Raw genomic sequence first — 72,089 nt, 5'->3', positions numbered from 1 at the left:
AGCATCTCAAGGTCTAAAGCTTCAAAATGACCAAGCCTACATAAGATCTCAAACAACATTGAAAGACATCTCTTGAAGAAGCACCCATGAAGAAGAAGCCATTGTGAGGACTAGAGTTTAAGTGTCAATAATGTATATCAAACCTTAGTAAAAAATGTACGAGAGCTTTCCTAACTCCTTTCTTTAAAGTACAATGCTATACATGGAGTTTTAGGACACACGTTGCATTACACATGTTTAGAAATATCATACACATCTTATAAAATATATTAGAGCACTTAGATTAAACTTTTCCTATGTGTACTAACGGGTTTCAAGTCACTTTCACTTACAACTTTCTTGAGCAACTAACAGGGCACAAGAGTATCTCCCTCTCTCTCTCTCTCTCTACTTAGATTAAAAAATAATACAACCAGATGTAAAGAAAGAAGTTGTATGTATATATTCTCTGCTTGAAATTACAAAATTACTATAGCTCAGGTGAACTTTAGAAACAGTGAGAGGAGAAGTGAACTTTAGAAAGAGAAAGAGAGATGAAACCCAAAGTTTTGGTTAGAGTGAGACCAAATTCAAAGGCTAAAAGGAATACGTACGTTTCTATATTCACAATTGGGGGTACAAAATTATTAAACCCGTTAGTGGTGCACCTCCCACGGGTTCAAGTGAATTAGGCATCAAGTGGGTCGGAGGGGGGGGTGTGATGTTAGTCTATGATGAACTTGAAATGAAGTTAAGATTTCAATTCATCTTAAATGAATTGATATAACTTCAACTCATCCTTGGGTGTTAGTGTAGACAAGTTCAAGTGCACTAGAAAACACCAGTGTTAGTGCCCAAAAATGAAAAATATGATATAAACAAGAGAATGAGTAACTTTTTATAATATACTTAAATAGAACATATACCTAAACAGATAATTAACCAAAATAAACATAGTTACTACACTTATAAGTGATTTAATGTGTAGTATTAAAATATATTAATAAACTAATTAATAAAAGGCTATATTATCTTACTTAATGATTACAGTTTATTATAAATTAATATAATAATTACGTGTGACCAGAATAAATTATAAAAAAATAAATAAATAAAGAAGAAAACTAACAGAACCGAATATAATAAATAAATAAATAAATTTTTAATAACATAATATATATTTTAACATTAAAAATTACTAATTTAATACAGTAATAAAAAATATATATATTAAATATATATAAATATAATATTTTGTCAATAAAATAATATATATTTTTATGTATTATTAATTAATAATATATTGCCACAAAATTTAAAACCATTGGTTTAATTAATTATAGCAATGGGATAATTAAACCAAAACAATTTATAAATTGTTTACTTTCAGAATATTTTAATTATTCAAAATTAAACCAACGTCATCTTCCTCATGGTGTCGATAATGGCGGGAGACAACGGCGGGTCAGCAAGCCACGACGACGGAGGCGGTGCTCCAACGGTACGTCGAGAGGGAGAAGAGAGGGAGGCCAAGAGGCTCTGCGATAGAGGCTCAACCTCCCATGCTCTACAATGGCAGCTTTGCGACACAGGCTGAGAGGGAGAAAAGAGGGAAGCCGAGAGGGAGAAGATAGGGGAAAAAATTCGTGGGAGGAAAGCTGAGAAGGGAGAAAAATCGAGAGGGAGAAAAGAGCGGGAGAAGCAGATGAGAGAGGGAGAAGGGGAGAAGAAGTCAAGAGGGAGAAGAGAGTGGGAGAAAATGTTTTTGGGAGAGGAAGGCCGAGAGAGAGGGAGAACAGAGCGAAATGAGGAAAAACTTTTCATCGGGGGAGGGAGAGAAGCATTCCGCGCAATCGGTTCATGTGAATGATTTGAAAAATATGTATAAAACATAATTCTCCAATTTTTTCTTGAGAAGATTACCTGGCATGATTCAAATGAAGAGACGCTCATTCACCACTAACGGCCTAATTGAATGAACGGAGTAATGCACAAATAATTTATCTCTGCTTCATTTTGGACTAACCCCTCCTAAATTAGGCAAATCATTTACTTGAATGAACTATAGGGATAAGGGATGAATCAAGATTCCCACCAAAATCCTGATTCATCCACTTAACTCGTCGAGATGCGATATTTTTCTCTTGACGTTGTCTTTCTTCCTCTCAAAATGTTTTTCCTCCTCTCGCTCCCGCTCTCTTCTCCCTCTCAGCACCACCTCCTTGTCCCACTCGTTAGGGGTGGCTTCGAACCAAGTCAGCTCACGAGCTGCTCGAGTTCGGCTTGGTGTCGGCTCAGTTCAATTCGGTATCTCTCGAGCTCGAGCCGAGCTCGAGATCCAAAATCGGCTCGTTTAAATTAACGAGCCGAGCTCGACCAAAACCAGATTCGGCTCGACGGCTTGCGAGCTGGCTCATTAATTTAATGAGCGGCGTATTCGGGGGGATTTGGGAAATTTTCGGCAGTCTGCCGTCTCCCGAAATTTCTTTTTTCGGTCTTTCTCTCTCTCTCACTCTCTTGGTCTCCTCCTTCCCTTCTCTCTTCTTCCTCCAAAATTTTTTTCTCCCTCTCTCGGCCTCCATCTCCCTTCTCCCTCTCACCGCCGCCGCCGCACCTAATCCTTCTCCCCGCGCATCACCTTCTCTGCCTCTCATCGGCATCGACTCCCATAGCGTCGCCCTCACCTCATCGTACCCCAGCTAGAGTAGGTGCTCGGAACCCTCTCCCGTCGTCATCACCCCCCTACTACCGCCTGCTGCCGCCGTCAGATTAGCCGGCCACCGCTCTTGCCAGAACGACACAGACCCCCCCCCCCCCCCCCCCCCCCCCCCTCGATACCTAAGTTGAGGGGGGGGATTATTTTCCCCCCTCGACGCTCCGTCCCGCACAACATGCGAACTCACACGTGCGATTTTTTTATAAAAAAAATAAAACTTGGAAATCTTATTCTCAACCTATTTTTCCTCTGGACGATGCAATTTTGTTAGCCCTAACCGCCTCTAATACTGCTTTTCCCCCGGACGATGCAACAATACGTAAAAATATAGTGTGTTAAAGTTAACATTTGATCAAATTTTCCTGTTAATTTATTTATTTTTTATAATTAATCATGTGCACAGTTAATTGGCTCACGTAATTATTGTATTAATTTACAATAAATTGTAATCATTAAATAATATAATATCTAATTAATATATTAATTTATTTTAATTAAACATTAAATTACTTATTTGTGTTGTAATCATGTTTGTTTTACCTAATTTGGGGTTTAAGTATTATGTTTTAATTAAGCATATTATTATAAGTTATTTTCTTGTTTTTTATATTTTTCTCATTTTGGGACACTAACACTGGTTTTCCAGTGTACATGAACTTGTCCACATTAATACCAAGTTTGAAATTGAATTTCATGTAGATGAATAAAATGAATTTGAAGCAGGAGATGAAGATGAACTTCAAATTTTAAGTTTATTGACTAACCCCCCTTATAATTCTCATATCCGCAGTAGCTTCAAAGTCTACATTTAGTAATAGACTCATATCGTTCTTCCTTGGCACCAGATACAGTTCAAGCTTTGATTTGTGGAAGTGATTGGGTTCGGGCTCTTCACGTTCACGGTGTAAAGAAAAATCAAAAGGTGAATTTCTTTGATTAATTATTTATTATGATATTTTTTAGTATTTTTTTAGTTTTATTTATTAAAAATTTGTTTTATGATTACAGCCTGAGAAGAAGAGTGTAGAGATAATGCTACCAGCTACATGATTTTTCATGTTTTTCTCATCATGGTAATTTTAATATTTTTAACGACATTAAGTAAATAGTAGTGGAAGAGTATTTTCTTATCTGACAATAACTAATTTTATTTTTTTTGTTTTTGTCATATGTGGAGATTTTGCTCATGCAGGGACGTATATTATTTTCTAGCGTGAAGAGAAACAACTACAGTTTGTAAATTTATAATGGATTTATAGTTTTTATTTGGGTGATTGTAAATTGATAGTGATATTTCATTTAATTTTGTTGTGTTTGATTATTGTATGGAGTTTATTCGTAATGTTATGCAGTGTATGGAGTGTATAAATAATTTCATGGAGTGTTTATGGAATGTATAGACAATTTTATGGAGTGTTTATAGAGTGTTTGTGCAAGTATTATATATATAGATTATGCCTAATTTTAAGTAGAAGTCATGTCGAATTTTATATAGGTATTATATACATAGATTATACTCAATTTTAAGCTAGGTCATGCCCAATCTTATACATGTATTATATATATATATATATATATATATATATAGGTTATGCCTAATTTTATGTAAAATGTATGCATAATTTTATATACAATTTATTTGATATATATTTTTTGAAAAAATTTAAATGTATGTTGAAGCTCGAGCACGGCTCGAACTCGGTTAAAACTTTTGGGCTCGAGCTCGATAACAATTTTAGGCTCGAGACGAGGCTCGGCTCGAAGCTCGGCTCGAATATTTAAATCAAGTTCGGCTCGAACATAGGCAGGTTCGGGCTCGGCTCGGCTCGATGCCACCCCTACCACTCGTAGTCAGCCCCCCTCTCTCTTCTCCCTCTCGCTCTCGGCCTCCCACCGTGTTGCAACCTCTCGCTCCCGATCTCGGTGAAATTTCCTCTCTCATCTCCCTCTTGCTCTCAGTCCGCAGCACCCTCTCCGACCTTCCTCTCTTCTAGCCTCTACCTCTCTTTTTCGCCCTTCTCTCGTTTCTCACTCTCTTTTCCAAAAAAAATGCACCAGATTTCCTTCGTTTTCCCCCATTTCAGAAGGTAACCTTAAACCCTAATTTTTTTAGTTTAATTTACTGTTGTATTTGATTTTAATTAATTTCTCTTTGAGCATCTCCTCCATTCTTCAGTATCTTTCAAATTTAACATCCGAAATTTTGATTTGAGTACGTTTGATGTTATTTTTGGTCTCTCTATTATTTTTGTTGTTGTTTTAGATAGTATGGGCTTGTACTCTGATAAAAAATTTGGGTGTTTGATGCTTCTATATTTGCCCTATGTGTCTGAGAGAGAAATTAACTTGTATTCGTGGCTTCTCCTCTATGATATTTGTTTTTTGTACCGCAATAACTTGTAGTGCTCACGACTTTGCTTATTCCAGCACTAGACTTGACCAATTTTGGTTCTTGTATTTCTCAAGAAAAATCTTGACTGTGGCATTTATTTGTTCCAAAGCTATTTTTTATGCGTATTAGAGGATTCAAGAACTTTTGTTTCTGAAGAAAGTTTCTATATTGGAAATCGGAAGAAGGCAAAGAATACTCTCCCCCCAAGCTTTTGGTTTCATCCAACAGATGTAAAGCTAGTTAGGTACTATTTAAGAAGAAAAGTAATGGGAAAGCCTCTTCCACTTAAACAAAGGGGGGTTAGTCCACAATGAAGTTCACGCACATTATGTAGTTCATTCAATTAGACCGTTAAGGGGGGTTAGTCCACAATGAAGTGGAATGAATTCCCCCCACATTACCCAGTTCATCAAATAATGGTGTTAGTATAGAAAGAATTGAATTGAAGTGAGATTATACCATTTCATTAGCTCAGGCAAAAACGGGTGAAAGTTGATTCATACCTATTTTGCGAATCAACCACTTTCTTCGTGCGACGCGCGTTGTTTCGTCCCCCCCCCCCCTCCGAAACGAAAATTTTATCGTCATTCGCTATTCTCCTCTCCCTCGCACTCGGCGTTCATCTCTCGACGATTTTTTTCGCCCCATCTTCTTCCTCTCGTCTTCACTCTCTCTACTCCCTCTCTCCTCCCCCCACTCCCCCCGTCGCCCCCCCCCCCCCCCCCGGTCGGGCTCCCTCTCCTCTCCCTCTCGACCTATGTCACAGAGCACGGGAGGCCAAACCTCTCGGCCTCCCGACTTCTCTTCTCTCTCGGTCTCCCTCTCTTTTTGGCGTATTGTCGGACCATCGCTTTCGTCGCCGTGGCCCATTGGCCTGCAGGAAGACGACGCGCGCCGTGAGGAAGAAGATGGTTTAATTATTCCTAAGTTAAGGAAAAATTAAACCATTGTAATAAGAATAATAATTTATATTTTTTATTTATAAAATATATTATTTTTATTCTATTTAAGTATCTTATAAAAGGTTACTCATTCTCTTGTTTATATCATACTTTTCATTTGGGGGCACTAACACTGGAACCTGTTTTCCAGTACACTTGAACTCGTTTACACTAACGCCCAAAGATGAGCTGAAGTTGAATCAATTTATTTAAGTTCAATTCAATTCTTCACTTCAATTCAAGTTTAGTGGTGAATGAGCGCTAGCATCATCTGAAATATGATGCACTAACACTGGGGGCACTCACACTGGGGGCACTAACACTGGAATCTGTTTTCCAGTGCACTTGAACTCGTTTACACTAACGCCCAAAGATGAGTTGAAGTTGAATCAATTTATTTAAGTTCAATTCAATTCTTCACTTCAATTCAAGTTTAGTGGTGAATGAGCGCTAGCATCATCTGAAATATGCAGGTAATCGTCTCAAGCTAAAATTGTGGAATCTTGATTTTGCCCAATTTTGCGAATCATCCATTTGAAGCGTCGATTTTTTTTCTCATTTGTGCTCTCTTCTCCCTCTCGGCCTTCCTCTCCTGAATTTTTTTTTCTCCTACTCTCTTCTTCCTCTCGTCTTCGCACTCCCTTCGGCTTCTTTTCCCTTCGTCGTCTTCATATCTCTTTCCCTTCTCATCATTTTTGCATCTCTTTTCCCTTCATTGTATTCACATCTCCTCTCTCTGTCTCTCTCGGCCTCCCTGTCCCTTCTAACTCTCGCTCTTCTCTTTTCTCCTAAAAATCCTCTTGATGTCCTTCAATTTAATCCATTTCAGTTTCAATTTCCTTCGATTTTCCCATTTTAGCGTCAATTTCTTCAATTCTATATCGATTTCCCTTGATTTCCCCATTTTGGCTTTGATTTCCACATTGGGTTTCGATTTTTCCCAAATTTCAAAAGGTAACCCTTAACCCTAATTTTTTATTATTAATTTATTGTTGTATTTGATTTAATCTTAATTTTTGTGTGTAGTATTTGTATTTATTGTTTAGTTTCTGCATAATTTCGGGATATAGGGTTAGGGTTTGTGGTAGTTAGCTTTAAATTTCATATTTATTGTTTAGGGTTTAGGGTTTAGGGTATTTAGAGTTAGGGTTAAGGTAGGGTATATTTTCGGGTTTAGTGTTAGGGTTTAGGGTATTTAGAGTATGGTTAAGGTAGGGTTTAGTGTATTTAGGATTAAAGTTTTTTTTTTTAAAGCGCGATCAAGGTTGGGTCAATAGTAGTTAGGGTTTATTGGTTTAGAGTTTGGGGTTATAGGGTTTAGGGTTTGGGGCTTTTAGGAGGTTTAGTATAAAAAGCTTATGGTTTAGGTTATGGAATTAGGGTTAGGGTTAAGGGTTTAAGGTTTAGGGGCTAATGGAGTTAGGGTTTAGGGTTTAGTGTTTAGGGGCTAATGGAGGGTGGGTTTAGGGTTTAGGATTTAGGGGCTAAGGTTTAGGTTTTAGGGTTTAGGGTTTAGGATTTATGGAGCTAATGGGTCGGTTGAGTCCAGTTCAAACTAGGCTGAGTCACCTACACAGACGTCTATTTGCCAACGAAACCCGACCCCCTTCACTGACGAGGTACGGTTCGTAGTGATTGTGAAGTTATATGGGGCTCTACCAAGGGTGTTCAGTAAATTTGGACTTGATTAGTGTGTTTTTGCATTGTTCTAGTCATTTGCAATGGAAATACTTTGATTAATTTGTAAATGTTATAGAATGTTGTTGAATAATTTTGAAGTTTTATGGAATGATCTTGCCATGTGGTGAGGAGATTCGGATGGCTTATAAATATCCACCATGTGTTTTTTTTTTTAAGTTCTTATTTGTGTTTCCATGTGTTCCTATTTACTATGACGGGTAAAGGTTGTCTGATAAAAAAATTTCCTTGAGGACCATCTCAGATTTAGATTATAAATGGCTAGAAGAAGATAGCAAACTCCTTGATCATATGACATTTGGATCTTCAAGGATGATAGCAAAATGCTCGATCTCTTGGTTCAGCAGGTCAATATGGGGAACAAGTTGCCCACTGGGGTTTGGAAGCATGTGGTGCATATGGACCATGTCAATAGGTTCAATGAAGACGCAGTTAATAAAAAAATTGTTGAGCAGCTCAAGAATCGAATAAGATCATGGAAGAAAACTTACCAAACAGTAACAAGTTGTCTCAATACTAGTGGGTTCGGTTTTGATGCAACCACACAACGAGTCACTGCATGTTATTCTGTATGGCAAGACTACATCAAGGATAGTAAATCATATTGAACTAAAAAATATTTTGTATGTTTTTCACATGACTAGAACTTTGTATAGACAGGTCTAAAAGTTGTTTCTTTCTTGTAGGAGCATAAAGATGCTAAGAGTATAGACATGAAGGATGCCCGTTTTACTAAAAAATGGCTTTGGTAGTAGGAAACTCAATAGCCATGGGGATAGTAAGTAACACTTGTGTAGACATGTGCAGTGATGTCCAACGTGAATTATAAATTCACCCTTGGACGTACTCGAGGATGTTGATTTAGTAGGGATACTCCATCACCATTCTTTAGAGGGAATGAGTCGACACCTGATCTGTCTCAAAGCGGTAACCCGTCAACTTCAACTCATCGTAAAAAGGGTCTAAAATGTCCATTGATGACACTTTCATATTCTTTGATGCAATGAAGAAAATCGCCACGGTATTTAGTGATGCTATCAAACCTAAGGATGGTAAAGTTAGAGAGGTTCAAAGCCCTCATGGAAATCCCAGATCTGTTGATACAGTTGAAGTTTCACGCTCCTAAATGGTTGGATACGAAAATTAAGAGAGACATGTTTACGAAACTGACAGTGGAAGTGCGGCTCCAGTGGCTTAAATATTGTTCTCGTGAAATGTAGTAATGAGTTTTAAGTACACTATCTACTTTGGGACAAATCTTTTGAATTTTAATGATGTTTTTTTAATTATGACATTATAAGACTTATCATTGATAGATTATGATGTCATTATGGTGAAGATTTGGGTTTTTATGATTGTTGGATTCTTATTGTGTGGATGAGTATGGATGTGGACAATTGAATGAATATAGTTGTGTATGGTTGTAATTGAAGGTAAAATGTGTGATTGAAGGTAGTAATGTGGGAATGTGGATGAAAATGGATGTGTGATTGGATATGGTTGTGTAGAGGTGCAATTGAAAATAGTTTATGATTTAAGATAGAGGTGTGTTTGTGTTTATGACTTTGAAGAACAAACAAGAATTATTTTTGTAGTCGTCATTGTGTTTGTGGTGATTGTATTTGTAGGTTTCCATGGATATTACGACAGACAAAGAAAGGATTGCAAGTATGTTAGCATTCTCATGTATTTTTTACTCCACGGGAAGATACTATCTCACCCATTGGAATAGTTGTGCACCATGTTCTTGTGGGATTGGTGGTTCGATTTATTTTTAAAAGGCATTAGAGAAATCACTTCTTAAATTTTGAAAAGTTTACGAGATGAATCAAATTGTGTTTCACAAATTGGTAGAGATACTTAATAGTAGATGATTTTTATCAGCTACAAAGACCATCTCAGTGGAAGAATAATTCACGTATTTTCTCCTAACTGTTGGTCAACAACAATCGTTTAGTGTCACAACAGAGATGTTTGATATATCAAATTGGACCATAAGTAGGTATTTCAATAAGGTGTTGAATTCAATTATTAGACTTCAGTCTGATTACATCAAACGGCCTTCAGAACGCACTCTCTCAAATGTTTTTAACAATCCAATGTTTTATCCGTATTTTAAGGTAACATCACTTGCCCTATAATGAACAATTTTAGATTAATATTCAGAGTTACTTTGTATTAATTTAAATGGTATAATTAGGATTGTATTGGGGCTATTGATGGAACTCATATCAAAGCGAACATCCCACTTGAACAACAACAAAGACTCTGGAACAAAAAGGGTTATCTCTCACAAAATATGATGGCAACATGTACATTTGATATGCAATTCACTTATGTACTTGATGGATGGGAGAGATCAACAGTTGATTCCCTTGTGTTAAAGAACGCATTGACTCACGAAGATACTCTTTGTATCGGAAGGTAAATACTATGTTTTTATTCTGTTTATTTCTATCTATTATTATCTTCAATTATTTTAGGATGAATATATTTTGTACTGTAGGTAAATATTATCTAGTCGACAAATCTACCAGGATTTTTGGCTTCATATCGAAGAACTCGTTATCATCTGCAAGAATTTAGAGACAATCTCCCTATAAATGATAAAGAGTTATTCAACCGAAGGCACTCATCTTTGAGGAATACTATTGAACAAAATTTTGGTGCTTTAAAAGCTGGATTGCAAATGTTGAAAGGCGATCCATTTTCTTATAAGATCTAGATAAAAATTGTAATAATTTGTTGCATATTACATAATTATATACGGAAAGAGGATTACAATGATAATTTTGAATCAGAAGATGATGATTCAGGTGATGAGCTTGGTGGAGGAGGTGATGTGGTCCGATTAGCCGGTGTCAATGAGGATGAAGATAGCGATGATAACGATGATAGCGATGGTCTTGTGGATGAAGACAACCTATCAACAAACATGCGGAGGCTGCGTGCATTAGAATCTACAAGAGCCACACAATTTTGAGATGCCATAGCGATTAGCATGTGGAATGATCATTGATGGTTGTATCCTATTGCTTTTGAACATGCATTTTGTCGTTCATATGTACTAAATTAGTAAGTTGAAGATTTTAATATTACATGCACGAACTCGTTGTTATATTTCAAGGCATACATGTTTGCTTTAATGCTGTAAATTGTGGGCCTATTACGAGTAACTCAGTTCATTTTGAAGTATGTTTTAAGTATGTTTTTTAAGTTTTAATTTATTACACACACACACATATATATATATATATGTGTGTGTGTGTGTGTGTGTGTGTGTGTGTGTGTTATTAATAATCTATCCTAGTTTATTAATAAAATAATATATTTTTTTATTTATTATATGTTATTTATAATCAATCATGGAAAATAAAATACTGTTAAAGAGAGCATTTGATCAATTGTTTGGTTTAATTATCCCATTTTAATAATTAATTAAACTAATTATTTTAGTTTTGTAAAAATATATTATTAATAATTAGTCCGTAAAAAACCATCTTCTGTTATTAATAAAATAAGTATTTTTATTTATTCAGTATATTCAGTTTGTAATTACTATATTAAATTAGTGATTTAATATTCGTAATTAAAATATTGTTAAAGTAAACATTTCATCAATTACTTTGGTTTAATTTTCCCATTGTTATAATTAATTAAACCAATGGTTTTAAATTTTGTGACAATATATTATTAATTAATAATACATAAAAGTATATATTGTGTTATTGATAAATAATTTTATATTTATTTTTTATTACTGTATTAAATTAGAGATTTTTAATCTTAAAATATATCTTATGTTATTAAAAAATTTATTTATTTATTTTTTATATTCGATTACTTTATTTTTTACAACTTATTTATTAATTTATTATAATTTATTGTATTATTTTATAATAAATTGTAATCATTAATTAATGTAATATAATATTTCATTAATTAGTATATTAATATATTTTAATATTACTTTAAATCACTTATTAGTGTAGTCACTATGTTTATTTTGGTTAGTTATCTGTTTAGGTATATAGTATATTTAAGTATATTATAAAAAATTCACTCTCCCTTTTACATCTTATTTTTCATTTTGGGGCATTAACACTGGAATTTGTTTTCCATTGCACTTGAACTCGTCTACACTAATACCCAAGGGAGAGTTGAAGTTGAATCAAATCATTGCCTTGGATATGAAGTCTAACTTCAGCTTCAACTTCAATGTTGACTAATCCCCCCAAATTTTCACTTTGGCATATGGTGCTATTTTGTGTCTGGACTTTTATATATTTTTGTTGCTCTTGATTTTTGTCAATGTTTTTACAGTTGAAACATCACCTTGCATAGCCTTTACATATTAATTGTTGACTTTTTTCAAACCAATTGATAGTAAAATTATCAAGCTGCTTGGGTTGTTCAGAGTCAAATGTAGGTAGCTACACCACCTCTCTTTCTAGTTATTTGACTGTTTGCCCACCCCCTCTTGTTAGCAATTTGGTTTGTTACTTGTGTACAACATGTTAAAATAAAATAAAAATTGTTTTTTATGCATTGCTGTAAATATATGAAGAAATGTAGTGTATAAAAGGCATATGTGTATTAGTATCTATATTATAAAGGAACAAAAATCCAACTTTAATTATTTCATTTATTTTGTATTATTAGTGGTTGATTGAACGGCATCAATTCAATTATGCTTATCAACATTTTCGATTATGGGGAGTTTATCTCAATTACTTAGGTCATTCAATGAAGCCATTAGTGATGCACTAACGCCAGCTTCATCTGAAATATGTAGGTAATCACCTCAGGCTAAAATCGTGGAATCAAGAATCCACCCAAATTTGCGATTCATCCACTTGAAGTCATCGTTTGGGATGTGTCTCTTCCTGCCCCAATTTTTTTTTCTTCTCCCTCTCGTCTTCGCACTCCATTCGGCTTCTTCTCCCTTCATCGTCTTCACATCTCCTCTCTATGTCTCTCTGTCACACTTGCTCTCCCTCTCGGCCTCCCTCTCCTTTCTCCCACTCCCTTCTCCCTCTCGCTCCTCTCTTTTCCCCTAAAAATCCTCCCGATTTCCTTCGATTTTCTTCAATTCAGCGTCAATTTCTTCAATTCTACTTTGATTTCCCTTCCCATTCGGCTTCGATTTCCCCATTGGGCTTCGGTTTTCCGCAAATTTCAGAAGGTAACCCTAAACCCAAATTTTTTCAATTAATTTACTGTTGTATTTGATTTAATCTTAATTTCTTTGTGCAATATTTGCATAATTTTGGGATATAGGGTTAGGGTTTATGGTATTTAGGGTTCAATTTCGTCTTGATAGGGTATAATTTTGGGTTTAGGGTTAGGGCTTAGGGTATTTAGAGTATGGTTAAGGTATTTAGGGTTTAGAATTTTTTTTAAGCGCACTCAAGGGACGGTTAATAGAAATTAGGGTTTAGGGGTTTAGAATTTGGGGTTATAGGGTTTAGGGTTTGGGGCTTTAGGGGGTTTAGTGTAAAAACTTTGGGGTTTAGGTTCTAGAATTAGGGTTAGGTTTAAGGGTTTAGGGTTTAGGGGCTAATCGAGTTAGTGTTTATGGTTTAGGGTTAATAAAAGTTAGGTTTAGGGTTTAGGGTTTAGGGGCTAATGGAGGGTGGGTTCAGGGGTTAATGGAGGGTGGGTTGAGTCCAGTGCAAACTAGGCTGAGTCGCCTACACGGGCATCTATTAGCCAACGAAACCCAACCGCCATCACTAATGAGGTACGGTTCATAGTGATCGCAAAGTCATATGGGGCTATACCAAGGGTGTTCGGTGAATTTGAACTTGATGAGTGTGTTTTTGCATTGTTCTAGTCTTCTGCAATGGAATTAATTTGATTAATTTGTAAATGTTATAGTATGTTGTTAAATAATTTTGAAGTGTTATGGAATGATCTTGCCATGTGGTGAGGAGATTCGGATGGGTTATAAATATCCACCAAGTGGTATTTTTTCAAGTGGTTATTTGTGTTTCCATGTATCCCTAGTTACTATGACGAGTAAAGGTTGTTTGATAAAAAATTTTCCATGAGGACCATCTCGGATTTAGATTATAAATGGGTAGAAGAAGTCAGCAAACTGCTCGATCATATGACATTTGGACCTTCAAAGATGACAGCAAAATGTTCAATCTCTGTGTTGAGCAGTTCAATATGGGGAACAAGTTACCCAATGGGATTTGGAAGCATGAAGTGTATATGGACTATGTTAATAGGTTCAATGAAGACGCAGTCAATAAAAAAACTGTTCAACAGCTCAAGAATCGAACAATATCAGGGAAGAAAACTTACCAAACAGTAACGAGCTGTCTTAACAATAGTGGGTTCGGTTGGGATGCAACCGCACAACGAGTTACAGCATGTTATTCTGCATGGCAAGACTACACCAGGGTCAGTAAATCATGTTGAACTACAAAACATTTTGTATGTTTTCCACATTATTAGAACTCTATTCCAAGACGTCTAAAAGATTTTTTTTCTTGTAGGAGCATGAAGATGTTGAGAAGTATAGACGTGAAGGGTGCCTGTTTTACAACAAATTGGCTTTGGAAGTGGGAAACTCAATAGCTATGGGAACAACAAGTCAAACTTGCATAGACATGTGCGATGATGTCCAGCGTGAGTTAGAACGTGTACCCTTGGACATGCTAGAGGATGTTGATTTAGGTAGATATACTTCATCACCATTCCTTAGAGGGAATGAGTCAACATGTGAGTAGTCTCAAAGAGGTAACCTGTCACATTCAAGTCATCGTAGAAAGAGAACCAAAATGTTCATTGTTAACATTGGCGGATTCATTGATGCATTGAAGGATATCATCGCGACATTTAGGCATGCCATCAAGTCTAAAGATGGTAATGTCAAAAATGGTTGGTTCGAAGCCCTTCTGGAAATCTTGGACTTGCCGATACAGTTTAAATTTCACGCTTTTGAATGGTTGGATACGAAAAATTAAGAGGGACATGCTTACGAATCTGACAGTGGAAGAGCGACTCCAGTGGCTTAAATATTGTTCTGGTGATATGTAGTAATGAGTACACTATCTACTTAGGCACGAGTGGTTTGTATTTTAATGATGTTTTTTGAATTATGACATTGTAAGACTTATCATTGATAAATTATGAATCTCATTATGGTTAAGATTTGGGTTTTCATGATTGTTTGGTTCTTATTGTGTGAATGAATATTGTCGATGAGTATGGACGTGAACAATTGAATGGATATTGTTGTGTATGGTTGTTATTGAAAGTAGGAAGTGTGATTGAAGGTAGGAATGTGGGAATGGCGATACAAAATGGATGTGTGATTGGATATGGTTGTGTAGAAGTGAGATTGAAAATAGGTTATGATTGAAGATAGGGGTATGTTTGTGTTTATGACTTTTATGAAGAAACAAGAATTATTTTTGTAGTCATCATTGTGCTTGTGGTGATTGTATTTGCAGGTTTTCATGGCTATTATGACAGACGAAGAAAAGATTACAACTATGTTAGCATTCACAAGTATTTTGTTCGCCATGGGTAGATACTATCTCAGCCATTGCAATAGACATGTACCACATTTTTGTGGGATTGGTGGTCCATTGTATTTTCATAATCCATTAGACAAATCACCTGTTAAATTTTGAAAAGTATACAGGATGAATCAAATTGTATTCACAAATTGGCAGAGATATTTAATAGTAAAGGATATTTATCAGCCACAAAGACCATCTCAGTGGAAGAACAACTTGCATATTTTCTCCTAGTTGTTGATCAACAACAATAGTATAGTGTCATAGCAAAGATGTTTGATAGATCGAAATGGACCATAAGTAGGTATTTCAATAAGGTGTTGGATTCTATTATAAGACTTCACTCTGATTACATTAAACGGCCTTCAGAATGCACTCACTCTAAGATTTTAAACAATCCAATGTTTTATCAATTAAGATTGTATTGGAGCTATTGATGGAACTCATATAAAAGCGAACATCCTACTTGAAGAACAACAAAGGTTCTAGAACAGAAAGGGTTATCTCTCACAAAATGTGAAGACAACATGTACATTTGATATGCAATTCACTTATGTACTTGCTGGATGAGAGGGATCAGCAGTTGATTCCCGTGTATTGAAGAAAGCATTGACTCGCCAAGATAGACTCTTTGTACTTGAAGGTAAATAATATTTTTTTATTCAATATTTTTTATGTATTATTATATTAAATTATTTTATGTGGAAATATTTTCTATTGTAAGTAAATATTATCTAGTCGATGTTGGTTATGCAAATCTGCAAGGATTTTTGCTCCATATCGAGGAACTCATTATCATATGCAAGAATTTGGAGACAATCTTCCTAAGAATGATAAAGAATTATTCAACCGAAGGTACTCATCTTTGAGAAATTCTATTGAACGAACTTTTGGTGCTTTAAAAGCTCAATTTCAAATGTTGAAAGGTGCTCCTCTGTTTTTTATAAGATCCAGATAAAAATTATAATAGCTTGTTGCATATTACATAATTTTATAAGTAAAGAGGATTACAATGATATGTTTGAAACGAAAGATGATGATTTGGTGGAGAAGGTGATGAGGTCCAATTAACAGGTGTAAATGATGATGAAGATAACGATGATAGCGATGGTTTTGTGGATGAAGACAGTCAATCAACAAACATTCAGAGGCAGCGTACATTAGAATCCACAAGAGCCGCACAATATCGAGATGCCATAGCAACTCACATGTGGAATGATCATTGATGTTTGTATCGTATTGCTTTTGAATATGTATTTTGTCGTTCATATGTACTAAACTAGTTAGTTGATGATTTTAATATTAAAGACATGAACTCGTTGTTATATTCCAAGGCATAAATGTTTGCTTTAATGTTGTAATTGTGGACTATTACGAGTAACTTGGTTCATTTTGAAGCATATTTTTTAAGTTTTAATTATATATATGTTATTAATAATCTATCTTAGGTTATTAATAAAATTCTTTATTTATTTATTTATTATATTCATTAATTTATTACTATATTAAATTAGAAATTTAGGACTGGTAATTAAACTATTATTAAATAAAGCATTTGATCAATCATTTTGGTTTAATTATCCTATTTTTATAATTAATAAAACTAATCATTTTTAATTTTGTAGAAATATATTATTAATTAATACTACATAAAAAATTCATCTTCTGTTATTTATAAAATAATTTTTTTTATTTATTAAGTATATTTATTTTTTAATTACTGTATTAAATTAGTGATTTATTAGTCATAACTAAAATATTGTTAAAGTAAACATTTGATCAATTATTTTGGTTTAATTATCCCATTGTTATGATTAATTAAACCAAAATTTTTAAATTTAGTGGTAGTATATTATTAACTAATAATACATAAAAATATATATTATGTTATTGATAAAATAATATATTTATTTTTTTATTATTACTATATAAGTTAGTATTTTAATGTTAAAATATATCTTATGTTATGAATAAAATAATTAATTAGTTTATTATATTCACTTGTGTTATTTTTTTACTTTTTTATTTATTTTTTATAATTAATTATTGTAAAATTAATTGTCACACATAATTATTGTATTAATTTACCATAAATTTCAATCATTAATTAATATAATATCCTATTTCATTAATTAGTATATTAATGTACTTTAATACTTCATTAAATCACTTATTAATTTAGTAACGATGTTTATTTGGTTAATTATTTAGTTAGGTATCTGTTCTATTTAAGTATAGTATAAAAAGTTACTCATTCTCTTGTTTACATCATATTTTTCATTTTGAGCCACTAACACTGGAATTTGTTTTCCTATGCACTTGAACTCATTTATACTAACACCCAACTTGAACTTGAAGTTGCACTTCAAGTAATTATGGCTTCATCATGCTACTAATGCTACATGAGAGGAAGGTGTGTGAAATAACCTTTGGCCATTTTGATTTGGACACAACAAATTTGTTCTTGGTCCTCGTTTAAATTATAGTGCCAATTTCCATGACAAATTTGTTCTTGGTCCTCGTTTAAATTATAGTGCCAATTTCCATGTCAATTTTTACACTCAATTGGATAATTATGTATGAAAACATGTAAAGATTTTCAACTTTGGGGGGGGGGGGGGGGGGGGGGGGGGGGGTGTGGGTGGGGTGTTCATCAACTTGACGTAGGAGATGAACTATAGTTGCATTACTCGGTTCGTCTCCTGATGTCGTTAGTGGAGCACCAACGCTTAACTCATGTTGATGAATCAGATGAACCCAAAAATCATCTTCACGGTTTAATTTTTTGAATCCGAATTCCACATTATATTGTGAATCATTCAGATGAAGTGGGCTCGGTGCTACAAACCCACGTCGAAATGTGTTTTTCGGTCTCTCTCTCTCTCTCTCTCTCTCTCTCTCTCTCTCTCTCACACACACACACACACACACACACTTGTTCTCCCTCTCGGCCTCCCACTCGCTTCTCCCTCTCTCTTATCCCTCTCGGCCTCACTCTCTTCTCCCTCTCGACCTCCATCTCCCGCTCGCTTCTCTCTTCTCCCTTTCGGTCTCCCTTTCCCTTCTCCCTCTTGCTGCGAACGTCCTCTCGGCCTCCCTCTCTCTCTCTCTCTCTCTCTCTCTCACTCACTCTCCCTCTCGGCCTCCCGCTCGCTTCTTCCTCTCTTCTCCCTCTCGGCGTACCACTCCCTTCTCCCTATTGTTACTCTCTTTTCCTCCAAAATACCTCATGATTTTGTTTGATTTTGATTTTCTTCGATTTTTGACATTTTGGCATCGATTTCTTCAATTCTACTTCAATTCGGCTTCGATTTCCACATTCAGATTCAATTTCACCCTTCAGCTTCGGTTTTCCACAAATTTCATAAGGTAAGCCTAAACCTTAATTTTTAGATTAATTGTATTTAATTTAATTTTAATTTTTGTGTGTAATTTGTATTGATTGTTGCATAGTTGTAGGATTAATAAAGAGTTCTCCATCCTTTGGTTGTAACCTTAGGTGCCTCTTTCTCGTCCCATTCCTATGATCATCTAAAAACTCACAAATCGACCTTCTCCAACATACAATTTTCATCCGGCATCGCCTTGTCAGAGGTGGTTCCGATCCACATCTCTTGATTAGGTTGACTTTTCGCACTTAAACGACTAGTCTTTTAGGTTGTATTGGCCAGCTTCTTGACATGGTATCAGAGCCAAGTTTGGCACGTCCCGCCTTCGAATCCCGCGTGGAACGATAAGGGGTAAGGTGGGTGTCAGAGGTGGTTCTAGTCCACCTCTCTTGATTAAGTTGGTTTTTCGCACTTAAACGACTAGTCTTTTAGGTTGTATTGCCCCACCTCTTGATACGGTATTAGAACTTGATTCCTCTGAAGAGTGATAAAGCATCTTCGTCCGAAGATTTTCTACCCGAAGAATCCTTGTCCGACGACTTTGATTTCGTCAGCGCTTTCGGGGGTTGTCGAAAAACACCGTCTGAGCTCAGAAAAGTCGTCGAAAAAGCCCCAACAGGTGGTTCTATTGCCGGAAAAGCTCCAACGAGTGGTTCCGTTGCCGACAAGGAGGTTCTCGTCGGGAAATTTATTCTCACCGGAAGGGGAAATGAAAAGGTTAGTTTTTTGTTCCGCCCTTTGTTCACATACGATTAAGAGGAAAATTATTTGCTTAAGGTAGTTTATGAAATTTTCAGAAACTTTGGGGGCCGATCTACAATTTCTAAAGGTGTGGGGGTATATTTAGAATTTTTTATATTTTGGGGTAGATCTGGAATTTTTAAAGGTGTGGGGTATATTTCGAATTTCTGATAGTTTGAGGGTAGATCTGAAATTTTTGAAGGTGTGGGGGTCTATTTACAATTTCGGAAGAGTGGAGGTATATTTGGAATTTTTTATATTAAGAGGGTAGATCTAGAATTTTGTTGGATCCGATCTTATCTTGTCAGCAGACAAGTTAGATTTATTTCCAATTGGGTTCACGAGCAAGAACTACAGTGCTTGGGAATTTCAGTTCTGGTTATTTGTTCAGAGAAAGGGTTTATGGGGTCATATTGATGGGAGTGATCTGGCACCTTGCGTTGCTGACGCATTGTCAAAATGGACCACCATGGATGCTAGAGTCATGACTTGGATATTTGGATCCATTGAGCCTCATCTAGTCCTTAATCTGAGGCCCTACAAAACTGCAGCGGATATATGGAATTACCTCCACAAGGTTTATTGTCAAAACAGCACGGCCCGTTGATTTCAAGTTGAATATGAAATGGCAAATTTCATGCAAGGCAGTCGTTCCATTGAAGAATATTTCTCGGGCTTCCAAAATCTGTGGGCTGACTACACTGATATTGTTTATGAGAATGTCCCTATTGTTGCTCTCTCTGTTGTGCAAGTCATACATGAAACCAGTAAAATGGATCAATTCTTGATGAAGCTCTGTCCAGAATTTGAGATTGCTCAATCACATCTGATGAATCATCATCCGGTGCCGTCACTGGATGCCTGTTTGAGTGAACTTCTTAGGGAGGAGCAGCGCATTGCTACTCAAGCTGACATGGAACATCGAGTCCAGGCTGATATCTCGGCTCTTGTGGCTTATGTAGCACAAGGAAGAAATAAGGGTCGGGACACGAGTTCCGTTTAGTGCTTCCACTGCAAGGCAAATGGTCACTTTGCTCGGGAATTCCCCAAGAGGTCCTGTAGCTATTGCAAGAAGTTGGGTCATTTCATCACAGTTTGTCCTACACGCCCTGAAACTGGAAGAATTTATTTTTCTTCTCTCGTGTTCGTTGTCTTCGCCGAGAAATCAAAGAGCTCAACGCTCTCTCTCGTTTGGTCGTTTGGACTGTTCCATTAGTCCCATGAGATAGTGGTGGTTCCATCCACCACCATAAGAGTTGTGAGCCTGCTGTGCCGTCAGCCTGTCCGATGTATCCCATCTCTGTGAAGACCAGAGTTCCATGGGTTAGTTCGTTGTCGGAAACAAACATTGACACGTCTACCATTTGGCAGAAAAGAAACCATTTGAAGCCTACCACTTGTTTGATCAAATGATCAAATCAACCGCAAATATTGATTTTGACCCCAATATCTGCCACTCCCTTCTCGCTACTCTTTCATCTGGTGGGCACTTACAATTTTTTCATGATGTCCTTGATACAATGCTTTTTCAGAAAAATCAGCTTCAATACCATCGGTTTTGGTGTTTTCATAAACCAATTCTGTCGAGTTTCCCAAGTGGATAAAACTATGTGTTTATTGGATAGGATAGAAGAGAGGATTAAAGAGATCAATGGGTCAGTAGTTGCAGTTATGGTTGGCCTCCTCTGAAAGTCAAATTTCACATAGCGAAGTATCTTTTGTTCTCCCACGGGGTGACATCGGGTCTCCTTTGAACCTATAACTTAGCATGCAGTCTTCTCATTCTCCAAGCTTGCCATAGTTTAGCCTCTACAATAGTGTGAAACTTTTCTATATTAAATATTTCTTTTCACAAGACAGAAGTTCCTGCCATTTAGTCCAGTTCTTTTGCACTACACCAGAGAGTAACATGGCATCTAGTAAAGTTGTCAAATTGGCTCTAATGGCGCATGGCCTAAACGTCAAATGAACAAGGAAATTTTGTGATGAGCAAGTTGCCTAATCTGAAGTGTCCTTTCACTTAGGATCACTTAAGATGCTTGGCCTATATCATATCCATATCATTGCACATAATTAACAATATTTCGGTATGTGTGCTAGCTACATGATCAGGGCAAAGGTGACATTTAGAGCCTACTGGATTTTGTAATTTCTATTGGTTAGGGATCTCTTCTTGTCTTAGTTTTTAGTTTGAGAAAACCAACTTATAGATACACCTCCAGTGATTCATTGGCTATCTGATTTTGCTTTGTGCTTTAATTGATTTTTATTGTTGTGTACAAGAATTTTTTTTGTCTTGCATACTTGACCTGAAAATAGTTATGAAGTGAAAGACAATAGTTTGATTCCTGTCTTAATTTCTCAGTTTGCATTATCCAGGTAAATTTGTTGTATCTTTGAAAGTCATGCAAGGTTTACCCTCCAGTGATATAGATGACTCCAATTCACATGTAACTCTGCTGGAAAGTCTAGCTGAATCTGGAGTGATTAATGTGGACATCAATCACATCAAATGGGTCAGAATTAACCAATCTTGGAAGCTGCAAAAAATCTCAAATAAGTTTGTACAATCCCTTTCGTTCTCTTTGAAGATGGAACCTACTCTCAGGTTGCGGCTTGCCATGCATCAAATAGGTATAGCATTTGAAAATGATTCCTGGATAAATTTGTGCAAGGACAGTCAAGCATAGATATTGATAGGCCTCTTTTTTTGTGATTCGAAGTTTAGTGGGAAAAGAGAAAGGAAATACAATAACCAATACAAGAGATGGTGTTCAGATCAATGAGAATGAAATGACTTATGGAATAATCCAGATCAAAATGTGTTGTTCATCCTTAGAATTGATCAGATTAAAATGAAAGTTGGTACAACAATGATGTTGTGCCTAAATAATTAGAATACATATCGAGAAATAACTTACTGATTTTATGTCGACATTCAGATACAAAATTGTTTTTCTTCTCCATGTCCAAATGTCATGAGGATCTCAAGCTTGTTAAGCTTAGCCATAATATGCAGGTGTTCTCTACCAATAAGTTCGAAAACAATGAGCAAGATCCTTAGCTTGGAAACCTCCCACTCCCACAGCCCCTAATATACATTAGGTTAGCCCAGCTAAAATACCACACATTGGACCAAAGAATAAAAATCTTGGACATCTCAAAACTCATTAGCAACTTCAATTCCCACCATCTTCCAACAATTGTTGTACAACCAACTTCAACCATCGTGCAAGTGATTATGTCAATGCCTTTCTGTAACAAATATAGGAGTATCATTGTCACTGCATCTGCAAATTCAACAATTAGTTAATGCTTCACCCCCATTACCTATTATTTATTAATTTTATGTTAAAGTATATCATATGTTATTAATAAATTAATAACTTAATTTATTATATTCGTTTATGTTATTTTTAACGTTATTTATTTATTTTATAATTAAGGCTCACATAATTATTGTATTAATGTACAATAAAATGCAATCATTGAATAATATAATATCTAATTTTATTAATTAGTATATTAATGTATTTTAATTATACATTAAATAACTTATTCGTGTAGTAATCATGTTTGTTTTACCTAATTTGGGGTTTAAGTATTATATTTTAATTAAGTATACTGTTACAATTTACTCATTCTCTTATTTTTTATATTTTTATCATTTTGGGGCACTAACACTGGAAAACTGTTTTTCAGTACACATGAACTCGTTCACACTAACACCAAGTTTCAAGATGAAGTTTTGTAGATAAATGAAATGAATATGAAGTAGGATATGAAGATGAACTTCAAATTTTCAGTTTGTTGACTAACCCCACTTTGTGTTATACAATCCAAATTGAATTAGTATGTTGAATTGAGTTTAGCCAAATTTGAATTGAGTTTTTTTGTACCAGGGTCCCATAAGCCCATGTAAAAAAAATAATTTTCCTATAATATGTACTTTTACTTTGTTCTCGAGAAATAACTAAAAGAGGTTTCAAGTATTTTGCCACTAAAAAAAGTGATTTAAGAGTGGTAATTAAAATATTATTAAATTAAGCATCTTATCAACTATTTTTATGTAATTATTCCATTTTTATGTTAAAATATATCTTATGTTATTAATAAATAAATAAATAATTTTTTTGTATTCATTTAAGTTATTTTTAATTTTTTTTATAATTAATTAGTGCATAGTTAATTGTCACACGTAATTATTGTATTAATGTACAATGAAATGTAATCATTAATTAGTGTATTAATATATTTTAATTCTACATTAAATTGCTTATTAGTGTAGTGACCATGTTTGTTTTGGTTAATTATTTGTTTAAATATTTTCTATTTAAGTATATTATAAAAAGTTATTCATTCTCTTGTTTCGGTTATATTTTTCATTTTGGGGTACTAACACTAGAAACTATTTCCCAATGCACTTGAACTCGTCCACAATAATACTAGCTTTCAGTTTAACTTGATCTGAACTTGAACCAAAGGTGCACCATGATTAGTTTGGCAATGATATCTTCTGGTCATGGTTTGCTGTATTTTGGGGGGCTAGTGCACTTTGTAAGTGAGAGGGAAAAGTGAAAATGAAAGTGAATCACTTGTTTGTGTTAGTGTGCATAATGAAAAGTGCACTGTAAAGTACTTGTTTGTATTAGTGTGCACTATAGGGGGGTTAGTCAACTTGAATCAGGAGATTAAATTCAACCGCATTACTCAATTCATCTCCTGACGCCGTTAGTGGAGCACCAACTCCCGATTCATGTCGATGAATTAGATGAATCCAAAAATAACACCCACAGTTTAATATCAGAATTTCGGATTCTATAGTATTGTTTGAATCATCCAAATGAAGCGAGCGGGACACGTTGAACCATACCGTCAATTTTTTTTTTTGTCTCTCTAGCACTCTTCCCTCTCTTGGTCTTCTTCCTCTTAAATTTTCTTCTCCCTCTCGGTCTCCATCTCCCTTCTCCCTTCTCCCTTCTCCCTCTCGGTTTTCCCTTTCCCTTCTCCCTTCTCCCTCTCGCTTCTCTCTTTTCCCTCTCGGCCTCCCTTTCCCTTCTCCCTTTCGTTGTGGACATCGTCCCGGGCTCCCTCTCTCTTCTCCCTCTCGACTGTTGCGTATACGACCAAAAGTCCCACATTGGTTAGAAGTGGGAAAGATCTTGGATATATAAATGTGGACACTATCTCTATTGGTATGAGGCATTTTGGGAATAAAACCCAATAGCAAATCCATGAGGGTTTTGGCCCAAAGTGGATAATATCATACCAATGTGGAGATAGGTAGTGTCCATAATCCTTACAAATGGTATCAGAGCTATGCCCCGGAGATAGCCATGGTGGATGAATCCTCTGAATACCGAACGAAGGTAGTGGGCCTCAAATTAGATTGCAAAGGGATCCGTGGATGTGCTCTATTGGACAGGTGGTGTGCTTCGAATTTTTCATGGGCGTGTCCTAGTCCCAACACGGTGAAGAGGAGTTGATTTGGATATAGCATACTCTCGAGAAAGGTGGTACTCCATGTAAGGTGTGTGCTTCCAACGCATTGGAGTGGAAAATCCGGGTTGGTAGATAGTGGACAAAAGAATTGTTTGAGGGGAGGCTTAGTGGTTATTTGTTCGAGTGGAGGATTGTTGGGTATATGACCAAAAGTCCCACATTGGTTAGAAGTAGGAAGGATCTTGGATATATAAGTGTGGACACTATCTCTATTGGTATGAGGCCTTTTGGGTAAAAGCCCAAGAGCAAATCCATGAGGGCTTAGGCCCAAAGTGGAGATAGGTGGTGTCCATAGTCCTTACATTGACCTCCCGCTAGCTTCTCCCTCTATCTTCTCCTTCTTGGCCTCCCTCTCTTCTCCCTCTCGGCCTCTGTTGCAGCGCCGCCATCGCAAAGTCTCCATCGTAGTTACCTACTGCCGCTCCAATTGCAGAGCATCCAGTCGGAGCATCTCTGTTGTAGCGCCTCCGGTGTACCGTCTCCTCTGGCATACCGTCGGAGCGTCGCCTCCGTCGCTGTTGTCTCCCTGCAATTATCAGCACTATGAGGAAGACGACATTGTTGATTTAATTTTTCCTAAGTTAGGAAAAATTAAACCAGTGTTATTTATTCATTATATTTATTTTATAATTACTGTATTATATTAGTGATTTAATAATGGCAATTAAAATATTGTTAAATCAAACATTTGATCAATTATTTTGGTTTAATTAACCCATTTTTATAATTAATAAAACCAACGGTTTGAAATTTAACGAAAATATATAATTAATTAATAATACGTAAAAATATATAGTGTGTTAAAGTTAGCATTTGATCAATTCATTTTGTCTAATCATTCCTTTTTATGTTAAAGTATATCTTTTGTTATTAATAAATTAATAACTTAATTTATTATATTTTTTATGTTATTTTTAGCTTTATTTTTTTATAATTAATCATGTGCACAATTAATTGGCTCACATAATTACTGTATTAATGTACAATAAATTGCAATCATTAAATAATATAATATCTAATTTAATTAATTAGTATATTAATATATTTTAATTATATATTAAATTACTTATTAGTGTAGTAATCATGTTTTTTTAAACCTAATTTGGGTTTCGGTATTATGTTTTATTTAAGTATATTATTACAAGTTACTCTTTCTGTTGTTTTTTATATTTTTCTCATTTTGGGGTACTAACACTGGAAACTGTTTTCTAGTGCACATGAACTCGTCCATACTAACACCAAATTTGAAGTTGAATTTGAATTTGAAGTTCAAATTGAAGTTGAAGTTCAAATTTCAAGTTTGTTGACTAACTCCCTCCCTATGTAAAATGTAGTATAAAGTACTTGTTAGTGTTAGTGTGCTTAATAGAAAATGCGGTGTAAAGTGCAGAGAGATTATTTATTAATGAAATATTTTGATATATCCACCTTTTAGAAAATTTAATTAATATTAGTTAATAAATAAAATATATTAAATATAATGATTAAACAAATGGTTAATTTTATACTATTAAAATTGTAATCAAATTGTGATTTTTTAATATCTAAATATGAAATAGTTATATAAAAAGGATATTATAAAATATTTATTAACTTAATATCTATTAGTAATATCGATATAATATTAATTTATTAACTTAATTTATAAAAATTAAAATATTTACACAAATACTTACTATTATAATATCCAAAAATATAATGCAATTATTATATTAAATTTTTTTAAATTCTCACTCTTAAACTAACGTATATATATTTGTTTAAATTCATTACCCAACGTACAACACAAACATCGTAATAATAAAAATAAAAATAATAAAAACATAACTCAATCACCTATTTAATATAAAAAACATACAACTGTACATAAAAAATACAAAATAAAATAAAATTTAATGCCATTAAAACATAATAGTCAATAATTTTGCCACATTTGAATTACTAATACATCTAAAAAATACAATACTCTTATAGATTGTAATGCAGACTCCCTTTGAGTACTTATTTGAGTGTCCACATCATCCTCAAAATCATCACTACTATCACTATCTTCATTTTCATTTGCGCTGTTATCTTCACAATATTTTCCACCAAAATCATGAACTACGAAAGCAGGCTTTGGTTTTTTTTTTTTTTTTGTGTTTTGTAAGGAGGCTCTTTACAAGTGCTCTTCTATATATGCTCTGTTTAATATCCCTACTAGTTTTAATGAGAAATGTTTACGGTGTTAATTCACATCATTTAGTCATACTTCATAACAAATGGTTCTTTGGGACTTTTCTCGTACCCTATAATACCTTCTCGTGTCGTCAGTGATCTTCTTACTCTATAGTGGTCCTTCGGAACTCCTTTGGGACTTTGTTCAAAGTCGAGCTGGCTTTGAAGCTAATGTTTGTCTCCAGCGATACCAAGCAAAGAAGGTACTTTTTCTTCATTTTATAGGAAGCAAAAATGTTGAAGAACTTGGGCTCAACTCACATGAATTGTACAATTTCCTTCACAAAACTAAGATAGATTACACCCTGAATAAAGGGCAACAAGTGTGCCTAGCACACTCATATATCAAGGGGTGGCACTAAGACCAAATATAAGAAGCTACTATATTATTACATTTACCTGCTCAGTGATCATCATCCACCAAACCACTAAACTCACATGATCTAGAAGGTTACAAGATCAGGGAAGCAGTTCTTAGCCTTTCGTTCTTAGTCTTTGCGGAATACTATTGAGAGAACTTTTGGTGCTTTAAAAGTTCGATTTCAAATGTTGAAAGGTACTCCTCCATTTTCTTTTAAGATGCAGAAAAAAATTGTCATTGCTTGTTGCATATTGCATAATTATATACGTACAGAGGATTACAATGATATATTTGATTTGGAAGATAATGATTCGGATGATGAGTTTGGTGGAGGAGGTGATGGGGTTCAATTACGTGCAACGGACGATACAAACAGCGATGATAGCGATGGTCTTGTGGAAGAGGATACCCAAGTAACAAGCTTTCGGAGGCATCGTGCATTAGAATCCACAAGAGCCGCACAATTTCGAGATGACATAGCGACTTGCATGTGAAATGATAACTGATGATTGTATCTTTTATTGTATTTGAACATGTGTTGTTCTTATGTACTAAACTTGTAATTTGATGATTTTAATGCTAATCACGAATTGGTTATTACAATTAAACTCTATTACATTAGTAATAAAGTTGTATATTTATTTATATATTATATTTATTAAATTTTATTACTATATTAAACTAGATATTTAAGTTTGATAAATAAAATATAGTTACAATATGTATTCGATCAATTGATTAATTTTAATTTTTTGGAAATATATTATCAATTAATACTATGCATATTACGTTTTTAATATAATAATTTTTTATTTACTCATTATATTTATTTTTTACTTATTGTTTTATATTAGTGATTTAATAGTGGTAATATTACGTACAAATATATAGTGTATTAAAGTTATGATTAGATCAATTTTTCCTCTTAAAACATTCATTTTTAGGCTATAGTATATCATATATTATTAATAAATTAATAGCTAAACATATTATTTTCGTTTTTGTTATTTATAACGTTATTTATTTATTACTTATAATTAATCATGTGCGTATTTCATTGCCTCACATTATTAATACACAATAACGTATCTAATTCAATTAATAAATATATTAATATATTTTAATTATACATTAAATAAGTTACTCGTGTAGTAATAATGATTGTTTTACCTAATTTGGGGTTTGAGGATTATGTTGTAATTATAAGTGTACTATACAGGTTTAGGGATTTTTTTGTTTTTTATATTTTTCTAATGAGTGAGCACTATTCACTGTAAACTGTTTTCCTGTACACGAATGCGTCAACACTAACACAAACATAAAAATTAGTCCGTTTCATCATCGGCATCTGGTTTCTCACAAACATGAAATAAGCATATTATTCTCTTTCTTGATGGTGTTATTTACTTATCTGTGTTGTTTTAATCTCTTCGACTTTTACTTCTCTGTGTGTTTTTTTATGAAGCCGCCGTTTTTAATGGATATCTCTGTTTTTTGTCGCTTTAATTTGTCTACTTATTTCTCCCATCCCTTGGAGGGTCAATTAGGTCGTTCTCAGTGGTACAATTCTAAGCACGCTTGTCTGGGTTTTGCCTTCTCTCCGTTAACGGTCAAATGGTAAAGGTCGGACCGTTGGACGACCAAGCGTCAGCGATGACGTTGCCGTCCAATAGCCGATGTCTGAAAGTCATAAATGTGCTGGGAGAGGGAGAGGAGAGTCGTTAGAAATAGTGGTGGTGCAGAAGAAGAGCTCTGAAAAAGAGCGATGGGCGAAGTCGGAAAAGTGGTCTGCGTCACTGGCGCTTCTGGATACATCGCCTCCTGGCTAGTGAAACTCCTCCTTAAACGAGGATACACTGTCAAAGCCACTGTTCGGGACCTCAGTAAGAACTTTTAACTTACCTTATGCGTATCTCTCACTCTATCTTATTTTTTTGCCCCTGTTATTGATAATTTCGATTCATTTTGTCCCAACGGTTTCGCTAGATTCTTAGAATTATGTTGGAAAATTCGAGTTTGGAGACGGAAACGAGGTGCTGGATTCATTTAGTTAGGTTAAATGAATGGCTAGATCACCAAAGGAAAGAGAAAGTGCCAAATCAAGTGTGGCTCATTGTGATTTCGCAACTACTTTATGATAAAGTGCAAGTTATATCTTTCTCCGGATTTTCTGAGTCATGATTCAAATGCTTAGAACCTTGTTGTTAGTTTTCTCCCTTATTTTATGAAACAGTGAATGACTGCTTAATTGAACTGCCATTATCTGTATTCAATCAGTTTTGTTGAGGGATGGAGAACTGCCAAACAACAGTAACTGTAGGTGTAAGCATGCAGGCCGAGGAGGAGAAGGTTTAGCTGTCTTTTTTGTCAAATACACCGATGCTATATTAGATGAACATGTCTCTCTTTCTTGCAGCTTTCTTTACTGTGACTTCTTCTTTCAAAACAAGAAAAGAATGTTTATAGGAACTTACCCCGAATGAGAGGCCGTATTACTGGAATACCACAGATTTGCTTTCTGCTGGTTGAGTTTGGTTATTTTGTTTTGAGAGCTGAAAAATTAAATGACACAAAAATTAGTCCACTGTCGATCATTAATCAGGCAAGCCTCATAATTCTCTGATTGTCCAGGTCGAAATTTAGAAAGAAAAGATGATTTATTTGAAAACAAAAGTTTGTGCAATCCGGATTGGTTAGCACAAATATTGGATCTTAGTGGACAAGTAGTATAGAAATCCATGGGTTCAGTAGATCTAATGACATCAGGCCGTGGTGAAAGGGGTTCTCCTAGATCTGGTTTAATGGATGATAGTGGCACATCTGATCTCAAAGTTTTGCTTTCAAAAAAAAAAAAACTAAAAAAGACAAAGACCAATGTGCCTGCAGTGTTGCTGCAATCCGATATGATTTGCGGGAAGATGTCTTGCATGTGTCAGCATGTTACTGGTTGTAAATTATGGAGTTCCTTATAAATATTAATGGTTTTTGTGCTATTAGTTAATTCTATTTGTAATATTTTAAATATAAATCATACTGCTCTTTTAAATAATTAACTTCCTGCTGTAAAGGTCCTTTCAGTTGAACTTCTACCAACACCAAGCTTGATGGTTTCTTAACTATCTATTTATTCGTTTACTTATTTATGTATTAATTAATTAATTAATTATTTTCCTTATGTTAGTTTAGTGTTTAACTCTGTTGATCTTAACAACTGTAGATGATCCAAAGAAGACAGAACACTTGCTTGCACTGGAAGGGGCCAAGGAAAGACTTCATCTTGTACAAGCGAACTTGTTGCAAGAGGGATCATTTGATGCTGCAGTTGATGGTTGTGAAGGGGTCTTCCACACTGCATCTCCAGTTTATTTTCGAGTCACAGATCCGCAGGTAATTTATTTACTCATTTATTGGACTATGTACACTTCCACATTCAAACAACAATTGCTCTTGGATTCATATAATAACATAAGTAAAAACTTATGCATCTGTAGTGGTATACCTATTCCTTTCCTAAAACATAAATCCTTCAGGTTTACTTTGATAACAATGTCTGAACTCTGAACCTCCCTCTTTGACATTGGTAATGGTGAAATCCTGTTGAAGCTTTTCGACTCATCATTACTTTTTTTTTTTTTTTTTGCATTTGTCAAGTTTGTAAGTCCTAGATCTCTTGTTGTTAGGGATTTGCTCCCCTTTGTAATTCTTTGCTTTTTTGTTAATATATATATCCTTTTCAAAAAAAAAAGTCCTAGGCAAAATTTTTGGTCTGTCCGAAAGCTCTCAATTTTCTTTTTCCTTGATACTTACCATGTATTATCGTGTTAGTATTCGAGTTTTACATATCAAAGTTAAAATGCTTGTTGGAAGACTGGATTGTGGCTAACATTTGCTATTAAAACAAGACCTGCCCAACTTATATGCAGAGTCATCTGAAAAATTATTTTCATGTCCTCATTCGAGTGCACAAGTCTGCAGCAAGAGTAAACCAGGGCGTATCATCTAAATTTTTTTATCTGTCATCTAAAATTTTCTACCCTTTATGTCTGCACACTTCACTTGTATTGTCTAGTTATATGCTACGTTTCTTAATGCAAATTTTTTCTTGTTAATTTTTATTTTCTTCCAGGTCGAATTACTTGATCCTGCAGTGAAGGGCACTCTAAACATTTTAGGATCCTGTGCAAGAACCTCATCAATCAAAAAGGTGGTCATGACTTCCTCATTTGCTGCTGTTGGCTACACTGGAAGACCAATGACCCCTGAGATGGTGGTTGATGAGAGCTGGTTTAGTGACCCAGAGTTCTGTAAGTCAATAAAGGTATTGTTGGATCATGTTCACTGCTTCTGCATGTATTTTTTTTTATACTTTATCCAACCTTTCAGTTATTGTTGCCGACACTGTCTGCTCTTTCACTTTTTGCCATTGGTTATGCCTTGTGGTTGGGCTAAAACTCATTTATCACAGAATGCATAATTATGGTTAATGTTTTTTGGCTTTTCTATTATTTTAATTCCAGATAGTTTTATTTATGATTCATGTCTTGAGCACATGTCATTGTTGAATTAGTCTTTAATTTTTATCCTAGTCGATATGAAACTGTAAAAAGTAAGAAGAAGAAAGGTTGAAGAGAGAGAATGAGAAGGAGAGAGAGCTTGGAGAAGAGAAATTGAGGAAAGAAAACTGAAAATTCGTGGTTGGACTTCCTCCAACTTCTATTATAGATATAGGGTTGAGTAGGTGAGGTAAATTTACAACCTTACCCCTAATTTAAGTGAAAGCCTTAATTCTCTATATCTCCTATACTACGTGTCCCCTTTACATGAAATTTGGTCCATAGACATAAATAACGACAAGCTAAAATGACCAAAATGCCCCTGTTCTTGTTTATCAACACTCTCCCTCAAACTGGAGAGTATATGTCGAACAATCCTAATTTGCTGCAGAAATTCAGGAATTCACCCTTTCCCAATGCTTTAATTAGGATATTGTTGAGTTGATCACCAGACCGAACATACGGAATAGTTACTTCTTTCCTCATTACTGCATCTTGGATGAAGTAACAATCTACCTCTATATGTTTTGTTCTTTCATGAAAGGCTGGATTATTTGCAATAAAGATTGCTGCCTGGTTATCACAATACAATAATAAAATCTTGCTGATCAAGGCCAAACTCTTGGACAATAGATTTTATCTACATTAGCTCACTAACAATGTGGGCTATTGCTCTATATACCGCTTTTGTACTAGATCGAACAACAACATTTTGTTTTTTTACTTTTCCAGTTGACTAAATTTCCTCCAAAAAATACACAACATCTAGTGGTTGATTTTCTATCATGCTTGGAGCCTACATAATCAACATCAGAGAAAGCTTCAATCTTCAAGTGATTATTAGGTTTGAAAAGGAGACATTTTCCTTGTGATCCCTTTAGATATTTCAAGATTCTTTGTGCAGCCTCTAGGTGAATTATACATGGATGCTCTATGAACTGACTCACTACACTCACTGCAAATGAAATATCTGGTCTAGTAATTGTAGCATAGATGAGTTTTCCCACTAGCCTTAGATACATTGTTTTATCTTTTAGTTCTGGACTTTGATCATCATGAAGATCAAGTCCTACTTCCATAGGTGTATCTGTAGGTTTAACACCCAGAAGACCATATTCTTGAAGCATCTTAGTAACATATTTCCTCTGAGTCGGTGTTGTTCCTTCTTTGGTTCTTGCTACCTCAATACCTAGAAAATATTTCAACTGACCTAGAGAGTCTAAAAGTGATTCACCAATTGGGATTTAACTGTTTCAATACCTGATCTATTACTCCCAGATAGAATGATATCATCTACATATACCAGTAAGAAAATAATTCCAAATGATCGTTTTAGAATAAATAATGACTAATCACAATGGCTTCTACGAAATCCCATGGATATATAAGCATTTGCCTAAAATTTTCAAACCAAGCTCGCGGTCTCTGTTTGAAGCCATAAAGAGCCTTCTTATAAACTTCTTCCTCAAGGTCACCATACGAGAAGACTTTTTTAATATCTAGCTAGAATAGAGACTAGCTATGATGGATTGTAGTAGAAATAAGTATACGAACATAGGACATGGGAGCAACTCGAGAAAAAGTCTAAAAAACATCCACCCCTTTTGCAACAAGACGAGTCTTATACCGTTCAACCGATCCATTTGAGTTATATTTAATAGTATAGACCCATTGACATCCAACTACAGTAGCACTTGGAGGTAAGTCACATAACTTCCAAGTCCATTTATCTATTAATGCTTCCATCTCAACATCCATGACATTCTTCCAATGAGGTTGCAACAAGGCCTCTTGCATTGAAGAAGGAATATGCAAGTGGAGATGGACAAAACTCACTTACGATAGTTATCAGACAAGGAATTGAAGGAGACAAAATGAGATAAAGGATGGCAGGTACCTTTATGAACACATTTCTGAAGGGCAATAGGAAGGTGTAGATCACTTACCTTAGGATCAGGAGACGATGAAGAGTCATGGTCGGATGTGAGGAGGGGATCTGGATCTAAATGAGAAGGTTGCTGTCGGCGCTAGTATACCTGTAGTGGTTTTTCAGTAGGAGCATCTCGTGAAGCTGGGGCACATTCATCAACTGGAAGGGGAATAACCGGAGTAGGTATAGAGGGTTTAGGTGGAATTGATTCAGATGTAGAAGATTCAAAGAAGGAAACATCCTCAAAAAAGGTAACATCAATAGAAAGAAATGTTTTTTCTCATAGATGGGCAATATCATTTGTAGCCTTTCTATGTTCGAGAATACCCCAGTAAAACACACTTGATAGATCGTGGAGACAACTTATCCTTTGACTGATAGAAAATATGTGCAAAGCATACACACCCAAAGGCCCAAGGTGCTACTGAAAACAAAGGTGCAGTAGGCAAAACAATCTTAAAAGGGATCCTGCCATCAAGACTAGAAGACGACATTCTATTTATCAGAAAGCATGCAGTAAGAAGACACTTGATAGATCGTGGAGACAACTTATCCTTTGACTGATAAAAAACATGTGCAAAGCATACACACCAAAAGACCCAAGGTGCTACTGAAAACAAAGGTGCAGTAGGTAAAACAATCTGAATAGGGATCTTGCCATCAAGACCAAAAGATGACATTCTATTTATCAGAAAGCATGCAGTAAGAACAACATCACCCCCAATAAGTCTTAGGTACATTAATGTGAATCAATATCGTACGAGCTACCTCAAGTAAATGGCGATTTTTGCGTTCATCAACTCCATTTTGTTGTGGAGTAAACACACAAGAAGTCTAATGAATGATTCCTTATGACTGACAAAAAGAGCCAAATTTTTGATTCATAAACTCGAGACCATTGTTTGTACGAAATATATGGATAGAAGTTGCAAACTGATTCTCTATTTCATTAAAAAATAGTTGAAAAACATCAAAAATCAAAAAGTACATCTACTGAAATTATCAATAAAGGAAATAAAAATACCTATGACCAAATTGATTAGTCATAGGACAAGGACTCCGGATATTTGAGTGGAAAAGCTCAAAAGATTTACTAGTTTTATGAGATGAAACAGGAAAGAAGCTCCAGTGATGCTTTCCCAGTTGACATGATTCACATTGGAAAGTAATACTAGAAGGAAGATTTGGAACTACTTGAATCAGTTTTGTTGGAGATGGATGACCAAGTTGGAGATGCCACTGAAGAGGTGAATCAACTCTGTGTAGGACATGCAAAGTACTGTTTGGATTGTGGCTGTCCAGATAGTATAGTCCCCCTCTCCCATGAGCGGAACCCATCATCTTCCTCGTTACGAGATCTTGAAACACACAATGAGTAGGGTAAAACGTGAGAGAACAATTCATAGACTTAGCCACCTAATTGACTGACAACAGATTAAAGGAAATTTTGGAACTAATATTGTAGATTGAGGTGAAAGAAAAGGTGCAGAGGTAACATTTCCCACTGCTGTATTGGTGAAACTGACCCATCAACAAGATTAACATGCTTAACGAGAATAAACTCTTTTAAATAAAAAAATAGTGAGGACATACCTGACATGTGTTTTGTTGTACCGGAGTCATGAATCCAAGATGGGGAATAAGTCACTGAGAGTGCAGACATAACTGTAGTAGGAGTCATATGTGCCAAGGTTGCAGAGGGAATAGATTGTGCCATACTCTGGGAAATCTGTTGCTGTGGGATCAATTTCTGTAATTCATCTGGAGCACCAGGTGGGATTGTAGTTTTGGTGTTATACCTTCATGTGTACTAACATTTTCCCACACAGGCTTCCCAAAATTTTTCCAACATTTATTTTAGTAATGATTGGTGCATCCACAGTGAACACACTTGAGCTCAGATTTACCATCTCCTCATCTTCGTCCTCTGCCAAAATTATCTTTACCTCTGCCTCTACCTGCCCTTGTATGTCCCTTGGACGTATCAATAGAATTAGATGTTGTAGCCGATGTATTAAGGGCAATAGCGTCACCTTCTTTAGTATCTTTTCCAACTCTAGGCACAATAGTCTTTTCAGCTCTTTGTACCCTATTAAAAGTAGTAGAGAGGTTGGGTATTTCATTTGAGGCCAAAATTTGTGCCTTTATGTTGTCAAATTCAGCATTCAATTCATCTAGAAATTTCGCTATAAGAAGTTGATTTTGTTGTTTTTGAAGTTCTCTTTCATCTGTAGTAAAAAGATGAAAGACATTAATTTCCTGCTAGACACTCAAAAAAGAACTATAGTAGTCTGTCACAGTTCTGTTATCCCTTTTTGAGCCAAAAAATTATGTATATAATTCGTAAACCCTAAAAAAATTGCTGTCTTGTCCATCAAGAGCTTCCAAGGACAGCCACATAGCCTTGGCCGTTTCAAAGTTCATAACTTGGTTCCTGATATTAGATTCCGTGCTGTTGACAAGCCATGTCAGCACTTGACTGTCTTCAGCCTCCCAATCATCATCCTGAGGAACAGGAGGGTCATCTTTAATAAATTTCAACTTTTTCCTGCCTTTCAAGTACATTCTAATAGATTTGGACCAAGTAAGATAGTTATCACCATTCAACCTATCAGAGGTGATAATATCTTTACCATCAGGATTATATGACCCCTTTGCTGGAGTGTAAACCTCACCAGAGTCAACCATAACAGATATAGAAGATCAAATAAACCCTTCAAAAAATTCCAAATCAACTAGTTCAAGTGGGCCCCACCACGTAAAAAAAACCACAATTAGGGCAGTTATAAGATGTATTCAGATCAAACAATCCAGAAAATCCAACAAGGAGATTGAATTCAGAAGAAAAAGTGCACCAGAACCTGCACCAGGGCTGACGTCAGCAAATGTACAGATGATGTCAGCAGTTACAGTTCTGGAATTTTGGCGCACACCTCTAGATCAGCTTAAGGAGCCTCTTTTGGCAGTTTAGAACATCAGAATATGTTCTTAGGACTGTAGGACCAGTAACCCTAGGGTTATGGCTGAGAAAAAAGGAGAAAAAATTGAATTTTACTAACCTGTAACCAAAAAACCTGGAAAATGATCTTCCTTTATGTAGATTTATGCTTCAAAGAGGAGAAAAAACTCACAAAGATCCTTCCCAGATGCGATCTATTGCTCTAATACCATGTAAAAAGTAAGAAGAATAAAGGTTGAAGAGAGAGAATGAGGAGGAGGGAGCTTGGAGAAGAGAAATTGAGAAAAGAAAACTGAAAATTCGTGGCTGGGCGTCCTCCTACTTCTATTTATAGATTTAGGGTTGAGTAGGTGAGGTCAATTTACAACATTGCCCCTTCTTTAAGTGAAAACCCTAAAACTCTACATCTCCTATACTACGTGTCCCCTTTACATAAAATTTGGTCCGTAGACATAGTTTGACATATAGAATAAGATTACATCAAGGTATAAATAATGAAAAGGTAAAATGACCAAAATGCCCCTGTTCTTGTTTTTCAGCAGAAACAAATGCTTACATCTAAGCATGCATGTTGTCTGTGCATCTGTTAATGCTAAGTTTAGAAGATTTGGTTCTCAGAGGTACAAGCGGTGGTTCAGTGCAGTATGTTTTGGTAAGAAAAGCTTCCTATCTGCTCCCCCCACAAAAAATAAAAACAAAAATAAAAAAAGAAGCAGCTGTTCAGCCTTTAACCATGTTCCGGATTGCCAGTGGTTGTTATTAGAATTGTTGAAGTGAAGAGAGACTTGAAATATATTCAATATTTGAATCTTGAGTAAGGTTCCAAAAGATGTTGAGTATTTTGTAATTTTGCATTATGTAGTTATCACTGTGCATTTACCAAATAAATTCCTGAGTGTGTTATTTGTTTAGGAAGATGAATAAGATACTTCTAGAAGTCTTTAGACTTCAAGCTGTCATGTGTTCGACATTAAATATGAGGAGGATGTCTTGGATATTATGTTACTGGATATTATTATAAGTTAGCAAGATTATTTTATGCTGGCATAATTTTGAATCATGAAAGATTATATTATTTCATAATTTTGATTCACATGCAAATAATCTATTCTTCTATGCCTCCAAGTTTATGCCATTTTTTTATCTGTTCTAAAATTGTAAAGTGTGACCTTAGTATGAGATTTCTCACTGTTGTATCTTATATTTAAGGTCTTACTGTCCAAACAAGAAAAAGAAAGGAAATTTTATGTTAAGGCCTCCCTTTACAATCTCATACTTATCACTGATGTGTCTATTGTACAAAATGTTAAAACAGTAAATGATAAATAAATAAAAATAGATCCTCGGTCCTGTATCTGTGAATTGCTTTTATTTCTTTGTTATTGATCAAGGTTTTTCTTTGCATTTCTTTTGGACATTCTAAGTTGGTTCTTTTATTATAGGCTTGGTATTTGCTCTCGAAGACCTTGGCTGAGGCGGCTGCTTGGGAGTTTGCAAAGGATAAGGGGATAAACCTAGTAACAATAAACCCATCTGTCGTGATTGGTCCACTCTTGCAGCCATCGCTTAATGCAAGTGCAGAGACAATTCTGAATTTAATAAATGGTAAGAAATTTGATTTGTTAAGCTACTATGTATCAATTGTAGTTGATTACCACTAGGGGAACATCGAAAAGGAAAAATCTTTGTCTCTTTGTAGTTGTGTGCATGTGTTTTTATATTTATTTTATTCAATTGCACTACAAGTATTTAACTTTTACCTTTTATACTTAATTCACTTCCCTTTTTGAGACGCCACCTGGGCCAATAATTGGTATTAGAGCAGACATTAACTGATTGAAATTCAAATTTAATTTTATTTCATTCAATCGATTTCCATGACATCTCAAGAAGATATTTTATTCCAAGAGGGTTATGATCCTGAATCTGCATCCATGCTTGATTGTTCACAATACCAATTGTGAAAAATTAAGATGAATTTTTTTTACAATCTATTGGCTTTCATTATGGGAAACAATCATTAATGGACCATTCATCCCATCCCAAAACATAAAAAAAAGATCCATTTCTAAACAGGTATGTGATTGGGATGATTAGACATTGCAAAAGTTGATGACAACGTTAAAGCTATGAAAAATCTTCTTAGTTCATTGAGTGATGAAATGCTAGATTCTTTTTCATTTTGTAAATCAACCAAGGATTTATAGGATAAATTAGGATCTAATTTTTCTATGAACATTGAATGTGACTCTTAATTAGGATCTAATTTTTCTAGGAACATTGAATATGACTGTTATCGCGAGAGACATTGAAGATTGTATGTACTCATACTTAGTTGGAAACATCATCTCGAATAAAAATGAGACATGTGAGAGTGATAGTTATGAGGAGCCGGATAAAGAAGAATTAATTAAATTACTAGATAGATACATATCCTCTCTTGAAAGAAAAAAAAAAGTTAAGAAAGTAGCTTTCGAAATTAGAAAAAGAGATTGAATATTTGAAAGTTGATTGTTCCTTCAAATTAAAAGAGCTTAGAGAAGAAAATAATAGACTCATCTCAGAATGTGAAAAATTTAAACTCCATTCTTCAAACGTTCATGGGCCGAAAAATGAAAATGACAACCTCTCCCCTAGGATTTTAGAACTTCAAGAAGAAAGTATATTGCTAAAATCCCACAAATGGTTAGTCGAAAGAAAAGCTTCTGAGTTATCCCATGCCTTAGTGGCATTAACTTTTAGAACTGCCACTCCTTGGGATAAATCCGAATGTGAAACAAAAATGTGAGAAAAGCGGAACTTGGACTTAAAGTTTATGTAACTATAAATGAAAGAAAATCTAGGAGTTCTTGTATGCTATAAATGTGGAATCATAGGCCATAATGCATAAGATAACTCGACTACAAGATCCAAGCTAAATGGAGTGAAGTAAATTTGGCTTCCTTATAACCTCAAAATACCATCCTTGTCTAGTTTATATAGATTTAGAATGTCTATGAAAATCAAAATTCTGTATAAACTAGCACTTTAGTAATCATTGGCTTTAAATATATTTAATTATCAAATAGCTAATGATATGTCAATGAAAATTTCTTTTAGTTTCCAGCTCAATCTAAATTTAGTTGATGTAAGTTGGAAATAATATTGGTTGTTCTTAGTATGGTTGTGCATATTGTGTAGTAATGTGATTAGTCTTGGTTCATACTGCTTATTGAATCGAGTGGTTATGACTCAAGTGGTTAACTAATGTCAACATGTCCATTTTGAACCTTTTCTTTTGAAATATATGTCCATTTCAATTTCCATGTCACAAGGGATTCATATGAATCTACCATGTTCAAATAGAACAATTAGCCTTAATGGAAAAAACCCTACTCACTAAGACATAGTTGAGGGACTTCTTAAAATGAGTGGCTTTCCTTGTTCATAAATTGATGCATTCCCTACTTGTTTATAATGTACCTTGACCATTTTTACTAAAATTTATAAGGTACTTGTTTTCGGGTCATTTTGGATATAAAAGAATTCAAGTTGGTTATGAAGTCTTAAAGCTAAAACTATTTCTACCCCATTAACTAATCTTCAACTCGTTCTTGTGGAATTGAATTGACTTAGAAAATTAACATTCCACCATTAACTAAATCATGTATAGCACTAGGTTTTCAACTTGATTGAGGATTTAGAAATAAGATAAGTTTTAAACCTTATGCATGGATATATTACTCTAGGTGCTACTGATGAGACTCTTTGACTTAAAATGCAATTCAAATCCATAGTCATAAGTTAGAATATAGTTGTACCCGCAACAAAATGATTTAATTAGCATAATAAATGTAGCCACATTCTTTTACATGAACTTAGTTCACAATCATTGATTTGTTACTCTTGCAAATCATGATGCTTGATGTGCTTGGGTAAACTATAAATGTCTATTAGGTATTTTCCCAAAATTAGAATAGCTATACCTTGAGGGAAGGTTAGTTTGTTAGAAAAATGAGACTCATGAAATTATTTGTCTATCTACACAAACTAAATTTGTCTAATGTCATTGAAATGGATTAGGACCAAATAGAAGATAAACATAAAATCCTCATATCCTATTTCCATTAGAGGGTATGTAACCCAATCTTAGATTAAATTTGAAATGTTAAATTTGGGTTTACTTAGGATGCCTTTTTGCCTAGTATGTGGGAACTAATTGAAATTTTCATAAGTGAAAAGATTATTGAAATCACTTTGTTTAGGTAAATTAGGCATACATTGCTTTAGCCCTTGTTTAGTAAGAATTAATGAGTTGGCTGAGTTGAAGGACAAAATTTGCTTAATTGTGTTATAGGCATTGATATTTAGGTACTCTATCTTTGGAATTAATGGACTTGTTTTTTAGATCTCTATCAAGATTTTAAAAATCCCTTGTTTAGTAAGAATTAATGACTTGGCTGAGTTGAAGGACAAAAATTGCTTAATTGTGTAATAGGCATTGATATTTAGGTAGCCTATATTTGGAATTAATGGACTTATTTTTTAGATCTCTATCAAGATTTTAAAAATCTCATCTCATGGCTATGAATTAGTTCACTGTGAAATTTGATTTTATGCATGATTTTTATGCATGATTTTTATGTTGATTTTTATAAGTATTTTTTGTCTAATTCGTTGTAACAAATGCTATCAAAGGACATAGTTCTATAGATAGCATAAACCCTTTCGGATTTTATCTCAATTTGGATTGTCCCAAAGATGAAGAAAAAATCCTTAAAGATTGGGAAAGGAGCATGAACAATGCTGCTAATATGCATGAATCATGGGATAAGGATTTTGCATATAACTTCTTTAGCTATGCTTTACAAGGTAATGTTGCCAATTGGTGGGACAACCTTCCCGAAAACCAAAATGCAAAACCAGATGGATCCACATCCATTGCATCAATTTTAAAAGGAATTGTTGCAAAAATTTCGAAGGAATTTCTAGGACTTCACCATTCCTTAGAAGCACAAAATGAAAGTTTAAAATCTAGAACTACATTAGAAACTCTTAAAAAACTTAACAAGTTACAAATATGCAACATTTGTTTCTATGAGAAATACTATTGTGAGTTTGCTAGCTATTTCTACAAACTAAAAAAAGAAGATCAGAAACACTATTTGAGTATCTTCTACTCAAAATTGCCAGAACCTTTCACTACAGCATGTGAAAAAGAATATGTAGCAAAATATTGGCAAAACAACCCAGAGTATCCAGATAATATTGGAAAACTTCCTACTGACAGATACTATCGGAAGGAGACATAGGTTTGTACAAGACATGTTGGCAAACCTTTGTGAAATGCAAAGACTACAAAAGAAAAGTAGTCGAGCATATAAACAAACACTTTGTTGTTCAGAACAAAACAAAAGTGTAGGAGCTTATGGTTGTAAAAATCATAGTTCAAAACATAAAAAATATTCCAAGAAATTTCATAAAAGAAAATTCAGGATTCAAAAAAGTTCACAAAAATAAATATACTCCTAAAAAGAGGTATTTTAGGAAAAGAACTTTTTACATAACCTAGTTCTGGCTCCAAAATTTTCAGTACAGGTTCAAATGCATATTGCCCAAGGGGACATTTCGCCAGAGATTGTCCCAATGATAAAAAACGTAGGCAATACCATACATATATGATATTGACTGAAGAAAAAGGATTAGAAATATGTCATCATGATGACATACAATCCAAAGATGAAGTTTACGAACTTCATCTACAAACATAGTCTTTTACTTTAGAAAACTCTGAGAACTTGTCGGATTCATTGGGATCAGAATCCGAATGAGTATCCGAATAAATGCAAAGCATGTAGCCTTTGGAAATTCATATATCACGGTTGTCCTCAAACTTTCAGGATATATAAAATTCCACATACATGCTCTGGTAGACTGGCAGTACATTTTGTCTTGCCAGACATACCTTACTTCTAGAAGACCTCTGGAAAAACCTTGATATACCACCTCGTGTATCAATTGGCTGAGGAAAAATTCATACTCTTCCCTATGAAGCCAAAAACATTCATCTCGACATCGAAGGTGAAAAATTTCTAGTTCCTTCACTTTTAAGTTTAGGAAAAACAAGAAATTCAGGACCAGACTTAGTCCTAGGAAACGAATGGTTGATGTTCCACGCTCACGTAGAATAGACACCATTGTATTTTAAAATTCGATGTCTCACCAGACACGAAGTAAATGGCACTACGGTATTCGTGTATGCCATCAAACCCACTGAGGCTTATGCCATTTCTGGCAATGGAAACCTCCATGAAGCCTTCAAAAAACGCAGCAAGCGTGGTGATGAGGTTCCCCCCTTAGAATCTCTCCTCCTCGTAGAGACCTGCAATCAAGAAGTTACACAACTTCTCGAATCCACCTGTTCTGAAAAACCTTTAAAATGGTGGAATAAGCAGAAACCATTTGCAGATCTTGAACTTATTGACCCCGATAAGGAAATTCGAGTAAAACCAATGGTTTATACACCTTTGGATTTTAAGGAAATTCGATTTGCTCTCCCAAGGACTAATCCTAGCAAGTCATTCTCCACATACATCTCCTGCATTTCTAGTAAAAAATCATGCAGAGATCAAACGTGGAAAAACAAGAATGGTCATTAACTATAAAAAAGTTAATGAAGCCACAAAAAGGGATGACTATTACCTTCCTAACAAAGAAAGGTTGATTGCATCAATCTGAGGAAAACAATTGTTTTCCAAATTTGATTGCCAATGAGGGTTTTGGCAAATTCGGTTAACCAACTGAGCTATTCCCATAATTGCATTCAGCTGTCCCTCGGGACATTACAAGTGGCTTGTTATGCCTTTTGGCTTAAAACAAACACCAAACATATTTCAACGAAGAATGAATGATATCCTAAAACCATTTTTAAATTTTGTTTAGTTTTTGTTGGAAGATGGGCGGAAGCCCACAAGCTCAAGGCAAGAAACTCACACGTCAAAGAAGTTGCATATGTGTGAAATATGATACTTCACTTAAAGATGGCATAGAGGTGTAAATATGTGTTCTTTTTATGTCTTTTATTTCATCAAGTTGTAGCCCTAAGGCATTGTAAAGACTATAAATAAAGGCATTGGCTAAGAGGGAGAGCATTGAAGCACTCTCCTCTCATTCCACAAATTCGTCCAGCCCTCTTTGATGCAAACCTCTTCTCCCTTAATCCAAATTCTCTCCTTCCACATCCTTCTTCTTCTCCTCTCCTTCTCTTCTCTTCTTCTTCTTCCTCGTTGATCTAAAGTTCCTTTCATGCGATTCTAAATTCTACAGTCCAAAATATCAAGAAAAATCTGCCAATGACACCATGGAGGGGAGGATGAGGTGGAGCACTATTCGATGACGACCTTGGGATCTCCCTCTACAGTAAGGGGACCATTGAAGCGGTCTTGAAAGATACGCAAGCCGTGAAGGAGACCAGAGAGCTCTGCAGTGGTCGAGTCAACAATTCCAAGAGGGCCAGAGTAAGAGAGTATTGCAATGCCGCCCGGATAAAAAATAACCCTGCCAAAGCTAGCCAAACCCGGGTTCCCAAAGGCGCCACCATCAAAATTTAGCTTATAATGTCCGGTAGGGGGAGGTTCCAGAACAGAAACTCGACGGGGGCAAAGGGGACGAACATCTGAGCAATAATCTTCTAGTTGGTGCAGACCGGGAAACAAGAGAGGCAAGCGAATTCTTTTCGGGAGCGGATTCATGTAGAGATGAGCCTATTGGCGGTGAAGGAGACCTCAACAGTAGAACGGAAAGTATAGTTAAACCATCTGGAGTTCCTCTCCTTCCAAAGGCACCAAGGGACGAAAGCAATGTAGGCAGCCAACAGAAGCTTGCCCAGGCTGGGAAGGCGGGTTCCAGAAGAGAAACGGCACATGGTGATCAGGTCAAGTGGGATGTAGAAGTTGAGACCCATACTGTCAATCATGTAAGTACACACCTTCCAGGTGAAGCCATAATGGAGAAGAAGATGATGCACGGTTTCTGACTTTGTCCCGTAGAAGGGGCAGAGACGATCGGGAGTGGTGTTACCACGCCTGATAAGGTTGTCTGCAATGAAAATCTTATTGCAATAGGCACTCCAGAGAAAAAACTTCACATTGGGCAGGGCCGAGAGGTGCCAGACAAAAGCAATCGGGTGGGGGGCACGCGGCCGAGACCATCCCATAAGATGGTGGTAGGCAGGGGAGACAGCCATCGCCTGACCACCAATCCATCCAGAAATGCAGACTGGAGCCATCCCCAACAAAGAATCGAATGGCAGTGTGGAAAGTAGAAAACAGATGAAACATGGCCTACCAGATGGGGGAGAGATGACGACAATTTTCGTTAGTGATCCATCTATCTCCAAGACACCGAAGCTTGAAGGCATCCATTGCCTTCCATGAAGCCCTCGAGGAAGAGTTGAGCTTCCAAAACCACTTGAGCAATAGAGCATGCCCCATTTCCTTGGTGCGCCTGATCCCGAGCCCACCCAAAGACTTTGGCTTACACACTTTATTCCAACCGACAAGGTGATAATGAAATTCATTTTTAGTGTCGCGCCATAGAAAATGTCTCTTGATCATGTCAATGCGCAGGCTAATAGAGGCGGGGCAAGCCAGGAAGGAGAGGAAGTAGTTAGGTATACCCGCGAGGCAAGAATTTAAGAGGATCAATCTACTTGCTTTGGAGAGCATCCTACCCTTCCACGTGGAGAAAAGACGCTCAAGCTGTTCGATCATTGGAGCTCATAGCCCCATTCGGGGTTTGCTGTCTGTAAATGGAAGGCCCAGATAGTAAGAGGGAGCAATCGCAACGAGACATCCCAAAGTCTCAGCCATGATCTGAAGCAAGGGGGGATCAATATGATATCCCATAATTGACGACTTTCCCCAGTTAACTTTCTGACCAGAAGTGATCTCAAAATGATCGAGAAGGTTGAGACCTAATCAAGGGTGCCAACACCGAAGCATATGGTGTCATCCGCAAACTGGAGCAAGGGGATGTCAAAACAACTTTGATCAGAGACGGCCTCTAGCCAACAAGTGTTGCAAGCAGAGTAGAACATAGAGGATAGGTATTCAACAATGATGTTGAAGAGCAGCAGGGAGAGGGGGTCTCTTTGACGGGTGCCTCGAGAGCCCTAGAAGAAGCCACAAACTGTGCCATTGAGAAGCAAGGAGTACGAGGCTGAAGAGATACAACTGCGGATCCAAAACCTCCATTTGTCACCAAATCCCATACGCTGCATAATGTCGTCTAAGAGGGACCAACTAACCCGGTCGAAAGCTTTTTCAAGGTCCAACTTGAGAACAAACTGCGACTGACTCAACTTGGCAAAATGATCCACAATCTCATGCGTGGTCATAGCAGAGTCAAGAATGTCACGACCTCTGATAAAGGCACTCTGACCCCGGTGGATGATGGTAGGAAGAATAACCTTGAGACGACAGGCCAGGATACGGGCGATGATCTTGTAAGGACTTGAAACGAGATTGATCGGCCGATAATCCTGAGGGCGTTCCATACTAGCTTTCTTGGGGACCAAAGCAATAAGGGAGGCACCCACACTCTTGAAAGTGATTCCACGAACAAAGAAGCTTTGGACCATGGAAATAGTATCCAATCTCAAGGTGGGCCAGCAAGCCTTATAGAATTACCCGCTGAACCTGTCAGGCCCCGAGGCCCAATCCCGGGGGAGACCCTGGACCGCATCCTCAACCTCCAAGTCAGAGAAAGGAAGCTCAATAAATCTCGCCAATATGGGCGAAATCGCAGTGAAGCGAAGGCTTGGAAAGTCTGGGCCGGTGGTGTTGCTCTTCCCTATATAGATCTACAAAGAAACTGAGAAAGACATTAGTAATGGAGGTCCTATCTAAGGTAACCTTGTTGTCAGTAGACAAGGAGGTGACCTGGTTAGTCCTCCTACGGGCCAAGGCGATAGCATGAAAGAACTTTGTGTTAGCGTCACCCTCGGCCAACCACTTGAAGCGTGCACATGTCCGATACAGAATCCATTTATAGTATAGTTAGTATACCCAATACTCCTTTAGACACTTCTGATTCAGAAGATGAACTTATTATAGACTTAGATATAGAAGATAACCATGATCTTATGGACACTGCTATTGAATGTAATCATACATGGTTATGGAATACTGGTTTAGATAGTAATCCCTGTTTTAAGTGTTCTTGGTTTCCTAGCAAGAAACAAAGAGCCAAATGCTCCTTATGTTTCCTAGAAGCCTGTTTACCATGTTTAAAACAGTTAGGCATCGAACCTTTAGAACCACCATACCCTAACAGAATCTACAATACTAAATTAGAAATTATGGCTAGAAAAATAGATAATTGTGAAGCAGAAATTTCCCTTCTCAAAGAAAGACTAGATACTCTTGAAAGAGACTCCTATGATGGCATTACTGTTGGTGGTGTCGAAGAGCCAGAAACGTCTTATGTATGTAACCAAGATAAATCCTTTTCTAGTATCCTTGTAAGAGCCAAAATCCTTTTCCCTAATAAACATTCCTTAGTTTTAGATGCCTTAGTTGATTCTGGCTGTACCAAATGCATAATCCATCGTAGACTTGTTCCCACTCAGTTCCTTAAGAAAACCCAAAAACAGGTATTTAGCCAACAGGTAGATGGCACATATAACCCTTACACTACTTATTTTGATGAAGGTAAAATCCAATTTTTCACTAACTGTTCTACTTTTTCAGCCTCCTACCCTTTACCTCTCACCTGGGTTCGTGACCTTAAACTCAAAGTAGATTTTATACTAGGCCTTAACTTCATCCTCCATAATAATGGTGCTCTGATACCAAATCTTAAGGGGGTACTCTTTTTTAATCTGGAGTATTCAGATGCCCTATTTGAACTGGTCTTCTGATAATTTGTCTTCTAGATACTCTAGGTATTATGATATGTCTTGAGGTTTCTTCAAATCTTCTATAAGAGTATAGGGATAATGTAAAGCAAATACAACCAAAAATTACTAAATTGCAGAAAACGATAGTAAGAGCTATAGAAATAAAAATCATGTATTTTCTATGATTCTAATTATAATGCTCAAAAACAGATATATATCAGATTCTAGCAAATCAACTATTTGTTCTGGAAAGAAAACAAAATATTCAAAAAGTTTTAAGCTTATTACTCCTAAAAACAGTATGTAAGTAGAAGGCCCTATCTTAATAAAACAAGGAATTCTTTCTTAAGGTTCTATATAATAATCCTAAGTATAAGTAGTATATAGGTAGGAATCTTAAAAATACACGGAAAATTTGTCTGAGTATTTTATATACTAGCCAAATATACATAAAAGGTACAGCGGCGTTGTTATCAACCGAGAGCGACGCTTGGCTCTTTCGAGGCAGAGGCGGCTGTCATGGCGTAGCCCTCACCCAGTTGTGTTCCAGCCTAATATACCTTCTGTACTAAATTAAATTCTAAGGAATCTAAGGAAAGAGAAAGACTATCACAGAGAAAGAGAAGTAACTAACATATAACGAAAGCAGTGAGGATTAAGGAAAAAAGAACAACACCAAGAACAATAAAGAGCAAAAGCATACGGAAAGGAAGTATAGGAAATTTATGATGTAAAACTTCCAGAAGGTAGCTCCTAAACTTCTTTCTGTTTAGACCTTTCTGGGATCTCCCTCAGGTTATGGTCACTTAAGACATAAGGAGGTGTGTGCTTCCCTAGCATAAAGCTTTGGCCACGGGCTCCTGTGATTATCCCGACAAAACAAAAGCCCTAAAGTCCCAGTGGACAACAGCGGGCAAAATATCGGAACTGAGGACCGTGAAACCTCAGAGGGTTACACAATGCTTTTACCTGATGCTCAAGATGAAACCAAAATAAGGGGAGATCTTTACAGGTCTAAACAAAGAGAGTTTAGGAGTTCCCTTGAGGAAGACCCCTGAACTACGGAATAAAAAAGAAAGGAGTAAACTTACTTATGACAAGGATCACTGGATGGTTTACAAGAGGTTCGGGACGAAGAGGGCAGGAGTCATTGAAACCAGAGAGATAGACCAAAGCACTCTTTCATTCATAACTTCAAAGTAATACATATGGCTTATTTATAGCCAAAAACTTGCCGACACTTGAAAGTAAAGGGAATCACTCGGGTGCTCATTGGGCCCCATCGTCAGTGATTGATTCCTTTAGCTTTCCAGGTGTGCGGATTACAAAATAAAAAGACTGTACAAAAAGTAAAAAGTACAATAATTAGGGAACATTGACTGTACAAAGGTACAATAATTGGAGCACATCTTATCTATTCTTGAAAACCAGGATCTTGAAACCGTGGGCTGCTTAAACTGGATGCTGAAAACCATGGGCTGCTATGTGCTGTTCTGGAAACCTTAGGCGCTGAAAACCACCATTTTCTGAGAATCTTGAAAACTGTGTGTTGAAACCTTGGGCGCTGAAAACCACCGTTGTCTTGAAAACTGTGTGCTGAAACCTTGGGTGCTACCATTGTCTTGGAAACATAGGGCTGTTTAAGGGCCCTTGTGCTGAATTTTTTTTTTTTTTTTTTGGCAGTCTCTTTTCTATTAAAATCTTTTCATTTTTCAGTCTTTTCTATGCAGTCTCTTTTCTATCATAATCTTTTCTATTTGCCATCAAGTGTGGTCAAGTTATTGATGGCCTCGGAGTCATAGTCATAATCATCATCTCCTTGTGAATAACATTGTAACGTCTGGGTGCCAGAGTCTGTGGACCCGGTTCTGCTGGATTTGTCCGAATCTTTATTTCTTTTTAACATCTTCTGGTTCTGTAAATTGGTTTTCTTGTTTAGGGAGAGAGAGAGAGAGAGAGAGAGAGAGAGAGAGAGACTACGCCCTGACCCAGTGGTGTTCCAGCCTAATATACCCAAATATGCAGAAGGAGACTATGAACTTAAACTGAAACAATACTAACAGACTATGAAAGCAGTAATTACAAGAGAGAACAGAACAATACCAACAACTATAAGTAGAATTAGCATGGAAAGGAGGAAAGAAGTAGAAAGACTGAAGGCAGATAAATGTAAACTTCCGTAAGGTAACTCCTAAGTATCTTTTGTTTAACTCTTTCTGAGATTTCCAACAAGTCTCAGACACCTAAGACATGCCGAGGTGTGTGCTTCCTTAGCCTGTACAGCTTTGGCCACGGGCTCCGTCAACGTTCTGAAACAACAGGCCTTTTAGTCACCTTAGGACAACAGCGGGCAAAAATTCAGAACTTGGGACCGTGAAACCTCAAAGGGTTACACAATGCTTTTACTGCATGCTCAGGATGAATCCAATGTTAGAGAAAATCCTTACAGAGTTAAACAAGAAGAACTTAGGAGGTCCCTTAAGGAAGACCCCGAACTACTAGAAATAAAGAAAAGGATGTCGAGAACTTACAACAGAGATTGGGAACGAACAGAACTTAGAGAGGAATTGGGAAACAAGCAGAAGTCGTGGAAGCTTCAAGTTGGTAGGCGAATACTCTCTTTCATTCATATCGTCTAAACATTACATAAGGCCTTTATAGCCAAACTCTGCCGACACTGGGAGGCAAAAGGAATCACCCGGGTGCTCATTGGGCCCCATCGTCGGTGATAAATCCTTGTTTGCTTTCCAAGTGTTCGGTGTGGCATTATGCCAATACAAAAGCAAAAAGAAAAAGTACAATAATGGGGAACTTTACAAAAGTGAACAGTAAAATATGAGCTGTCTTCAAACTATGAGCTGTCTTGAAACCATGTGCTGGCGAATCTTCTTGAAACCATGTACTGGTGAATCTTGAAACCATGTGCAGGATCTTGAAACCATCTTGTAGTACTTGAAAAGTATTGTTTTTTTTTTTTTTTTTTAAAGTCTCTTTTCTAAAGAGCATCTTATCGTTACTTTTAGTCTTTTCTAACCAGTCTCTTTTCTAAAGAGCATCTTATATTTTCTTTAAGATTTTGGATGATCTTATCTGTCTTTTACTTTCCATCCAAAGTGATAAGGTTCTGGATGGCTTCAGAGTCGTAATCATAGTCTTCGTCTTCATCTTGGGAGTAACACTGTAAAGTCTGAGTGCCAGTGGACCCTGTCTTGGTAGATGATGAATCTGAGTCCTTTTTCTCGTAGCCTTGGTCTTTAAGATATTCTCTGAAATAGTCGTCCATCATCTTTTTAATTTCGTCTTTGTCTGGAACAGTCTCAATCTTCTTTTCTTTATTCTTTTCTTGTGGCATTTTTGGCAAATGCCCAGCCATCAACGGACTTGATGTGTCTTTACCGGCTGCCGTTTGAGCCGGACTAGCTAGTGAAAGCCCTTCACTAGTAGGGGTCTGGGTACAAAATGTACCTGTTGCCTTTGCTTTTAAAATTCTGTTTTCTTCTTCTAAAGAATTGATATATTCTTTCTGGCATAAATTCTTTTCTTCAAGGAGTCTTCTCTTCACGTTCAGTCTTTGAATAGTCTTTGTAAGCGTGTCACAATGGTCACAGAATATAATTCTTTTGGTGTCTTTGGCTATCCCATAAGAAACCTGGTCTTCTCTAATATGTCTCAAAGAAGGGGCAATATAGTAATTGGTTCCTATAGTTAATTTTGCAGCTTCTAAAGCTTCTTGGAGATTATTGAATCCTTTGTAAACAGGTCTTTGGTAATTTTGAATGCTTTCTACAACTTCTGTCCAGGAATGAAAGACCCCTGGAGTATGACCTTGGAAAACGACATAGAAATTGAAACTCTTCTTTTTCTGAGTAAAATATTCTGACAGACCATTAAGACTTGCTAAAAAGTACTTTTGATCTTTAGGGACTCTTTGGTACGCTAACCATAAATTATCTAAAAGACACTGTTCTTCTTTTGTAACAGAAACACTTGGTAAGGTTTTGAAAGTAATATTAGATTTTGGGAAAACTACTAATTTCTGACTACCAAAGCATAAAAATTCTTGTCCATAGTTGTTAAATCTGGCGGAAGAAGGTCTGATAGAGCGATCAGGAAAATCCATCTGTCAAGAAACAAGCTTTGTATAAAAAAATCGACGACTTAGAGTATCAGCAAGACTGTTGTTTTTGCCTTTTATATGTTCAAATATTATTCTATAGCCATTACCTGTAATAATATCTACTAGATTTAACCATCGTCTTCTACTTTTCTTATTTTCTTTACTTTTTTGAAAATATTTTACTATAGCTTCGCAATCAGTTCTTAAGGTAAATTCTTGTTTATGAATGATAAATAATCTAAAGGCTTCTAAGGAGTAGATAACAGCTAAAATTTCAGAATCTATGCTACTCATATTACCTTTTTCTTTAAATTTTCCGCTTGCATAGCTACAAATCCTTTCTTCTTCTTTGTCACTATATTGATGTGGTTTGGAGATAAGGACTCCTCCCCATCCTAAATTACTTCCATCTGTTTCAATAATAATATAATCGGAATCTAAAGGCATTTGTAGTTTTGATAGAGTTTTAACCTTTTCTTTGATCTTTTTTACTAAATTTTTATCTTCTTGATTAAAAAACTTTTGTCCATTTGGTGAAGTCTTTCCATATAATGGACCAACCATTTTTCCAATATCTTTTAAAAATGGTCTAGCATAATTAACTAATCCTAAGAATCTTTGTAACTGTTTTGTATCTGACATGTCATCTGGCATCTCTAAAATTTTCTTTGAAATATGATCTTGTAGTTCTATTTGTCCTTGTCCTATATTAACACCTAGAAACTTTATATATTCTTTAAACAGTTCTATTTTTGTTTTACTAATTATGATTCCTTCTTGCATAAAGGTTGCTAAGACTAATTGCAAGTGTCCTATATGATCTTCTATTGTTTTACTAAAGACTAAGATATCATCTATATAAACTAGGACAAAGTTATCATACTTTTTAAATATATTATCCATCTTTCTCTTAAAGACAGCTGGTGCATTTTTTAACTCGAATGGCATTACTAGCCATTCAAAATGTCCTTCTGGACATGTGAATGCTGTCCATTCTATGCTATCTGGATGCATTTTAATCTGCCAAAATCCTGACTTGCAATCAAACTTACTAAAAATCTTCTTATCTTGAATTTTATTAATAAGTTGGGATTTGTCTGGAATATTGTAGCTGTCTGTAACCGTATTATCATTTAATCTTTTATAATTTATTACCATTCTAGATTTTCCTCTTTTTTGCTCACTATGTTTTCTGACTATAAAAGCTGCTGATCTGTGTGGGCTAATGGATTTTCTTATTATGCCTAATTTTAATAATTCATTAATATGCATTTTGAAGTCTTCTTTGTCTAGATTTGTGGCTTCTATGTTTGCTGTTTTAACAATATAACTAGGATTTAACAGTTCTAATCTACATTGAATATGATTATTTTCCCAATGTTTGAGAGGGTTTTCTCCAAAATATTCTAATTGGTCTAGTTTGTCTATAATCTGTTGTAAATGTTGTTTATCTTTATGGTGAATGTTAATAATTTCTAAATATAATTTTTCCGTATGTAGAAAGGAGTAATCTAGATCTATCATTCTTTCTATCTAGTCGTCAAAGTCTTCATTTTCTTCCATAATTTCTTCTGGGTAATCTTGAGGAATAGGGATAGGTGCTATATAAGATTTAGGTTCTTTTTGTGTAGTAGTGGTAACTTGGACTGATCCAGTGTGCTGTACTTCTTCTTCAAATGTCTGGGATTTTTGTATAGGGACGTCAACTAGGTCTTCATAGCAAAGGAGTTTATTATCTAATTTAACTAAGTTATTTTCTAACTGTTGTTCTAAAGCTTGTATGGTTGCCTGGTTGCTATCCCTTTTACAGCTTCCTAAAATAGTGCACTGGCAACTACTATTGTTAGAAGGATTTAGACTACTGGGGCCACCATGCTCCGCTGAAGAGGAGAGAGTGGGAGAGTAGTGAGTATCCCCCTACAAGATCATATTTCAAAGGGCAAAGTGCTCCCTCTACTTTACAGAGGCTTGTCTTCCTTGCCTTCAACAGTTAGGTATCACACCCACAGAGCCATCCCAATCTGATAAGATTTACAACACGAAATTAGAAATTATGGCTATAAAAATAGATAACTGTGAAGTAGAGATCTCAATACTCAAACACAGACTAGATACTATTGAAAAAGATACGTATGAAGGTATTACTGTAGGACTTAGCGAACCAGAACCCGAAACTTCCTTAGTTTGTAATCAAGACAAATCCTTCTCTAGTATTCTCGTCCGTGCTAAGATAACTTTTCCCGACAAACATTCTATAGTTTTAGATGCTCTAGTAGACTCTGGTTGTACCAAGTGTATCATCCATCGTAGACTTGTCCCTAGAAAATACCTCAAACATACTAGCAAGCAGGTATTTAGCCAGCAAGTAGATGGAACCTATAATCCATATACCCAATATTTTGATGACGGTAAGATCCAGTTCTTCACCAATTGCTCCACGTTCTCTGGTTCTTACCCGTTACCTTTAACTTGGGTCCGTGACCTTAAACTCAAAGTAGATTTTATTTTAGGTCTTAATCTCATTCTCCATAACAACGGCTCCCTTACTATTTCTCGCGATTACCTCCAGTTCCACAAGAATTCTAGTATCGTCCCCGTCCAGACTCACTACTCTCCCACTCTCTCCTCTTCAGCGGAGCATGGTGGCCCTAGTAGTCTAAATCCTTCTAACAATAGTAGTTGCCAGTGCACTATTTTAGGAAGCTGTAAAAGGGATAGCAACCAGGCTACCATACAAGCTTTAGAACAACAGTTAGAAAATAACTTAGTTAAATTAGATAATAAACTCCTTTGCTATGAAGACCTAGTTGACGTCCCTATACAAAAATCTCAGACATTTGAAGAAGAAGTACAGCACATTGGATCAGTCCAAGTTACCACTACTACACAAAAAGAACCTAAATCTAGTAGATATTATTACAGGTAATGGCTATAGAATAATATTTGAACATATAAAAGGCAAAAACAATAGTCTTGCTGATACGTCGATTTTTTGATACAAAGCTTGTTTCTTGACAGATGGATTTTCCTGATCGCTCTATCAGACCTTCTTCCGCCAGATTTAACAACTATGGACAAGAATTTTTATGCTTTGGTAGTCAGAAATTAGTAGTTTTCCCAAAATCTAATATTACTTTCAAAACCTTACCAAGTGTTTCTGTTACAAAAGAAGAACAGTGTCTTTTAGATAATTTATGGTTAGCGTACCAAAGAGTCCCTAAAGATCAAAAGTACTTTTTAGCAAGTTTTAATGGTCTGTCAGAATATTTTACTCAGAAAAAGAAGAGTTTCAATTTCTATGTCGTTTTCCAAGGTCATACTCCAGGGGTCTTTCATTCCTGGACAGAAGTTGTAGAAAGCATTCAAAATTACCAAAGACCTGTTTACAAAAGGATTCAATAATCTCCAAGAAGCTTTAGAAGCTGCAAAATTAACTATAGGAACCAATTACTATATTGCCCCTTCTTTGAGACATATTAGAGAAGACCAGGTTTCTTATGGGATAGCCAAAGACACCAAAAGAATTATATTCTGTGACCATTGTGACACGCTTACAAAGACTATTCAAAGACTGAACGAGAAGAGAAGACTCCTTGAAGAAAAGAATTTATGCCAGAAAGAATATATCAATTCTTTAGAAGAAGAAAACAAAATTTTAAAAGCAAAGGCAACAGGTACATTTTGTACCCAGACCCCTACTAGTGAAGGGCTTTCACTAGCTAGTCCGGCTCAAACGGCAGCCGGTAAAGACACATCAAGTCCGTTGATGGCTGGGCATTTGCCAAAAATGCCACAAGAAAAGAATAAAGAAAAGAAGATTGAGACTGTTCCAGACAAAGACGAAATTAAAAAGATGATGGACGACTATTTCAGAGAATATCTTAAAGACCAAGGCTACGAGAAAAAGGACTCAGATTCATCATCTACCAAGACAGGGTCCACTGGCACTCAGACTTTACAGTGTTACTCCCAAGATGAAGACGAAGACTATGATTACGACTCTGAAGCCATCCAGAACCTTATCACTTTGGATGGAAAGTAAAAGACAGATAAGATCATCCAAAATCTTAAAGAAAAGATAAGATGCTCTTTAGAAAAGAGACTGGTTAGAAAAGACTAAAAGTAACGATAAGATGCTCTTTAGAAAAGAGACTTAAAAAAAAAAAAAAAAAAAAAAAAAAAAAAAAAAACAATACTTTTCAAGTTCTACAACATGGTTTCAAGATTCACCAGTACATGGTTTCAAGAAGATTCGCCAGCACATGGTTTCAAGACAGCTCATAGTTTGAAGACAGCTCATATTTTATTGTTCACTTTTGTAAAGTTCCCCATTATTGTACTTTTTCTTTTTGCTTTTGTATTGGCATAATGCCACACCGAACACTTGGAAAGCAAACAAGGATTTATCACCGACGATGGGGCCCAATGAGCACCCGAGTGATTCCTTTTGCCTCCCAGTGTCGGCAGAGTTTGGCTATAAAGGCCTCATGTAATGTTTAGACGATATGAATGAAAGAGAGTATTCGCCTACCACCTTGAAGCTTCCATGACTTCTGCCTGTTTCCCAATTCCTCTCTAAGTTCTGTTCGTTCCCAATCTCTGTTGTAAGTTCTCGACATCCTTTTCTTTATTTCTAGTAGTTCGGGGTCTTCCTTAAGGGACCTCCTAAGTTCTTCTTGTTTAACTCTGTAAGGATTTTCTCTCACATTGGATTCATCCTGAGCATGCAGTAAAAGCATTGTGTAACCCTTTGAGGTTTCACGGTCCTGAGTTCTGAATTTTTGCCCGCTGTTGTCCTAAGGTGACTAAAGGGCCTGTTGTTTCAGAACGTTGACGGAGCCCGTGGCCAAAGCTGTACAGGCTAGGGAAGCACACACCTCGGCATGTCTTAGGTGTCTGAGACTTGTTGGAAATCTCAGAAAGAGTTAAACAAAAGATACTTAGGAGTTACCTTACGGAAGTTTACATTTATCTGCCTTCAGTCTTTCTACTTCTTTCCTCCTTTCCATGCTAATTCTACTTATAGTTGTTGGTATTGTTCTGTTCTCTCTTGTAATTACTGCTTTCATAGTCTGTTAGTATTGTTTCAGTTTAAGTTCATAGTCTCCTTCTGCATATTTGGGTATATTAGGCTAGAACACCACTGGGTGAGGGCTACGCCCTGACAGCCGCCTCTGCTTCTGCGGAACCACTGTTCCAAAGGACCAAGCGTCGCTCCCGGTTGCTACAACGCCGCCGTACCCTTATATGTTTATTTGGCTTGTTAGCTTTATATTACATCAGATAGCTCGTGTTTTTCTTAGATATTTGCCGTGTTATTATCTATATCTTGGTTTGCTTTATAGGATTTTAAGAAAAAACTCTTTGTTTTATTAAAATAGGTAATTTAAGTTATATTTTTTATCTTAGGAGTAATAGCCTTAAGATTATTTGAATACTTTGTTTTCTTTCCAGAACAGATTGTTGAACTCTTAGAATCAGACGTATTTATCTATTTGTGCATAATAATTAAATTAATAGAAAAATTTTATGATCTTTGTTAATATTGTTCTTATAATAGTTTTCAGCAATTTAATAATATTTAGTTTTATCTGTTTTGTCCTGTCTTTAAATCATTATATTAGGGTATTTGAAACTCCTAGACCTATACTCATACCTAGAACCTCTAGAAGGCAAATTATCAGAAGAGTCCAACCTAGACAAAACGGTAATAGTTCAGATCTGAATACTCCAGATTAAAATAGAGTATCCCCCTAAATTTGGTATCAGAGCCCTAACATTCTGGATCCTTTTAAAAAGATAGAATATTTAGATTTAAGAATCCCCTCTAAATTCGAATATAAATTTGTAGGCTCTAGTTCTATAAAGTGCCATTTTAATAGTGAAGAACATAGTTTACACGGTTCAAATCCACAGTTAAACAGTATCATAGACCTAATAATCAGCCTAGGGACTTCTCTCCAAACTAAAATAACAGACTTAGATTTTATCTTAACTAAGACCCAAGAAGAGATAAAAGCCCTTAGAACAAGGATAGGAGGTTTAGCTGAAAATTTGGATTATTTAAGAACCAGTAAAAGTGCTCAACAAAATATAGATAAAGAAATAGATATTATAACCCAAAAACTCAAAGCTATTAAGATTGACCAGCCTAAAACAACTCCTCCTAAAAGACAATGGCAGTTTCACGGAGAAGTGACTCAGCAATCTCAGAAGTAAGCAGTTCTTTTAGAAACCTAAATATTCTAGACAGAATTACTGGTAGACGTAGTTTAGACCAAAGAGATATACAATTAGATGACATAATAGACGTTGACTAAGACATTACTGTATTTAGTAATAATCAACTTAACCTACTTAATCCTAGGCAATTATATCGAACGGGGCCTTTAAATTTCCAGACCTGATTATTTAGACACTACAGAGAAATTCAGGTAAGTTGCGTAGGGCAAGACACTGTAAATGTTAATCTAATTGCAGAACAAGCCTTTAAGGAAATAAAAAGGTATATTCTCTAATCCATTTAGGATTAATCGTTATCGGAATAAAAGGTTTAGGAAGAAAGCACCTAGGTACAAAAACTTTACTTAGTATTTATGATGATAGATGGGCAGATCCTAAGAAAGCAATGTTAGGAATAGCAGAAGTAGATATGAATCAGAATGGAGGTATTTTTTACTGCTCCCCAGATTTTCTTTTAGGATTACAAGACTTTAGAAAATATATCAAGATAGGTATTCAAACCAAAGGATACGAATCCTTTGTAGGTAACAATTTATTACTATGTATTGGATTTTTAGGTAGATGTACAAGTTCTTGTGCTACAAAGTTTAAAATCAAAATAGATGATGTAGTAAATCTAATAGGCAATAAAGGAATAAAATTATTGAAACCTATAAAATATTCACCGGAAGATCTAGCAGGATTAGATTGGAACTTAAAATTTAGAGAAGAAAAAGTAATTAGTCCAGAAGAAAGTATCATGCATACAGATACAAGAGGAAATGTTAACATCAGATTTAATAGTTATGAACAGAAAAATACAGAAGAAACTGAATCTATTTCTAGCGAAAATTATGACTTAGTTAATATTGAAACAAAGATGGATGAAATAATTTATCCTAAGGAATTAGGATTACAACTAGAAGAAAGAGAATTATTACACCTAGAAGAAGATCTAATAAAAAATAACAGAATAAAAGAAGAAGAATATTTATACTATGATAACGAATTAAACATCAGAATAGGTACCATGCCTTTAGAACCTCCTGAAGAATCACAAGAAGAAAATATTAGTGTTAAAGACTATATGGAAGCAGAAAGTTCAGTTAATAATCCCACATTCTACATATCCTACTCCACCACCTAGGGAAGTTTTTAATTCTGGAAATATGCCAAGAATTCCTTATACTAAACCAATTAATTTTGATAAGAAAATACATCCCAAAGGAAAACGGAAGGACACGGAAAGACCAATTACTTTCCAAGATAAAGGAAAAGGAAAGATCCTTAATCTTTCAGCTCATGATCCCCAAGAATGGACCACAATTTTAGACCTATGGAAAAATCAAGTAGTTTCTGATTATATTCAGCATTTTTCATCTCAAGACGTAGAAGAGATGTATAGATACTTAGAAACCTTTTTAGGAGAAAGTGTCAAAGCTCTATGGGAAAGCTATAAAAGATTTGATCCTGTACAATTTGGGCAACTCATGAGCTTAGGTCCTAATCCTTACAATTTTGTGAACAAGGTTTTCCAACTTGTCACAGGAGATGACCCTAATTTAGGATCCTTAACATTGCAAAAAGATGCAGTTATTCATTTAGAGCAACTTAGTCTTTATAATTATAAATATATTAAAAAGTTTTTACAAGATTACTTTTATTATACTTGCATTTCAGGAAATGCCTTTAATAAAGACTTAGGTATTAAACTTTTTAGGAAATTACCAGGCGCCTTAGGGAAAGAAATATATGATAAGTGGCAGAATATTGAAAGTTCTAATCCCCATGTAACTTATTCTATATGGCAGAGAACAAAATTCATTATGAATATCTTACAAGAAAAATGCACTGATATTCAGATCCAAAGACAACTTAAAGGAGACGATTTTGGATTTTGTAAACAAATCTATACTGCCCAAGCTTATGGTTTAAAAGACTCTAGACAGAAACTAAGAAAACCTAAAAAGTTTGTTAGAAAAGGATATTTTATTAGAAGATCTAAAAGTAGAAAACCATAGCTTAACAGAGACAGACATGTCAGGCGTTTCAACCCAAAGAGAACTTATAAAAATAAGCTCTCTTGTTATATCTGTGGTTAGACTGAGCACTTAGCTAATACTTGTTATTTTAGTTTTTTTTTTTTTAAATTTTTTTTAGTCTCTTTTCTAAAGAGAGAGAGAGAGAGAGAGAGAGAGAGAGAGTATCAACATGAGTTTTATTTGTATAAACCTCAAGCTAGGAATTTTCTCATAATAAAAAATGGGAAGATTGTTAGACAAAAGACTAAAATCATGTTGGTCTCCATTATTTTGATGGTAAAAAAACGAGTAGCAGGAAATTGTGCTATTAATTGGTGTTATTAAGGTATGTTAGACATATTATACTTCCAACGCAAATTTATGTGGTCTATTGCAAAAGCTCATGACAAGATAGTTAACAATCAAGTTGCCAAGGCAAGATCCAAGGCAAAAAGTTATTGAAGAAATATTGCTGCGAAGAAGAATTTACCTACAGAGGTAGCATAAAGACTTGAAGATCTAGAGTCTTAAGTGTCATAAAAAAAGTCAAGACCTTTGGCCATATAAGAGGATAGTCGGTCAAATTCCAATTCTTAGGTAAAAATATATTTTGGAGAATAGGATATACAAACTCTTTCTAGAACCATGCTTTTAAAACTTATTCCAATGTCTTAGAACATCTCATTCTTTTAGTGTTGACCTAAATCATGCTTAGAGCTTGTTTGTATATTCTACTAGTAAGCATGATCGATCATCTATAATGCATGATGGATCGTTCAAGCAAAAATTATAAAACATGATCGGTTTTTTGCAATGCATGATGGACCATATATAATGTTGCCAAGGCAGAATGTAAAGCATGAATCGATCAACGGTATAAAGCATGATTGATTAAACAAATTTGTGAAGGGTTACAAAGTGGATTGATGCCATAATTGATCATAAGGCTATAGGGACTCCTAAAATAGTTGTTGGAGATCAATTGATTGATCAATGTAAAGGTATGATCAACTGCTCTGTGAAACTTTTACACAACGATCTAAAACGGTTAGTTTCGCCCAAAAACTTATAAATAGGGATCTGTAATGACCATATATTGGCATACAAACCTTTGAAGAAAGATTTTTGTGCCTCAGTTTCCTGTGTAACTCTTTTGTTTGAAAAAAAAACCCAAACTTGCCTACATTATCAAATTCTCTACATATTTCATGGCATTCCTAGTTCTATTAAGCTCCGCGTACTTCATTCCATGCACTTAAAACATGGAAGCTTGGATCTTACTAGGAGAAGACTGTTTCTTCCTAAAGAGGGAGTAGATTTTATTCTCTTTTGTATTTTTACTTTGTTTTGAGAGGAAGGGAATTGCCCACTCGAGGTGGAATCTAGTTGTATGAAAATCTCTTAGGGAGAGATTGAGATGAGTTTAATTGGTTATTATGCATGACTTAAAGAGGGATTAATCTCTTTATATTTTTGCTACTAGAGATAGACAATGAAATATTTCTTGGGCAAGGGTTATTGGAAAGTGATTACCATTAGGGGAATATTGAGAACAAATTTTTTTTACCTTTGTGGTTTGTGCATCTTTACTTCATTTTCAATTACTTTTGCACATTAAGTACTTAATTTTAATTTTACATTCTCAATTCACCCCCCTCTTGAAATGCCACCTAGGCTAACAATTAGTAACAGAGCAAACCTTAACCGATTGAAATCCAAATTTAACTTGATTTCATTTAATCGATTTCCATGACAACTGAAGAAGATATTATGTTCCGGGTCATGATCCTGAATCCACACCCATACTTGATAGTTTACAATACCGATGGTGGAAAATTGGGATAACAAATTTTCTTATGATCCATTGGGTTTTAATTATGGGAAATTATTAGTGGACCCTTCATCCCATCCCTAAACATGAAAGGAAGATTTATTCCGAAATTGGTATGTGATTGTGATGACTTAGGCGTTGAAAAAGTTGATGGCAATGCTAACGCTATGGAACTTGTACTTAGTTCCTTGAGTGATGAAATATTAGACGTTTTTTCCTCTTATAAATTAGCCAATGATTTATGGGATAAACTAGAATCTAATTTTTTTAGGAGCATTGAATGTGACTCTTCTCACTAGAGACATTGCGGGTATTGATGATTATATGCACTCATGCTTAGTTGGAAACATCATCTCAAATCGAGAGGAGACATATGAGTGTGATACTTATGAGAAATTGGATAAGGAAGAATTAATGAAATTATTAGGTAGATCCATATCCTCCCTTGAAAGAAAAGAAAAGAAAAGAAAAGAAAAAGAAATTGAGAAGTTAAGAAGACAATTTTCAAAATTGGAAAATGAGATTGAATTCTTGAATGGTGATTGTTCTTGCAAACTTGAACCTAGAGAAGAAAATGAGAGACTCATCTGAGAATGTGAAAATTTAAATTCCATTCTTCAAACATTCATGGGTTGAGAAATGAAAATGAATACCTTTGCATTAGGTTTTAGAACTTCAAGAAGAAAATAAATTGCTAAAATCCCACTAATGGTTAGCCGATAAAAAAAGCTTTTGAATTATCCCATGCCTTAAAGATATTTACTTTTAAAACTATCACTCCTTTGGATAAATCCAAATATGAAACAAAAACTGTGAGCAAAATGGAAGCAAATCTATGAGATTAGAAAGGAAAAAAAAAATCTAGGAGTTCTCATAGGATGAATGTGAGAAAAGTCTACCTTCACATAATGATGTATGCTACAAATGTGGAATCATAGGCTATAGTAATATTTTTTACTGTTTGAAGCCAATATGGATTGTAAACTTTGAATTTTTTATGTCCTTTCAAACCCAATAATTTGTTTTGGAAAACCTCTCCTGGTATGGTCATGGAAGCAAATGCATTATCATGATGTTTATGTTGTAATGTTGTTGCAGGAAGCCCCTCTTTTCGCAATTCATCATTTGGATGGGTTGATGTTAGAGATGTTGCTAATGCTCACATTTTAGCATACGAGGATTCTTCAGCTAGCGGAAGATATTTAACAGTTGGAGAAGTTGTTCATTTATCTGGGATTGCAAAGATTTTGAGAGAGCTTTATCCCAATTTACCCATTCCTGATAAGTAAGCACCAGTTTTACTATTTACCTTAAAGAGCATATATATAGAGTTGCTTTCTTTACTTTTTTGAATGTGCAGTACATAGTTTTTAGTAATGGTTGTCATGGATCTTCCTTTTCACCTGGCAACCTCTTGGTTGCTTCTATGGGAACAGGAGCCGGGTGATATTACTTGACATATGAACACTCTTTTGCTTATACAGTTTCTTTTCATGGGCAGGTGTGCAGATGACAATCCGTATGTACCTACCTACCAAGTCTCCAAGGAGCGTGCAAAAAGCTTGGGTCTCGAGTTCACTTCTCTGGAATTGAGCGTGAAGAATACCGTTGATAGTTTGAGGGAGAAGAATTTTGTGAACTTTTGAATTTCCGGTATATTTTCTAGTCAGTTCGGTGCTGCTGCTATGGAGGACTATGTGCACAGACAATATGTATGCGAAGATTGTGAAGTATCAGCTATTATAGCTTGTGTTAAATAAAGAATAATGCCCAATGAATTGGTTGATAATGTGGATCAGTTGATGCAACTATGTTTCTCTTGCACAGCTGTTTATACATCAAGGTCATGCAGTTGTAAATATAAAGTTTGAAGAGAATAAAGTGAAAAGAATGGTCTGAGTATCACCATGATTTTAACAGTAGCAGGTTCGTTTGACAGAAGTGTGAGCATAAATATGGTTGTAGCACAAAGTTCTGCGTATAGAAATAACTACAGGATGCACGATGTAAAGAAAAGTCCCTTGAGAAAGAACAAAAGCGTTTTCACTTCACCTTGTTTCTTCTGTTTTTGTCTCTTACCTTCTTCCATCATCATTAAGAAGTTTGTAAAGTCTCTTGGGACAGAACTTCAAGGTTTTCACCTCCCTTGTTCTTCCGTTTCTCTCACTTACATTCTCACTCTCTTTATTTTTCGCTTTCTCAGGGCTAAGAGTTGATGCCAAGCGATTCCGGCAAAAGCCTTCTCAATATCTTGCAAGAAAATTGGGAAAATCATATCAAATGGTAAGAGAAGCTTCAATCGAAACAAGCACATAGACTACAATTTGGGAGATGATGTTAGGAGGCTCAACTGATCTGAAAATTCCAAAATTCCAAAACGCCGTAGAATGTTTTGAGAAGTTCAAATGATAAAAAGTCGAAGTTCCTAATATTGCATCATTTCATGGCACCAATATTTAGACAAGTGTAAAGAGGGAAGACAAAGGAATAAGGTCATCACGATTTGGTGAATTTTCATCAAATATTAATTCTTTCTTATTGCTTGTTTCTTTTACTTTCAGACATAAAGAAATCTTGAATCTTTTTATGGAAATTGACACGAGTTTTAAGCTTAGAAAATTGTAATTCAGTTAGGCTGTGCTTGGAACACAGAAAGTGGAGAGAAAAGAAAAGAAAATAAGTTTATTTTCTCTCGTTTGGATGTCCATGGGAAATGAGACAATGGTATGTGCAAAACCAACCAATAAAGAGGATCTTAAGAAACGAGTACTCTATGTACTACTACTAACACTGCATCATGTGGAAAACTAGATTGTTCTACTACTCTTTTGGCTTTAGATACTCATTATGTGATAATAAAAATTAACAATATTCAAATAAAACCCTAAATGGTAAGTCTAATTTCAAATTTAGCCACAAGGTTGTGATGGAATTTCATGGGTAAATGTAAAGACATAATATGATCCAACAAAGTCAATTATTCTTAATTAGATTGGATCTCTTTAGAAGTTACAATTTGTGGTCATGTCTAAAGGGGATCCCTCTCTCCAACTTCATTGAATCTAGTATTATTGTTCAAAAAGAGCACATAAGTCCAAGGGTGCCATTTTTTGTCTACCACCCTCAAAGGAAGAAGATGGAAATGGCAATTAGCATTCCCATCCTGTCTATGTTCAACCCTCCAATCCCAACATGACATGACTTGTTCATGTCTTTCACATAAACAAAAATTTGTGTCGAAGATGTTCTGCCAAATGTCAAAGCGAGAAATATGAGATTCTTCAAAACCAAAATCTCCCCTTTAACTCCCCAGCTCTATCAGATGTCTCAAACACAACAACGCCAAACTTGTGGTCTGGTAAGAAACAAACCTAGGGGAGTGAATAAGTTTATTAACTTTGTTGTTAATTTTTATTTTGATGATTTCTAAGGTCAACACATAAGCACAAGATATCTCAAGGGAAAGAGAGGAGATGAACTCTAACACTTTTGAGAGAGGAGAGAAGAAACCAAGTGAGAAAAATAAAAGGAACAAAGAGAGAAGTTTAAGGACGGATTTGAGCCAAGCCCTGAATGCTCTACTCCATGCCTTGAGGTTGTATTTATAGTTGTGGAAAAATATTTAAAATGATTACAATACCCTTGGGGCTACATGATTCAAAAAGAAAAAGACATAAGAGGACATACACATGTTTGCATAATTATAATTTTATGCCATATCTATGAAAATTCTCTTTATTTACTAGCCATGTCACCCCTACACAAGTGGGTGTTTTTTAACACTCCCCCTTAAACTGGTGTTTGTAACTTCACTTTGCAAATAATCTTGGTCAAGAAACTTGTGTGCTTGAAAAAAAAAATTTCGATTGCCTTGCTTTGATTCATTTTATTCTTTTTCACATCTTGCTTGCAGTCTTCATATTGTTCTTATCTTATTTTCACCCTTACTTGGATATTATAGTCATATAAAATTCAATTACAACAACTCTTGGAATTCTTCATTGTAGATTATACTTTTTCTTATCAAATGATAACAACACCCATATTTCAATTTGGAAGGTGGCGCAACCACTGCAACACTCAACTTCTAATTTGAATTCTTACACATAAAGAAAATAAGAAGACGACGTACCAAATTTGATTCAGCTTGTAGAATCCATCATGGTATATTCTGTCACCTACTCATTCTTCATACTTCTCCTTCTATTTTTCCCCTCGAGCTAGGAGGTAATGGTAGTAATCCTAGCTTAAAACAAAAAAATAGTTATTGTAATTATTTCCTCCATCAAGGTGTCCCAAGGATAAGTACTCAATCGGACATAGACTCTCAAAAAGCAAAAAATATGGGTGATAAAGCATGAGTCGAAACCAACCTCAAAAGATTTTTAAAAAAATAGTGATATTAATCACATATCATTAAAGGTGTAAGGCCTATCACGCAAAAGATGGTGCTAAAAATTCCAAAAGGTACCAATAAAAAAGTCTCAGTGGACTTAAAAACACCTATATATATAAAAGACCAACCAAAGCAAACGCATTAAGGGATTGGCCTAAGAGGGTAAACAAGAGTAAAAAAATGATGGTAGGAGAAATGCAACCGAATAAAAGGGTAATGAAGGATTAAAAGAAGAGAAAATAACCACTATTGTAATAAGAAAGAGTTGTAGGTAGTACTGAAATAACTTAACAAATTTGACCAAATATGACCGAAGAGGGAGATAAAAAAATTCCTTTATGAACATGATGATGAGGAAACTTAAAGAAAATCTCCAATAAGAAAGTTTTAAGATGAAATATAATAATAGAAACTTTCTAAACATTGACTTCTCATATAAGGTAATTACTTTTTAACACAACTAGACCAATTTGGAAGGAAAATATTCAAGAGATAAATTTTGGAATAATGGAGATTTAGGACACTAATATTTGAAGTTTAGAATGAGGAAACAAGACTTTCTAATTCAAAAATTTCAGATTTTGTTAAAAAAGGAAACTAAACACATATAGGGAAAGACTTTAATGTGAGATCAACGAAAGAAAAATTGTACGGAAGGAAAGATATTCAAGTTGGTAAATTTTAACTAGAGTTTAAAAACATAAAAAATTAACCAACATTCACAACTCAAAAAGTGAAGGTAAAAACAAATTGGCTTAAATTCGTATTTTCGTCTGCAATAATAGGCTACCAACATGTCCTTTGATTATTCCAATGTGGATATCTCTCTCTAGAAATATTAGATTGATATATGGTTTATTGGATAGAAATTAGGCTCACATAGCTTTCTTTTTTTATATGATTATCTATATAAGTTTTCATTCTTGTTGATAAAAATCATTCAGAAATTCGAGGCTTCTTACTGCTACTTGAAATTTTTTTTACTGCTTGACCTTTGTTGCTTCAAATGTCGATTTCCCTCTCTAAAAAAATCTTATTTCAAAAATTATTTTGAATCGAAAAATATACACAATTTTTCCAATGACACATAATTTGCTATATAAACTTATGTATAATAGAGTGAGAAGATCAATAAAAATAGGACTTTGGAAAGAAGACTAAAGGAAAAAAAATGAGAAATTCCTCCTTTTTTCTTTTCTTTTTCTTCTTTTTCTTCTTCCTCCCTTTCTTCTCCATCTTCTGCTCTTTTTCCAATATCAGATCTTTGACTACTATGATATCATGTTGATTTCTAGGGTCAACACATAAACACAAAACATTTCAAGGGAAGGAGAGAAGAGAGGAACTATAGCTCTTGGGAGAGAGGAGAGAAGAAACCAAGTGAGGGAAATAAGAGGAACAAAGAGAGAGGTTTAAGGACAAATTTGAACTAAGAGGAAGAAGTTTGAATGCTCTATCCCATGCATTGAGGTTGTATTTATAATTGTGAAAGGTTATTTACAATGATTACTGCATTCAAAAGGAAGAATACATAAGAGGACATACACCGACTTGCATTAAAACAATTTATGTCATCACTATGGCAATTGTCCTTATTTACTAGCCTACACATGTGGGTGTCTTTTAACATATTCCTTTTAAAATTTTCTCTTAATCTTGGGTGCACTCAAAATATTAATAGTAATTTAATGTGTAAAATTAGTTGCACAATTAAAGGAGCATACAAAAGCATTGAAACCACAAAAAACACAGTTTTTATAGTGGTTCACAATTGTATATCAAATTACTAATCCACTACCAATTGTTTTTAACCTTGAACTTAAAATATTTACCAAGTTGGGTTGCCAAAGGACACTTACAACAAATTGCGTATAAAGCCAATTATAGTTACGTACATTGGGATTTACATCACTCAAATAACAACAACAATTAACTTACAAAAGCTCACCATCACTCAAGAATACAACCAAAAACTAAGACATCCAACCTAGACTCACAAAGAGATTTTGCAACAGCTAATTAAGCAATCTTGTCGAAACCCAAATAGGGGTTTTGTAGTCGCAACTCACTAGACACACCAAGTCTAGATCCAAGACTGGGATTTTCAATACCACATGCCCACATAAGGATTTACGGTATAGTACCAGTAGTAGCACAACTTCACAACCTTTCCTTATGAATACAACAACTAACTAAGCATTAACCTAGACCTATAAAGGATGTTACAGTAGCTTCTTCATAGCCAAACGAACTACTCTCAATCAAATTGAGTTGAGGCCTCTCCAACAAGCATATTTTGTCAGAGTGGTTCCGTCCACTCTTGTTAGAGTTTGTGTTCTGAGTTAGATACTTAGCTTTCCGCACCTTAAACGGCTAGTCTTTTCGGGTTGTATTGGCTAGGTATCTGACTCAGAACTTCGTAGTTAAGCGAGCCTGGGCGAGAGTAATTCTAGGATGGGTGACCTCCTGGGAAGTACTCTTGCCTAGGACTTTGACATGGTATCAGAGCTAGGCACGCCACGGCCCGCGTTCGTATCCCGTGAGAAGCGGCTCCAGAATGGGCGGGGTGGGTGTCAGAGTGGTTCCGTCCACTCTTGTTAGAGTTTGTGTTCTGAGTTAGATACTTAGCTTTCCGCACCTTAAACGGCTAGTCTTTTCGGGTTGTATTGGCTAGGTATCTGACTCAGAACTTCATAGTTAAGCGAGCCTGGGCGAGAGTAATTCTAGGATGGGTGACCTCCTGGGAAGTACTCTTGCCTAGGACTTTGACATATTTCACAATTCACACATAACAAGATAAACAAACTAATCCTAAGTACCTATGCAATGTTGTAGCTCAAGGGTCCTTAAATGACCGAATTTTAAAATATAAGCTCAATATAAATCGAATTGGCTTATGGGGGAAATCCTAAAATAATTCGACTTAAAATTGGTTTCACATTATATATCTCAAAGTACTCAAAATCCATGATTTGAGCTGTTAATGATAGTGGTAGGCCACTTACAAATTTTGGTAACTTAAGGTGGCCAAATTGAATCTTTAAATTTGTGATAGGAATGTTTGAATTAGCTGATAAGTTGTTTGATGATCTGTCAAACGTCCTCTATAATTGCATATTCTCATTTCTTCAGTTTGATCAACTAGTGGGGCAAATGGGTACCTTCTTTGCTAATTTTTTAAAGGTCCAATGGGACAACCTTCTTTGCTAATTACTATTATCCATCCTTCTTTTAACCTTAGTAGAAGCAAGCTAGTCGGACGCTAGGGTGAACGATCATCAACAATAATTTTTATCTTTCTTAGTCACCTGGATAGATTTTAACCTATTCAAGAGCCTTAACATTGTTGATTCTCTACTTTTCATCGTATATTTGGGTAAATCTTACATCTGAACAAACAAACCACAACAATATCTTTTTATTTCTTGGTTGATCGTCCAAATGATTGGTAGTTGAACTAACACCATTATTCTGTTGTCATCCCATCTGGCCTTTTTTATAGGCTAGTTGATTGCATGCTTGGCCGTTCAGATGGATCATGTGTTATATTTATTTCTAGTAACTTTCTGTTTAAGATCAATTTATAGTTAGTTTCCAAATGTTTGAATATAATGTTAAAAATTGAGATAATTCACTTAAGAGTTATATTTGTAAGATGGCTGCTTATATGATACTAGATTTTTTATACAATAGTAAGATGTCGTATCATCATAGAATATAATGGGTATAACACATGATGTCAACTACAAGACTACTGTTGATTTTCAGGACTCTACGGGTTTAGCTCATGGAGAAAAAGAGAGACGACATCTTACTATTGTATAAAAAAATCTAGTATCATATAAGCAGCCATCTTACAAATATAACTCTTAAGTGAATAGGAGAAAATAGGAGGAAGAAAGAGGTTATGGACTTGTGTCCTAACCCTTCCTCTTAAAGCTCAATTTATAGATTAATAATCCTATAATATTACAATTATACCCCTAAGACTTAAACTAATTACAACAATGTCATCTTTATGAGATGACTCTTTATTTACCATAATGCCATCACTATGTGGGCCTATGGATTTTCTCCTTGGTCTATGGGTCTTGAGCCCATCTTCTACTTCTCTTGGATGTGTGGGCCTTCCTTGGTCTTGTGGGTTTGAGCTCATCTTCTATACACTTGGACTTGTGGGCCTTCCTTGGTCGTGTGGGCTTGAGCCCATCTTCCAACAATCCCCTATAAGCTAGGGGTGAGAGAAAATCATGAATGCCTAATTTGCTACAAATAGTGTCAAGGATCTTTCCGTATAAAATGGCAGTCCACTATATCTTCCAACACTTCTCCTCAAATTGGTGGTCTCTTAGAGACTCAACTAGCATAATATAAGAAAGCAAAATCACTCCTAGCCGTAAGACATCACTCCATACTCTAGTCAAATGGTCATGGTCAAAATTACTTTCCGCTCAATTTCACAGGCAAAAAGTAGCCCTACTGTGGGGGCACAGAGTCTACCCACTTTCTGAGGGTAACTAAAAAAATACCTCTTGGGTGAATAACATACTTGACTCACGCTGGGTATTGGGCACACTCATATCCTATGTAAGTAGTAGGTTTATAGGTATTGCTCAGAAGCGTAGTAGTAAACTCCTCCATCAAGGTGTCCTTCCACAAGGCACACTCTCAAATGGTAGGAGTAAAAAGACCAAATAAGGGGTAAAATGGTAATTATTTGAAGATAATATTTTGAGGCCACCATATGTTTTCTTTTCCATCAGAATAACCAACGTTGACAACAATCAACAACTGAGAAGTCCTTGTTCAATGATAATGTTTTAGCCAAAGAGACACAAAAGCAGCAATTGAAATAGACCTAGGCCCAAATAATACGTACCAAATAAGGAAAATCCTTAAAAAGGACACATAAAATAATTCACAGATAGTCCATCATTAAATAAGGAAGTTGCACCAAATAATATGCTGGAACCAAGTAATAATTCAAGATAATAATCCAGCTCGAGAAAAAGGGATCGAGTCGAGCTGAGTCAGATATCAGACCAATATAGCTGAATCGCGGAAGAAATAGGTACAGAACACAGGACCCGAACATGTATAACAGAGGTAGTAAGCAAGTGGGTCGAGTCAGGTTGACCTAGGTTCGAGTTAACCCAACCTGCTGGGTTAACCCGAGCGGAACAGAGTCATTCTGGTCACCTACTGGCTGGGTTAACCTGGGTGGAACATGGTAGAGTCGGTTCGGGTCGCTCAACGAATTAAAAGTGTTGCAACACCTAAGTTGGCATTTTATTTCAAGTCATTGTCTTCCCCGCTTCCAAATAGAGCAACATAGCTGAAAACCAGAGAACGAGTTCGGCAATCTTCCTGTTTCTGCGGTGGAGAAAATCATCTAGTGGAGACCTCAGAATAATGGCAAGGCAGCACTGAGAACCAACATAGAACAACAACTTGTATAATTAAAATAATAGATCTTTCCAAAATAGAGCAGTAATTAGATGTTGTCCGAGCATAATGAAAAACCGAGAGCAAGATTACTGGCCCAGAGTGATGATATTTCCAAACAGAGGAAGATCAAATATATTTTTGGAGACCAAGGTCAAACCAATATATTGGAAACAACCGTATATCTTCCCGAAAAGAGCAATTTGCGGGGAATAAATCTTCTAGAAATAAAGGATTGAGCAATAATACCATGACGCAATGGATG

At 35.5% G+C, this 72,089-nt stretch overlaps 1 protein-coding gene across 1 annotated transcript; it reads left to right on the top strand.

Moving 5' to 3' along the window:
* The first annotated feature begins 29,059 nt into the window (after nucleotides 1–29,059).
* On the top strand, nucleotides 29,060–63,888 carry LOC137955391 (phenylacetaldehyde reductase-like). The gene is made up of 6 exons (XM_068802308.1): nucleotides 29,060–29,354; nucleotides 30,689–30,858; nucleotides 31,598–31,789; nucleotides 38,356–38,518; nucleotides 63,082–63,268; nucleotides 63,485–63,888. Exons 1-6 carry the CDS (start codon nucleotides 29,237–29,239, stop codon nucleotides 63,627–63,629), a joined length of 975 nt encoding a protein of 324 aa, XP_068658409.1. The 5' UTR covers nucleotides 29,060–29,236; the 3' UTR covers nucleotides 63,630–63,888.
* Nucleotides 63,889–72,089: the final 8,201 nt, after the last annotated feature.

Source organism: Aristolochia californica, unplaced genomic scaffold (genome assembly GCF_029961685.1).
Source record: "Aristolochia californica isolate CCGP_79_NKW_82.1479 unplaced genomic scaffold, dmAriCali1.0.hap1 SCAF_2, whole genome shotgun sequence".
NCBI lineage: Eukaryota > Viridiplantae > Streptophyta > Magnoliopsida > Piperales > Aristolochiaceae > Aristolochia > Aristolochia californica.
The sequence above is the reverse complement of the archived record's forward strand: the minus strand, read 5'-3'. Positions and strand labels throughout refer to the sequence as shown.

Bases quoted from the DNA above. Each gene is read 5' to 3' on its own strand.
- LOC137955391 (XM_068802308.1), top strand. From the start codon at position 29,237: ATGGGCGAAGTCGGAAAAGTGGTCTGCGTCACTGGCGCTTCTGGATAC. The intron at 30,859-31,597 runs GTAATTTATTTA...ATTTTCTTCCAG, and splicing joins TTCGAGTCACAGATCCGCAG to GTCGAATTACTTGATCCTGC. The intron at 31,790-38,355 runs GTATTGTTGGAT...CTTTTATTATAG, and splicing joins AGTTCTGTAAGTCAATAAAG to GCTTGGTATTTGCTCTCGAA.